Below are 72,089 nucleotides of genomic sequence, written 5' to 3' on the forward strand. Positions count from 1 at the left end.
TTTGAACACAAGTACAGAAACAAACATTCCACATGCGAGTTAGAACAAAAAGCCTCAATTCAATTATCATTAGTTACACTTGTAGGGTGTAAATGTGAACTTATGTTGTGTGGATCCATACGGGCTTGTCGTGCTCTCATTCGGACGGTTCGCTACCGTTAGTGAATGAAATATATTTTCAGGTATAGTGTAGGTTCTAACACTATGATAACGGGGTTCGTAAAACAGTTAAGTCTTGATAATTGGGTGCTCGCGAACGTACAACAACTTTGGAATGCAAACGATTTGGATAATCAACTTTATATTAAATCTTGTGGTTCAATACAATATACTTACTAAACCTATGATTTCACCAACGTTTTTCGTTGACAGTTTCTATATGTTTTCTCAGTTCCTTGAACGCTAAGTGATTCATGCTTACGCACACTATTTTGATACTTGCTTGGATGTCGAGTATACATGCATACATGGAGCGTCTTTTGACTTTACTTTAAATTGTGTCGCATAGGTTTCATTTGTACTTTAAACGTTGTAATGTAACTAGTTATTAAACTACTTTGTTAACTTTAAAACATCTTTACATTTGAAATGAATGCGGCATATTTTGGTCAAACTTGGTTTTAAAGACTTATGACCACGTTACGGGACCTAAGTTGACGGCACCATCAATGACGATTTTATCGGGTCGTCACAGTTCAGCTGTCTAATAACTGAACCTTCTCTTTCTCCTTTTCTCCTGAAAAAGACATATACACAAGTTAGTTATAATATCATATGCATCAGTATACAAACGGATAGCATAACGGCTAGAAAACAGCTAAATTTCACTATAATGCATCACTGATCTACATCTGTACGGTTGCACATGCATCCGTACAGTTGCAAGTCCATTCGTACGATTGCATCGTGCACCCATACGGTTGCACACCTACTGCCCGGTTGCACCAACACCACTGCATCCGTATGGTTGCACATTCACCCGTACGATTGTACAGTGTACCCGTGCGGTTGCAAGCTACAACCGTACGGTTGTGTTCTTCGTGCAGCAGCAGCAGAAACTGACGGGTTTCAAGCACAAATCACCAATTCTTGCTCTAGAGCTCGATTTTGACCCCAAAACTAACCAAATCAAGTACACTAAACATGTAGGAGCATAAACCCACAAGATTTTGACAAAAACAACACCAAATCAACCATTTTTGACTCAATTTACACACTTTGTAAAAATTAACACTATAACCCAATTTTCTAAAAGATTAAAGTATGAAATGTTGTGATTCTTACCTAGATAGAATCAGTAATTTACAGAGAACACAAAGATACAAGCAATTTGAGCTCTAAAACAAGAATTAAAGATTAGGGTTTTGATTAGGTGAAGGAGAAAGGAACGAAATGTTAGAGAGAGGGTTCTGAAAAATGCAAGAATGAGATAGACACTAGTCTTTTATTTGGGATTAAATCCCATACTGTGTAACACACGGGTATCTACCAGTTATCTGATATCTTTCATACATCATTTGCAACCCAAACGAAGTCCAAATTAAATAAACAAACATGTTCTGTGACCCTTGTCACAAACTAGTCCTAACCACATTATTAAATAATAATAAATATTAATTAAAAATAAAAGCATATACTAACACAACGCCAACTTAAGGGCAATTTAGTAATCTTACAACTAGGCCCAGGTGAGGATGCTACAAATCTACCCCCTTAAGAAGATTTCGTCCTCGGAATCTGGTCAAGGTCAAACAAATGGGGATAGCGCGCCCTCATTAACTCCTCGGTTTCCCATGTCAAGTTGGAACCTAAATTGTGGCATCATTCCACTAACACCATTGGAATCTATTTCTTTCTTAGCTTTGTGACCTTCTTGTCCACTATTCTAATCGGCTCTTCTACTAACTTCTTATTCAAGTCCACTTTCAAATCTTTCAGTGGAAGAATCAGACTGTCATCGTCTACTTTACATTTTCTCAGATAGCACACATTAAATGTGTTGTGAATTCCTGCTAACTCTGATGGAAGATCTGAAACAACAGTTTGATCATTCAGAATTTCTTTGATCGTAAATGGCCCAATAAACCTCGGTGCTAGTTTACCACATTTACCAAAACTGATCACCCCTTTCCACGACGACACTTTTAGGTATACACGATCACCTACATTAAATATCACCAGACGTCTGCGTGGATCAGCATACATCTTTTGTCGGTCTCTAGCTGGTTTTAATTTCTCATGTGCAATTTCAACCTTTTCTGCAGTTATTTGAACAATTTCGGGACCTGCAAATTGTTTCTCGCTTGCTTCTAACCAACATGTAGGAGTTCTCCACTTGCGACCATAAAACATTTCATAAGGCGGCATTTCGATACTCGAATGATACGAATTGTTGTAAGAAAACTCTATTAATGAAAGAGGCGAATCCCAAGAACCACCATATTCTAAGACACATGCTCTCAACATGTCTTCTAATGTCTGAATTGTTCGTTCGCTCTGACTATCTGTCTGTGGATGATAAGTTGTACTTAGATTTACACGGGTACCCAGATTCTGTTGTGAACTGTTCCAAAAGTTTGATACAAACCTAGTATCTATGTCTGAAACTATCGATAACGGTACACCATGACGACTAACGATCTCTTTCAAATACAATTCTGCCAAATCACTCAACGAAGCTATTTCACGAGTAACTAAGAAATGAGCACTCTTTGTTAAACGATCCACTATCACCCAGATCATGTCATATCCTTTCTGGGTTCGGGGTAATTTGGTTACAAAGTCCATCGTTATATGATCCCATTTCCACTGAGGGATTTCTAACTATCGTAGAGACCCATACAGCTTCTGATGTTCTGCTTTAGCTTGCGCACATATATGACACTTCTCAACGAAACCTGCAACATCTGTCTTCATTATCAGCCACCAATACAATGTTTTCAAATCTCTATACATCTTAGTACTACCCGGATGCACCGTCAATCAAGATTTTTGCGCTTCTGTAAGGATTAAATCCCTCAAATCTTCAAACGTAGGCACCCAAATTCGGTCTTTATAGGTCTTTAATCCTCTATAATTATTGCATAGGTCAAATTTTCTTTTGGTCATTTGCTCAGTCTTTAGATTTTCATCATTTAATGATGCTAACTGGACTATTTTCAATCGATCGATCAAGTATGAAACTATCTCAATTCTCATAAATCTGACATTTTTGATTGTTTTCTTGCGACTCAGAGCATCTGCGACCACATTTGCTTTGCCCTGATGGTATTTAATCTCACAATCATAGTCTTTAATCAGTTCTTTCCATCGTCGTTGACGCATATTTAATTCTTTCTGCGAAAAGATATATTGAAGACTCTTATGATCTATGTAAATTTCACAATGTGTACCATACAAATAATGTCTCCAAAGCTTCAAGGCAAAAATAACTGCTGCTAATTCTAAATCATGAGTAGGGTAGTTTCATTCATGATCTTTCAGCTGTCGTGAAGCATATGCTATAACTTTATTTCTCTTCATTAAAACACAACCCAGACCAGCGCGTGACACATCACAATAAACCACAAAGTCTTCTGATCCCTCTGGCAAAGCTAAAAACGGCGCTTGACATAACAACTGCTTAAGAGCCTGAAAAGCCTTTTCTTATTCATCAGTCCATCGAAAGGCTACATCTTTTCTAGTTAACTTATTCAACATACCTGCTATTTTAGAAAAGTCTTTGATAAATCGGCGGTAATAACCTGCTAAACCTAGAAAATTCTTGACTTCTGTCGGTGTTTTCTGTGAGTTCCAATTCATTACAGCCTCTATCTTAGACTGATCCACTTTAATACCCTGTTCACAAATTACATGACCCATAAACTATACTTCTCGTAATCAACATTCACACTTAGAGAACTTAGCATACAACTGTTCCTATTTTAAAAGTTCTACCACCAATCTCAGATGTGTATTATGATCCTTCTCGGTTTTCAAATATATCAAAATATCATCTATGAAAACAATCACAAACATGTCGAGATACTGATGATTTGATCCATAAACACTGCTGGTGCGTTTGTTAACCCGAATGGCATAACTAGAAATTCATAATGACCATATCTTATTCTAAATGTTTTTTTCGGTATATCGGTCTCGGAAAAACGTACCTGATGATACCCTGAACATAAATCAATCTTTGAAAAGTAAGAAGCACCCTGTAACTGATCGAATAAATCATCTATTCTCGGTAATGGATACTTATTCTTTATTGTTCTCTTATTCAAATCACGGTAATCTATACATATTCGAAGCGATCCATCATTCTTTTTCACAAATAAAACAGGAGCACCCCATGGTGAAGAACTTGGTCGAATAAATCCCTTATCTAACAGTTCCTGAATCTGAGACATCATTTCTCGGATTTCTGATGGTGCTAATCTATAAGGAGCCTTTGCAACTGGTGTAGCACCTGGAACCAAATCAATTTTGTACTCTACTTCACGTACTGGAGGTAACCCTAGTAGATCATCTGGAAACACTTCGGGAAATTCTGACATAATGGGCATATCGGTCACCTGCTTCTTTTCTTTCTTAACATCAATCACGTAGGCTAAGAACAAATTACACCCTTTCGATATCGCCTTCTGAGCTTTCATTAGGGAAACCATAGGAAATTTAAATACACTACGCTCCCCCTAGCTATTACTCTGGACCCATCGGCTAAACAAAAAGAAATCAACTTCTTATCACACTTAATATTAGCCCTATTAGCTCTTAATCAATTCATGCCTATGACTACATCAAAGCTAGGTATATGCATCAACAAACAGGTTAAAGGGAAGGAATGGTCATCAATTTCGATGGTAACTCCAGACAGAGATGATGTGCATGGAACTATTTTACCATCAGCTACTTCTATTCCCAAAGGCGCATCTAACATTCTAATAGGCAACTTCAACTTATTACAGAAGCCTAAGGACATAAAAGATCGATTCGCTCCCGAATTAAATAACACATGAGCTGGCAAGGAATTTACCAAGAACGTACCGTAATGATGTCATTGGTAGCGGTTGCAGCGTCTACCGTCATCTGAAATGCTCTTGCCTCTGCTGTTGGAGGATTCTTTCTCTTCTGCCCTGTAGTAGAAGCAGAAGATCCCCCAGAAGTTACTGACCTCGCCCCTGACCCTGCCCCAGAACCGGCTCTTGACGTAGAAGGGCAATTTGCAGATCTATGCCCCTCCTGATGGCAACTCCAACAAACATTGGATTTAAAGGAACAAGTTGTTGCTTCATGACCTAACACTCCACATTTCAAACATCTTTGGGTCATTGGAGAACATGAACCGACATGAGTCGACTTACAAACATTACACCAACCAGACTGACTAGAACCCGATCCACTTATACCAGACTTACTCTTCTGTTTAAACCCACCAGACTTTTAACCATGAAAACCTGATTGCTTACTTGACTGTTGAACAGACTGTCCACCTGTTTGACCTTCTGATTTTCCCCCAAAAGATCCACCTTTTGAACTTTCTCTTTTCGCTGCCATTGCATCACCTTCAGTAACCTTGACCATCTCATGAGCCTGCGCCAAGGTTATCGCAAATCTTGCAACTGTTCTATATTCCAGCTTAATCACCCGCATGAAATGTTGAATCTTATCTTTCTCAGTCGGTACCTACTGTTGGACGAACCTTAGCTTAGATGTGAAGTTTATGAAAACCTCATCAATCGTCATACTTTCTGTCATCTTCATACTCACAAACTCCATTGTCAATCTTTCCATTTCATATTCAGAACAATACTGCTCATGAACTTTAGCAGCAAATTGTTCCCAGGTTATTTGGCTGATCTGTTCCTTGGGCAAACATGTGGTAATAGAATCCCACCACTCCATCGCGTCACCTTTGAGGAGTCTACTAGCAAACAAAACTCTAGATTCAGGTTCACAAAAATATGCTTCTAATGACCGCTCCACTTCCCTCAACCAATTGAGCGTCACTGTAGGGTTAGTGTGATCGCTGTACTCAGGAGGTTTGCAGTCCAAAAACTGTTTATAGGTACACTTCTTTCTTGTATCAGGGACTTGAAATGGGTATATAATCTGATTTGGAAAGACTTGGTTTAACGGGTATGGCATTTGAAGGTGTTGATAGGTATTCTAAGGAAACTGTGACTGGGAACTGCCACCGGTTGAGTATAGAAATTTGGAGGAAAAGTTGTGTTTAATGCAGTGGTACTAGGGTTCCATTGTGCCCGTTCTTATTCCAATTCCTTAATTTTCTCCTGAGCTTCTAGTAATCGACTTTGAAGGTTTATTACTTCTTGAGAGGTTTCTTCCTCTGAAGACACATGCCCATCTTCATCAGGAGCTCTAAAAGTACCAGTTTCAGGGACAATAGGGCCAGTAGCGTTAGCTTCGTTATCTGCCATTACTGCACTACCACAACACTCACACCAAAGCTTAGTATAAACTCTGTTAGTACTAACAACTAACACATATCCTATCCTAACACTCACTTAACCCATTCCCAGCATGTTATGTTTGACGTGACTCTACTAAGTTTGGGAACATGCCATTTAGATCACAATGCACATGCTGCCAAACTAAGCTCTGATACCAACTTGTGACACCGCTAAATTATATTTATATATATATATATATATATATATATGTGTGTGTGTGTGTGTGTGTATGTGTGTGTGTGTGTGACATCCACCATTTATTTAATTAATTTCCACAAGGTCAAATTGTAAACAAGAAGCAAGGAATATATATGTTGATAAGTGCGTATGTGTGTGTTAGTAGATTAGGAAAATGAAAACAAAATAAATGTTAAGGTTGATCACTAGTTGATCCTTATTCCCAAAACGAGAAACGATATCAAGGACCACGTGTTTACACCACAAAAAGTCCACCGTCTCACTTTATATTACAATTAGTTTTGACGTATATTTTATCCGTGATCTGAAATACAACGTACGTCGTTAGGTAGTTCTAACGAAGTCCAAATCACACAAACAGATATTTTCTGTGACCATCTTCACAAGCGCATTCACAATTTCACATAATAAATTATCAACTCAAAATTTATTATTTCACTCCTTATAATTAATTCCTACCAATTACTCATAATTGAAATATCATATTTAAATTATAATAATAAAATGACACAATATTCATATTTCATTTAGACCAATGATCCTCCTACCAATAAAATTGCCATATACTTGAAGGTGATGAAATATGGCAACTTTCACTATCCTCCTACCGAATTATTTTTATATGTTCTTCACCACTCCTGTATCGGCACTGGGCTACTTCACCCTTATAGCGCGTGCCGCATCTCCCTTTTTGAGATATGGTGTAGGGTCAGAACTTTGTCCCTACAGTAAACTTGTTCATGAACGTTTATTCCTACCAGCCACACGATAACGGCTGGTTCTCATTTTAGGAGCGCGTAAAGTTCGTATTTCCAACCAAGCTGGCATGCGCGAAAAGTGGAAAAATTCTTTCTTCTACGTCGACAACACCTTTATCCACAACTCCTGCACAAATGCGCGTGAATGGCACTCCAGTGTTAATAAGGAATTAAATGAGAAGCCCACCATGACACCCGACGAGGAGCGCATATACAATCTTTACAAGGGCAAGCAACTTCCGGTGCGCATATACGCGACTGACTGCATTCTGGTCAAGTTTATACTCACCCTGCCATCGCGCCAGTCTTGGTGTACCATGGGCAGGGTACTCCAGATAGCGCATATTATTCTTGTAACTTGTAATTTAGCTATTTACTTATTGTGTGTACTCACCTTACCTTGAGGATGAGAATCTTGATGAGATTACTGACGCCCATGAAGGCGAGGAGATTGAGGGGTCCCAGACTGAGGGAGATGCCATCTGATGTTATGCGAGGTGTATACGAAATAGTTATATTTTTATTGCAAAATACTATTAAATACGATACAATTTTACACAAGTTATTTATTTATTTATATAGTGGATATACCTAAACCTTGCTACAACACTTATAGGCAGTGTACCTAATTGTACAGTAGTGTAGTTTTTAGTAAGTCCGGTTCGTTCCACAGGGAGCTATCCAAGTTAGCTGTGGTATTGAAATTGTGATTAACTTCATTGTCAACTTCCATTGGACCATGTATGTAATGTTTAACTCTGTGACCATTAACTTTAAATTCAATCCCATTTGAATTTATCAACTCTATTGTTCCTTATGGAAAAACTCTTTTAACTATGAATGGTCCAGACCATCTAGATTTTAATTTTCCAGGAAATAGCTTGAATCGTGAATTGAAAAGAAGGACTCTGTCTCCTTCCTTAAATTCTTTTGAACTTCTGATTCTTTTATCATGCCATTTCTTCATTCTTTCCTTATAGATTAACGAATTTTCATATGCTTCATATCTTAGTTCTTCTAATTCGTTTAGTTGACTTAACAGTAGACGTCCGGCTTCATTCAAATCAAGATTACATGTCTTCAAAGCCCAAAATGCTTTGTGCTCAATTTCTACTGGAAGGTGACATGCTTTTCCATAAACGAGTTTAAAAGGTGTGGTTCCAATTGGAGTTTTGTAGGCTGTTCTAAAAGCCCAGAGTGCATCTTCCAATTTCATGGACCATTCCTTCGGATTTGACCCTACGGTTTTCTCTAGAATACATTTTAATGCTCGGTTGGTATTTTCAACTTGTCCACTTATTTGTGGATGATAAGCGGTTGAGATTTTATGAGTTACTCCATATCTTTTAAGAACTTTCTCAAGTTGATTATTACAAAAATGAGTACCCCGATCACTTATTAAAGCTTTCGGTGTTCCGAACCTAACAAAAAGACGTTTTAAGAAATTAACTACAACTCGTGCATCGTTAGTTGGGAGAGCTTGTGCTTCCGCCCATTTAGATACATAATCAATAGCAACAAGAATGTAGAGATTATTATAAGATTTTGGAAATGGACCCATAAAGTCAATACCCAAAACGTCAAATACTTCACATACTTGAATGACATTTTGTGGCATTTCATCACGTTGACTTATTTTTCCGGCCCTTTGACAAGCATCACAGGATTTACAAAGAAGGTGTGCGTCTTTGAAAATTGTAGGCCAATAGAATCCAACGTCATAGACTTTCCTTGCTGTTAGTTGAGGCCCATAATGCCCTCCTGTTGGTCCTGTGTGACAATGGTTTAAGATTTGACTAGCTTTATCTCCGAATATGCATCGGCGTATTATTCCATCGGGACAACTTTTAAACAAATGTGGATCTTCCCAGAAATAATGTTTTTTATCACTAAAGAATTTTATTTCGTTTTTGGTACGACAACCCTTTTTCAAGGAATTCACATACTAAGTAGTTTGCATAGTCTGCAAACCATGGAATTTTATTATAATTGATTCTCAAAAGATATTCATCGGGAAAGTTGTCTTGTATAGCCGATTCATTTAGAACTTCTAATTCGGGATTTTCAAGACGAGAAAGATGATCAGCGGCGAGATTTTCTGCTCCCTTTTCGTCTCGGATTTCAATATCGAACTCTTGTAAGAGTAAGATCCAATGGATTAATCGTGGTTTGGCATCTTGTTTCGAAAATAGGTATCTAAGAGCAGAATGGTCGGTATAGACCACAGTTTTAGCTAGAACGAGATATGAACGAAATTTGTCAAAAGCAAAGACAATAGCAAGGAGTTCTTTTTCAGTAGTTGTGTAATTCGTTTGTGCTCCTTGTAATGTCTTACTAGCGTAATAAATAGGTTGAAATTATTTTTCAATCCTTTGTCTTAAAACGGCTCCCATTGCAAAATCACTTGCATCGCACATGAGTTCAAATGGTAGATTCCAATTTAGAATTATCATGATCGGTACATTAGTGAGTTTTTCTTTAAGAATATTAAAAGATTTGATGCATTCATCTGAAAAGATGAATGGAGCATCCTTTTCTAGGAGTTTATTCATAGGAGTGGCAATTTTAGAAAAATCTTTTATGAAACGTCGGTAAAAATCGGCATGCCCTAGAAAACTCCTAACTCCTCTAACATTGGTGGGATGTGGAAGTTTAGCAATCACATCTACTTTAGCTCTATCCACTTCAATTCTTTCCTTTGAGATTTTATGACCAAGAACGATGCCTTCTTTAACCATGAAATGGCATTTCTCCTAATTAAGAACTAGATTTGATTGTTCGCATCTAATAAGCATTCGTTCAAGATTAACTAGACATGATTCAAATGTATCACCGAAGACTGAAAAGTCATCCAAGAAAACTTCCATGCATTCTCCTATCATGTCGTGAAAAATCGCCATCATGTACCTTTGAAATGTTGCAGGGGCGTTGCAAAGTCCAAATGGCATGCGTTTGTAAGCAAAAGTACCATAAGGGCATGTGAAGGTGGTTTTCTCTTGGTCCTCGGGTGCGATTGAAATTTGAAAGTATCCGGAGAAGCCGTCAAGAAAACAATAGTAACTGTTTCCGGCTAACCTTTCCAACATTTGATCAATGAAAGGTAAGGGAAAGTAATCTTTTCTGGTGGCGTTATTTAATTTTCTATAATCAATATAAACACGCCATCCTATTACAGTCCTTGTGGGAATAAGCTCATTTTTTCATTTGTGATGACAGTCATGCCACCCTTCTTAGGTACACATTGAACTGGGCTTACTCATGGACTATCAGAGATTGGATAAATTAAACCTGCATCTAACAGTTTAATAATTTCTTTTTTAACAACATCTTACATATTAGGATTTAGTCTTCGTTGGCATTGCACATATGTTTTATGACCTTCTTCCATAAGGATTTTATGTGTGCAATACGAAGGACTTATGCCTTTAATGTCATGAATCTTCCATGAAATAGCTGGTTTATGAGCTTTTAGCACAGAAATGAGTTGAGATTTTTCATTTTCCGTAAGAGAAGACGATATTATTACAGGTAATTCAGATTCACCATGTAAATAAGCGTATTCCAAATGGGTTGGAAGTGGTTTTAACTCTAATGTCGGTGGTTCTTCTATCGATGATTTGTATCGATATCTGTCTTCCTCTTTTAACATTTGAAGTTCTTCTGTTATTGGTTCGTAATCATTAGCCATGAGTGCGGCTAACATTTCAGCTTCATCAATTGGTTCAGTTCCTTCTCCTAAAGAACATTCTCCTGTTCCTTGTAATTCTGGAAATTCTTCTAACAATTTTGCATGTGAATCTATAGTTTGAATGTAATAACATGTATCATCTGCAGATTGCGGTTGTTGCATGGCTCTATACAGAGAAAAGGTAACACTCTCGTCCTCTATACTTAGGGTCAGTTTCTTACCGAACACGTCTATTATTGCTTTAGCCGTGTTTAAGAATGATCTTCCTAATATGAGAGGAACTCGAGAATCTTCTTCCATGTCCAGAATAACAAAGTCTACTGGAAATACTAAAGTACCAACTTTAACTAGCATATTTTCCATTATCCCTCTAGGATATTTTACTGATCGATCGGCTAGTTGTATGCTTATTCGTGTTGGTTTCAATTCTCCAAGGTCTAGTTTAGCGTATAGTGAATATGGAATTAAATTTATACTAGCACCTAAGTATGCCAATGCTTCTATTGAACTAAGACTACCCAGAAAATATGAAATTGTGAAACTTCCTGGATCTGATAATTTTTATGGTATCTTATTCAACAGCACTGCAGAACTATTAGCATTCATTGTAACAGCCGAAAGTTCTTCCATTTTCTTTCTATTTGTGATTAGATCTTTCAATAATTTGGCATACCTAGGCATTCCTGAAATCACATCAATGAAAGGAAGATTTACATTTATTTGTTTAAACATATCTAGGAATTCGGATTGCTCGGCTTCAAGTCTTTCTTTTCTCATTTTACTCGGGTAAGGAAGTGGTGGTTGGTATGGTTTAACATAAGGTTTAGCTTTAACCGTGTTATCTTCATTAACCTTTTCAACTACCGGTTCTGTTTCTTTCTCTTGCTCAGGCTGTGGTGCCTGTGGAGTAGGAATAGAGTCATCAAAAATTACAGGTATTTCAGGTGGTTTAAGTGTAATACCACTTCTTGTGGTAATGGCTTTAGCTGTTTCATTTCGGGGGTTAGCATTTGTATCGCTAGGTAGACTTCCCGGTTTTCTTTCACCTATCAACCTTGCTAGGTTACTCACTTCTTGTTCCAGATTTTGAATAGAAGCTTGTTGATTTCTAAATGCTTGAGCATTTTGTTCATTGGTTTGTTTCTGAGATGTGAAAAACTGCGTTTGAGATTCAACTAGCTTCGACATCATATCTTCTAAATTTGGCTTTTTATCATCGGTTTGTGGTGGTTTAATTGCAAAAATAGGTCTTTGCTGATTGTAAGTATTGTTGGATACTTGTTGATTGCTATGACCTTGTTGGTTGTTGTATGGAACATTTCAGTTATAATTTTGGTTTTGATTGTAGTTTGGTCTTGGCGGTTGATAATTATTTTGATAATTATTTTCAGACCTTTGGTTCATGTATGAAACATTCTCTCTTTGTTCCATTGTTTGTTCAATACTGAGACAATCTTTTGTCAAATGTGGTCCTCCACACTGCTCACAACTAATTCGTATTGAGTGAATATCTTTAGTCATCTTTTTCATTCGTCTCTCGAAAGCATCTATCATTGCGGACATGGAATCAAAGTCATGGCTAGAATCGGCTCTAGCCGCTTTAGATGATCTAACGATGTCTTTTTCTTGGTGCCACTCATGTGAGTGGGAAGCAGTGTTATCAATAATTTTGTAAGCTTCGGTTGCGGTTTTCTTCATAATGGAACCACCAGCTGCTATATCGATGTATTTTTGTGTAGTGATGTTGCATCCTTGGTAGAATATTTGTACTATTTGATAAGTGTCTAAACCATGTTGCGGACATCCTCTTAACAACTTTCCAAATCTTGTACACGCCTCATATAGAGTTTCATTTGGCTTTTGTGTGAACGTAACAATTTCTCCTTGAAGTCTCACGGCTTTAGATGCCGGAAAGAATTGTTTAAGAAATTTTTCAACTAAGACATCCCATGTATCAATTGCCCCTTCAGGTAATGATTCTAACCAATCTTTGGCTTCTCCCTTTAAAGTCTAGGGAAATAACATGAGATATATCTGTTTATCCTCCACTTCTCGGATTTTAAATAGAGTACAAATCCTATTAAAGGTACGAAGATGTTCGTTTGGATCTTCCTTCGGCGCACCACTAAATTGGCATTGATTAGTTACCATATGTAGGATTTGTCCTTTGATTTCATAATCTGGTGCATTAATTTCTGGTTGAGTAATTGCGTGACCTTGGCCAGTGCGTTTAGCTCTTATTCGGTCTTCCATACTTAGAGGTTCCAGATTTTCCATGATTGAATTTGTTGAATCTGAATCACTAGAGGATTCTGACTTAATGGTTTCTTCCTCGACAATTTCTGGATGAGTGATTTGTGGTTCAGGAGGAATGATTAGTGGCTCAGGATCTCTGAATTGTCCCTGAATATCCTCCGGATTCTCAATTGTGAGGTCGGGTTCAAAAAATGGATTATCGGAAATTTGAATTGGAGTACTTGGTCGACTAGATGACGATTCTAAAGAAAAATCAACGGTGACGATATTGGCTAGATGTCTTGATCGAGTTACAGGTGGTGAACGTATAAAAGGTGGTGAACGTTTTGCTCGGTGCATTCACTGAATATCCTATAAGTTATAAAAGATAAAAATTATATAAGCTATCAAATTAATAGACTTTTCTGATTTTGCCCACGTTTCGAATAGCCAATAGATGCAGCAGGTAGCCAGGACCCTTTAAATCGGAAGCCCACAACTCGCCACTAACAAATCCAACTATTAATACGAACCAGAAAATTTTGGATGTCTATCAATTTAACCGCTTAAAATAATTTTTCGTTTTGAAATTTTAGAGAAGAAATAGAAAATTCTATGTCCTAAAAACTAGAGCGTCGAGAAATAAGAAAGAAAAAGAGCGCGTCGAAAAATAAAAGGTCGAAAAATTAAGCGTCGAAAAATAATAAAATGCAGCGTCGAAACTTAAAAGTCTAAAAACTAAAAATTAAAACTTACGTCTAAAGATATTAAAGCTTAAAAGGAATTCTATATCCAAAATGACAATAACTTAAAAAGTACTAAAATCTTAAAACGGCGTTGCAAAATTCTAAAGCACCTAAATCTTAGTCTAAAGAAAAAGCACTTAAGGGATTTTACGGCAAAGCCTAAAAATCTAGAAATAAAAATAACTACGGCAAAATACTAGTCTTAAAACTAATTACGAACGATAACTATACAATTACGAATAAAAAGATACAAAATATAAAAATAAAACTTAAAGTTATAAAAATACAATTTTTATAAAAATATTATTTTTATATTACTTAATTTATAAAAGTATCAATTTTATATTTAATAAAACTAATTAGACTTAATAATACTAATTAAAACTAAAAATAAAACTAAATTAAACTAATTAATATTTTAATTAAACCCTAAATGATTTAATTAATAATAATAAAAATTAAATTAAACCCTAAATTGTATTAAATGCTGTACCAGGTTTCAGTTGTCAGACATCTCCGCGAGTGCGGATTTCTTCAGCCAAATAACTCCGCGAGTGCGGAGGATCCAGATTCAGATGATGTGCATGTTCAAATTACGCAGGTTCAGTAATTTTTTTTATTTTATTTTTAAATTTTAATTTTCTGTTTTGTAGTAAAAAAATTAAATAAAACTTATATATTAAAAATTACTTATTAATTTTTATAATTCTAAAAAAATGAACTTTTTAATTAAAACACCTAAATAGATATATATATATATATATATATATATATATATATATATATATATATATATATATATATATATATATATATATATATATATATATATATATGTTTTTATATTTTTGTTTTTAATATTAAAACTTATATTTTTACAAAAATAGATTAAAACTTAAATAAAAATCTCTTTTTTTATAGCGTTTCGCTTTTGGCTTTAAATTTTCTCTGGCAGCGGCGCCAAAAATACTTGATGTTATGCGAGGTGTATACGAAATAATTATATTTTTATTGCAAAATACTATTAAATACGATACAATTTTACACAAGTTATTTATTTATTTATAGAGTGGATATACCTAAACCTTGCTACAACACTTATAGGCAGTGTACCTAATCATACAGTAGTGTAGTTTTTAGTAAGTCCGGTTCGTTTCACAGGGATCTATCCAAGTTTAACGCTATATATATATATATATATATATATATATATATATATATATATATATATATATATATATATATATATATATATATATATATATATATATATAAGTCGTATTATTATTATTATTATAAAAGGGGGTTTTTACCGTTTAATGACCGGTTTGTCGATTTTATGTCTTAAGTCGCAATTAAAACCTAATGTAAAATATTAAATATATAAATGACTTAATTTAAAGCGTAAAGTAAATAACAATAATAAAAGTGCGATAATTTAAAGGGCGATAAATAAAATGATGATAAATAAAATTGCGATAATTAAAAAGTACGATAATTAAAATGACGATAAATAAAATTGCGATAATTAAAAAAGTACGATAATTAAAAATGCAATAAGATATAAAATAAAGGAATTATGCTTATTTAAACTTCCGTAATCATGATGTTCAACATGTTGATTTTAATTTATTACCATGGGTTAATTATCCTTTGTCCTGGATTATTCGATATGTCCATACGGTTTTGTCCATAATAGTCCATCAGTCATAAATATAAAGTGTGAGAGTCCTCGTCAAATTATCCTTTTACCCGAAGTCAAATATTCCAACTAATTGGAGATTCGAACTGTAACAAGGTCTTAATACTTTGTTTAATGAATACACTAGGTTATCGACTGCGTGTAATCCAAGGTTTTACTACTTTGTTAACAATTACACCAATTACCCTTGAATGTAATCCACCCCTGTTTTAATGAATCCATTAACTATTAATCCATCCCCGTGTCCGGTCAAATGAACAATAATTTGTATTTATAAATATCCCGCCCACCGTACCCGATTAAGCGTATGTGGTTATTTATAGATACGTTAAATTGTAACCTTTATATTAAATTAATGAGGTATCGTTTAGTTAATATAAAACCCATTAATAGCCCATAGTCTAATTTTCACAAGTGTCGTTCTTTTGTCCAAACCCCAATTATGGTACAAAGCCCAATAACCCTTCTTTAATATTTAGCCCAACATCACGATTACTTCGGCTTAAATAAGCATAATAATAACTTAGCTACGAGACATTAATTTAAAAAGGTTGAACATAACTTACAATCAGTATTAATAGCGTAGCGTTACACGGACAGAGTTTCGACTTACAAACTTAAAACATTCGCCACTATAACCTTATTATTATTAAACTTAAATTAAAATTAAAATTATAAAATATAAATATAAATATATCGTAGATAGATAGATAGATAGAAAAAGATGTTGAAATCGATCAGAATGCGCGGCCTTTTATAGGCCCACGTTTCACTGTACAGCTCCGCGAGTGCGGATCTTTTGTGCTTCACAGCTTCGCGAGTGCGGAGGTCTGGATTCCAGCTCATTGTTCAAATCCAAAACGTGGGCTGCGTATAATTATAATATATAATAATATATATAATTAATTATATATTATATTATATTCTTGTGCATAGTTGACTTGTAATTTTTGGTCCGTTGTGTCGCGCGCTGAAAGTTGGTTCATGTCTCGGTTCCGGATTTTCGAACGCCTTTTCGTACAATTTAATATCTTGTACTTTGCTTTTTGCGGCTTGTACTCTTGTAATTTTTAGACGTTTCTTATCAATAATTTGAACCACTTGGATTGTACTTTGTACTTTTTAGCTTTTTGGTCGTTTGCGTCTTTAAATCGTCGAATCTGTCTTTTGTCTTCACCTTTTATTATTTAAACGAATATAACTTGTAAATAGAACAATTGCAACTAAAATTTTGTCTTTCTTGAGGGATAATGCTATGAAATATATGTTCGTTTTTAGCATTATCACCATCCCTTCTACTGGCGCGGAGGTACATGTTCCTCCTGCTGGCGCCGAGTCATATGTGCCTGAAGGGGCCTTCATTATGAAGATAAAAGGGTTCCACACACGGATGTGGAGTCCAACTACCACAACACCAGGGTTCCCGCTCCCCCTCTTGTAAGTCAAGGGAACCCGGCTGACCAAGGTGCTTCTTCTCAAAAGAAGAAGAAGCACAAGCATTCTGATAAGGGTGGTGAGAAGTCCCACAAAAAGAAGAAGAAGAAGACTGGTAAGCGCACTTCTTTTCATGATTTTTGATCATTATTTAACTTTATGTATTGCTTCTATCGCAAAGTTATTTGATTTTCACTACGCAGATGGTAGCGAGGGCCCTCCTCTAGACGTACTTTTGGAGTTCAGCAAGCTATCAGAGTTTCTGGAGGTGCCATCTAGGCCTGCCATGACCCAGCTTAAATTTTTGATGGACTACACCCAATGAGCGCGTTGAGGTTCTTTAAAAAGGAGGATCTGGAGGCAGATTTATATATAGACGTGCAGACGTCACTTACCAGTTTTTTGCGCGATGTCTGCAGGATCAAGTACAAGTACATGCTCCTGAAGGGAGAGTCCAGCTCTGGGCAGGAAGCCCTGAGCGTGAAGGAGGCATGCAATAGCCTCAACGCGCTTCACGATGAGGTGAAGGCGCCGCAGGATGCGCGCTCTAGTGTCGAGGCTGCTGCTGTGTAGGCGACGTCTGAGAAGAATGCGCTTGCAAAGGATCTTGAGTTGGTCAAAGGGGAAAGGACCAACTGAAAATCAATGAAAATTCCCTCCTGACCGCCAACGCCGATCTCCGCAAAGCTACAGAGAAAATCTTTGCGCAGCTCAACGAACTGGAGAGTATGCGGAAGTATGCCTGGGACCAGTTCGTAACTCTAAAGCTCGGGCTCCCAGGGTTGATTACGCGCGCTTGCAATTCTCCTGCAATGAACGATTCATACAACAAGGTTGCGCGTGCCATGAAGGCGACCGAGAGGTGCAGGTTCTGGGAGTTTTTAAAGAAACACGTCTAGCTTCCCACGGTCCCTCCGTCTGCTATGTCCAAGAGAATGCCTTTAGGCGCTGTTGAGGAGGAAAGCACCGTTGTAGTCGCACTAAAGCACGTAGATGTGCCCGACTTGGTCGCCATGACGTAGAGTACAGAGGCGACTGCCGAGTAGTTGTTGAACGCTATTTTGTAACTTTTACTATTTTCGCATTGTATGCGCACTGCGCTTTTTGTAACCGATACTTATGAAATGAAAGATCCGTTCCTTTAATTAATGTCTTTTTTTGATCGCGTTATTAATTTTTATGACTTGTGTTAATGGTTGCATATACATAATGCCAGGTATAGACTGGTACTTGTAAATTGTGGTGACACCAATTGAGCGTATATCGACTTTATTGTTTTTTAGCACGTTATGTGCGTGTCTTAAACAAGTTAAATTTGTTAATCGTATGTTATACTCAAGGCATGTTAGCGCGTAATTTATCATATATGTTTTCGTGCACACAACATAGACTTAAACTACGCGCCCTAATATCTGCGCATCGAGAGTCTTCTAAATGCGCCAACACTTAGGATTGAGGTCAAGGGAAACCAACCCTATCTCTTATAGTCATGACTTGTAGATCTCGTATTCTGCGCTGGTTCGGCTAGGACAAACCAATATCCGTCGCCCTCCGGTAATAATATCTAGCTTGTCGCCAAACAAGCTTCTGTCTCGCGGAGGTTGGAGAAAACACCCCTTCAAAGGCAGGAGTGTGCGGGGTATTCGCGAGCGTGCGCACCAGTCCAGTTAAAGAACTACTTTGCATTAATACATGGCACAAAGATTTTCGCATACAGTATCTTGGAAAAAAGAAAACGTAGGCGCATTGCCAAGATTAATTATAGTAGTTTATCTGCTAGCGCAGTTACATAAACAGTACGACGACATTATTCTTAAATCAACACATAAGGACGTAACTAAAAACTACAAGACCCTAAACGCGTCCTTGTATTAGCTTCGCGCAACTTTGCGGTTAAACGTCGCATTTCCCACCATCTTCTGCTCCTGTTGTTATGCTGCTTCCTTCCTCTTCCTTATCAACTACCTCACCATTATCAAAGATAATTAGCATACTTAATCCCCCTAAAAGTTTAATCTGGACGTCCCCAAATCCCTCAGCATTAGTGATATTAACAAAAAAATTTAAGTATATCACTGTTCCTGGCTTCACATGAAATTGCATTCTTTAGCACTTCATTGTTGCAGTCTTTCTCCTCCACAATCACAATTTTCTTTTCTTTCATGTTATCTGCCATTCCAGTCTTCCTTTTCTCGTTAAGCTTGAATCTCAGATCTTCCTTTTGGTTTGTCACGACATCACTAAACCGCCTACCATCTTGGAAGTAGTTAGTGTATTGTTTACCACTTGTTTGATTCATCCCACGTGTGTATTGATTACCACTTGTTTGGTTCATCCCATGTCTCACATATGGTTTACTGCTTGCATCTTTCCTCTCCTCTTTTGGTTGACTTACAGTTGCTTTAAAGATCCTGATTTGGATTCCATTGAACACTATGCCCTCCATGTTTCGCATCAGTCTCGTTTCGTCTTGAACATCTGTAAATCTGACAAAGACGAACTTCCTACCACTTTGCAATCTTTTACTTGCAACATATAAATCTCTTACAGCCCCGTATGTTTTAAAATTTCTCCAAAGATCTAGAACTCCCCACACGTCAGGAAAGTTAAAGAACATGAACGACGTTAGATGGTTTTTGCTTGACCTGTCGCGTTGGTTGCCATAGTACCCGTTGTAATTCTCTCAGAATCTAGTTGTGCCCGCTCTCTCGGAAAAGTTTCTCTCTCCTCTCTCTCCCATCTCTCTTTGTCCGTTCCTTTTTGTTTGCTGATTACTGTTTTGTAAACAGTTTTATTCTGGTACAAATGCTTTATGTAAGAGTTATTATAATTAACTACGCAAATATTTGGTATCTCATGGATCATAACATTTTGAGTGGGACTAAGATGGCTCCCAACTATTCGTGCCGAGGCTTCTCCCTGACCATGTGCTTGAGGGCACCATTGGCACGGACTAGTCCACATTCCGCCCTCAAGTTCGTGTAGTGTTTTCGTTACCATCACTCCGTATTGATAAAGAAGTGTTGACGTGACGTTAATATGACTGTTTGTCGTGGTGGTGAAGTGTGTGATGGTTGAGAGTATTCTATATAATTGTGCGATGGTTGAAAGTGATCTAAGTAATTTCGTGACAAAATTTAAAATTTGAAAACATGTCCGAATCAATAACTCGAATTCTATATTTGTTGTTAATTTTAAAATATTACTGCAAAATTAATGAGAATGCAATTTGGGTTGAAGTAGCTAAGCCCATTGGCCCTTTTCAAACTAACACAAGCCTACAGGCCCGGCCCAAAGGGGGAGCAAGGTGTTCACTTGCTCAGGGCCCAATATTTTTAGGGGCCCAATTACGAAAACTTATTGCTATTACTAAGCCCAGGCACAAGAAAAACAGGCCAAGCTTTACTTCATTGTTTACAACCCAACGCTTGGTTCACCTTTGCATTTTATAGATAACAAGTTAGAGTTCACCTTTGCATTTTATAGAATATATTTTATTTCTTAAACACCGATGTGGGAGAAAGTGACTATCCAAAGTTGAATCTACTGCATTATCCAAAATTGAATCTGCTGCATTATTTCAACTGAAAATATTGTAGAATCATGAACTATTTGTTATTAGTTAGTATAAGTTATCATATTAGAGTGAATTATAAAGACCGTTCCCAAATGTGTACCACAATAAAAAAAAAATTATTTTGTTTCTTCCATCAATTGACTATATCATCAACCATACTTGATTGATTTCTATCCATAACATTCATACAACTATTCTATATCTTTCCAGTTTGTTCACACATCTGCCATATCCTCAAGGGTAGTTTCATAATGCTATGCAATATTTTTTTTTAATTAACAAACTGATTGATTGAATAAAGTAACAGTAATAATCTTTAACGATTGATGACGTTAGTTGTCATTTTTTTAATTACCTTATATTACTCGTATATATTATTCGTTAGGGTCTAAGGGCCTTTTTTTTTCGTTTCGTTAAGGGCACTCAACTTCTCGGGACCGGCCCTGCAAGCCTATGCCAAACAAAACTGATTTTAACAACATACTCTCGTTGAGAGTCGAACTCAAGACCTCCCGCTTACTAAACGAGTGCTCTAACAAACTAAGCTACGGGAGCTAGCTACTTTCAAATTTCTAAATAAAGTACCTTTTTTTTTTGAAAGGCTCTAAATAAAGTACCTTAAATTTTGAATTTTGGCTATTGATAGGTCCCGACATTCTTTAGGAGATATGGTTATCTAGAAATAAACTGATTTTTTGAGGGTAAATATATGTGATGTTCAACAGTAGTTCGAGGATAGCCCTGCTCTTATTGAATTGGGCTCTTCTTTTGATTAGGATTAGTTTAATGTTTAATATTTTAATTTTTAAAACCATTATGTTCTTTTTTAATGCTTCTGTTTACACCTTCCGTGTTGTTTCAATGTGGCAAGGATTCAATTCTGTGCACCTTTTTGTAACTCTGCATAATCTTTTTGATTGGTGTTTACAGTATAATTTAATTTCTTGTTTCTGTGAAAAAATAGAAAAACTTATAATAGTTTCATATTATGAACATGACGTGTATAAGTATATTTTATTTTTTATTTTTTTTAAAAACCTATATGAATTATTATAATTATGATCAAAGAGTTACATTAGAGTAGGTATGTACATTGCATGTGTCAGCAATGTACAAACCACCAACACGCTACTACGAGTATAGTGACCATACAAGGTCCACCTCATATAATCAAAACACAATTATAAGTCGCACACAAACAATCCAACACAGGCAAACTCACTGGAGAAATATGTTAATATCGAATCAAGCCTATGCCCTTTTTGCAAGGAAGAAAACAAGGACAGAGATCACCTTTTCACAAGCTGCAGATTCATACGTCCAATGTGGCGTGAATTGGAGAGTTGGTGGAATGTAACCGGGTCAATCCCAAATGGAGTAATTAATGCAATAAGTGGAGCAAACTTTCAAGTTGGTTCGGACGATACAAATATTGTGTGTTTGACTTCATGATATGTCCTACTTTGGGCAATATGGAAGTGGCGAAACAAACTTAATTCATAGTTGATAGTCCCAGGGTGATCATCAGGAGCTTTTGGTGGCATATTGCAGTAGTTATTACTTATTAGGGAAGAATATGGTTACCTGTTTGTGTTGGGTTTTGTTATTGGGTTTCCAAATATGAGTAAGTATTAACAAGCCCAAGCCCAACAAAATTAGGCCCATTGCTTGGTTGACTTGGTCAAGCATAGGAGGGCATCTTAAAACATCAAGTTGCAGCTGTTTTCATTATCAAGAGTGAAGAGAGTTCAAGAAAAAGAGAGAAAAAAATCCCAATTTCGTCACTTCTTACAGCAGTCCAGAAAACCTTCGATCCCCGGAGATCCGACCGTTGAATCTTCTTCATTTTTGGGCTGTGTCTTCCTGACATCAGTGCCAAGGTTTTCAACCGTTGAATTCGTCTAAAAAGGCCTGTAGGTCGAGTTATTGCTGCTGGAGCAGAGAGCAGTTTTTTGGGTGATTTATTCCTCTTTTGTCTTTATTTATTTCATATACTTGTTGATTGTTCTTGTTCAAGAGTATGATGATGTTGTATACCTCTAGTTGATCTAGAGAAGGATTATTGTATTGCTCTCCTTGTTGATGATAGTGGAATTTAAGTGGCTTACGAGTCCCGTGGTTTTTTACTCTCGATTTTGAGGGGTTTTCCACGTAAAAAGTCTCGCGTGTATTGTGTGTGCTTGATTATTCGTTATTAGTTGATTTGCTACTGATTTGGGGACTGATTTGGGTTGGTTTTGATATAGCTTGTTTGTTAGTTTCCTCACGGGTTCATACGGGTCGGGAAATGCTTGTCAAACGGGTTTGTTTCCGCTTTGTAGATTGCCCGTTGTGATTATTTTCCCATCAAATTGGTATCAAGAGCTAGGTTATTTGATTTGACTTGTGTGAAAGATGGAAGCTAATACAAGTAAAATGATTAGTTTAAATGGTTCAAATTATCATGTTTGGAAAGGTAAAATGGAGGATCTTCTTTATGTGAAAGATTATTATTTGCCTGTTTTTACTGAGGATAAACCTGAGGAAAAATCTGATGCTCAATGGAAAATTTTGCATAGACAAGTATGTGGGTATATTCGGCAGTGGGTTGATGATAATGTTGTGAATCATATTACTGGGGAGACTGATGCTAAAGCCTTATGGAAAAAGCTTGAGCAGTTATATGAACGAAAGACTGGGAATAACAAGTTGTTCTTAATTAAGCAGATGATGGCTTTGAAGTATCATGATGGGACTCCTATTACAGATCACCTAAATGCATATCAGGGTATTATAAATCAGCTTGCAGGTATGGGTATCAAGTTTGAGGATGAGATTCAGGGTCTCTGGTTACTTGGTACATTACCGGACTCTTGGGAGACTTTTAGGACATCTTTGTCCAACTCTGCACCGAATGGTACTATCACCATGGAATTGGCTAAGGGTAGTATTTTGAATGAAGAGATGAGAAGAAAGTCACAAGGTTCCTCTTCACAGTCAGATATCTTGGTCACAGAAACGCGGGGGAGAAGTCATAGTAGAGGTCAGGGTAAAAGAGGCAATCATCGTAGCAGCTCACGCAAAGGTAAATTTGCTAATGTTGAGTGTTATAATTGTCATGAAAAGGGGCACACAAAGTGGTATTGTCCAAAGTTAAAGAACGAGAAGAAAAAAGCATATGACAAGAATAAACAAAAGAAAAGTGATGGTGGTGATGATGATAAGGTTGAAGTTAACGCTATCACAGATGAGTTCTTTGTTTGTATTGATTATGATATGATCAATCTTACTCATGATGACACGAGTTGGATTGTTGATAGTGGTGCTACATGTCATGTTGCAATTTGTAGAGATCACTTCTCATCTTACACTCCAGGTGACTATGGATTTGCTAGGATGGGTAATGCCGGGTTATCAAAGATCGTTGGTATTGGAGATGTTTGTTTGAAATTTGACACGGGAATGGAGTTAGTTTTGCATAATGTAAAACATGTTCCGGATATGAGACTTAATGTTATTTCAACAGGCATTCTTGATGATGATGGTTATTATAACGGTTTTGGTAATGGTATTTGGAAACTAACTCTTGGTTCTATGATAGTGGGAAGAGGCAAGAAAGACTCAAGATTATACATCACGCGTCCGAAGATCATCCAGAACATTGTTAACGCAGTGGACAATGTTGATTCTACTGAGTTGTGGCATAAAAGACTTGGCCACATGAGTGAAAAGGGGATGTCTATCTTGTTCAAGAAGAATGTGTTGTCGGGTGTTAGTGGTATTGATTTGAGTAAGTGTTCTCACTGTTTGGCAGGGAAACAGACCAGAGTTGCGTTTAAGAGTCATTCTCCTTTTCGAATGGAGAACATACTTGATCTAGTTCATTCGGATGTTTGTGGGCCTATGAAGACTATGACACTTGGTGGATGTTCCTACTTTGTTACATTCATCGATGATCATTCCAGGAAGGTGTGGGTTTATACCTTAAAGTCAAAGGATCAAGTATTTGAAAAGTTTAAGGAATTTCATACACTAGTTGAAAGGCAAACGGGGAAGAAACTCAAGTGTATTCGGACTGATAATGGCGGTGAATACATTGGCAGATTTGATGCTTATTGTAAGGAGAATGGTATTCGGCATCAAAAGACTCCACCAAAGACACCTCAGTTGAATGGCTTAGCCGAGAGGATGAACAGAACTTTGGTTGAGAGAGTTAGATGTTTGCTTTCACATGCAGGGTTGTCCGATTCCTTTTGGGGTGAGGCTTTAAATACGGCAGTTCATATTATTAATCTAACCCCTTGTGTTCCTTTGCGTTTTGATGTTCCTAACAGGGTTTGGAGCGGCAAAGATGTTTCTTACCGTCATTTACGAGTTTTTGGATGTAAAGCTTTTGTTCATGTTCCAAAAGATGAGAGGTCAAAGCTTGATATGAAGACTAAGCCATGTGTATTCCTCGGCTATGGTGAAGATGATTTTGGGTACAGGTTATATGATCCAGTTCAGAAGAAACTTGTACGAAGCCGAGATGTTGTTTTTACAGAAGATCAGATGTTAAAAGATGTTGAGAAGACAGATTCAGTTCCTCAAACTAGTGCTGATCTTGTTGATTTGGATCCAGTTACTCCACAACATGTTGGAGATGATGTTCATAATGATGAACATGGTACTGATGATGATTATGCTCCAGAGCAGGTAGAGATTCCAGTACCAGATGTGCCCCCATTTGTCCCACTTAGGCGGTCTACTCGAGACCGTCATCCTTCTGTTAGATATTCTGCTGATGAGTATGTATTAGTTACTGATGGGGGAGAGCCAGAATGTTATTCAGAAGCAATGAAAGATGCGCATAAGAAAGAGTGGGGTGAAGCTATGCAAGATGAGATGAATTCTTTGCATGAGAACAATACTTATGAGCTGGTGAAGTTACCTAAAGGCAAGAGAGCTTTGAGAAACAAATGGGTATTCAAAGTGAAGACAGATGAGCTTACTTCACAACCAAGGTACAAAGCTAGGTTAGTCGTTAAAGGATTCAGCCAGAAAAGGGGTATTGATTTTGATGAGATTTTCTCACCGGTTGTGAAGATGGGATCTATTCGAGTGGTTCTTGGGTTAGCTGCTAGTCTTGATCTTGAGGTTGAACAGATGGATGTCAAGACTGCTTTTCTTCACGGTGATTTGGATAAGGAAATCTACATGATGCAACCTGAAGGTTTTCGGGTTAAGGGTAAAGAAAATTATGTTTGTAGACTTCAGAAAAGTTTATATGGGTTGAAGCAAGCACCGAGACAGTGGTATAAGAAGTTTGAGTCGGTTATAGGAAAGCAAGGCTACCGAAAGACAACTTCAGATCATTGTGTTTTCTTTCAGAGGTTTGGTGATGATGATTTCATCATATTGTTGTTATACGTTGATGATATGTTAATTGTTGGTAAAAATATTAAAAGAATTGCGCAGTTGAAGCGAGAATTGAGTAAGTCTTTTGCTATGAAAGACTTGGGGCCAGCAAAACAGATTCTTGGCATTCGGATTTCTAGAGATAGAGGTGCTAAGACGTTACATATATCACAAGAGCAATACATTGAAAAGGTGTTAAGTAGATTCAACATGAAGAATGCTAAAGTGGTTAGTTCCCCTCTTACAAACAACTTTAAGCTAACAGAAAGAGATTGTCCTACTTCAAAGGAGGATGTTGAGGAGATGGATATAGTTCCATATGCGTCAGCAGTTGGTAGCTTGATGTATGCTATGGTGTGTACTAGGCCAGATATAGCTCAGGCGGTAAGTGTTGTTAGTCGGTTTATGTCAAATCCGGGTAAGAAGCATTGGGAAGCGGTTAAATGGATTATGAGATACTTACGAGGTACTTCAAAGTTAGGTATCACATTCGGAAATGGAGAGCCGGTGCTTGTTGGTTATACAGACTCAGATATGGCAGGAAACAAAGATAACATGAAATCCACTTCTGGATATTTGATGACTTTCGCAGGGGGAGCAGTTTCATGGCAATCAAGGTTACAAAAGTGTGTTGCATTGTCTACAACCGAGGCTGAGTATATGGCAGCAACAGAAGCGTGCAAAGAACTATTGTGGATGAAAAGGTTTCTACAAGACCTTGGGTTTAAGCAATCACGATATGTGGTTCTTTGTGATAATGAGAGTGCGATTCATTTGGCTAGAAATTCTATGTATCATAAGCGGACAAAACATATAGATGTGCGGTATCATTGGATTAGAGAACGTCTTGAAGATGGTTCGTTTGAACTTGATAAAGTTCACACCGATGATAATGGTTCCGACATGTTCACAAAGGCTTTAGCAAGTGAGAAGCTCAAGGTATGTTGCTCGATCGCTGGGATGGCGATTCCTTCCTCATAATTGGAAAGGGGGAGATTTGTTGGGTTTTGTTATTGGGTTTCCAAATATGAGTAAGTATTAACAAGCCCAAGCCCAACAAAATTAGGCCCATTGCTTGGTTGACTTGGTCAAGCATAGGAGGGCATCTTAAAACATCAAGTTGCAGCTGTTTTCATTATCAAGAGTGAAGAGAGTTCAAGAAAAAGAGAGAAAAAAATCCCAATTTCGTCACTTCTTACAGCAGTCCAGAAAACCTTCGATCCCCGGAGATCCGACCGTTGAATCTTCTTCATTTTTGGGCTGTGTCTTCCTGACATCAGTGCCAAGGTTTTCAACCGTTGAATTCGTCTAAAAAGGCCTGTAGGTCGAGTTATTGCTGCTGGAGCAGAGAGCAGTTTTTTGGGTGATTTATTCCTCTTTTGTCTTTATTTATTTCATATACTTGTTGATTGTTCTTGTTCAAGAGTATGATGATGTTGTATACCTCTAGTTGATCTAGAGAAGGATTATTGTATTGCTCTCCTTGTTGATGATAGTGGAATTTAAGTGGCTTACGAGTCCCGTGGTTTTTTACTCTCGATTTTGAGGGGTTTTCCACGTAAAAAGTCTCGCGTGTATTGTGTGTGCTTGATTATTCGTTATTAGTTGATTTGCTACTGATTTGGGGACTGATTTGGGTTGGTTTTGATATAGCTTGTTTGTTAGTTTCCTCACGGGTTCATACGGGTCGGGAAATGCTTGTCAAACGGGTTTGTTTCCGCTTTGTAGATTGCCCGTTGTGATTATTTTCCCATCAGTTTGTTCCAATATATTGTAGATAACGAGCTGCTCAATTAGTATGTTTCTGACATACTGTACATGATGTAATGTTAAATAGTGGTGATCAATAAAATTTTCTCAGCTTTGGAAAAAAAAAACCTACTTAAGAAGTACCAGACGACCTCAAAAAGATAATGTGCGTGCTTTTCATTCGGAGAGCTTATTTTTGAATAATAAATTATTCCGTATAAGTACTTATGCTCATTCTTAAAAAGATTAAATTGTTTGTTTACAATCTCATCCTTGTTCACTAACTTAAAATATTTATGTGCAGATTTATAAAAATGTTTAAAGTTTTGTGACTGATATTTTAGAGAGTATAGCTTTATCAAGTTGAGGGTGCTGATTGTCATTTCTTGAAGATAAAGGGCTGCTAGAGGACCAAGTCACATTTTTAACTTATATATCCCGTTTATGATTTCCAGTTTTTAATTCAATTTTCGATCATCATCATCTTTTTCATCTGTTTTTTCTGCTCTCATTCGATTTCAAGTTGTTGCTATAGATTGTATCATCATGATCCAATTTGTGTTTAGATTTTCTAGCAATTGTTCTAGTGTTTCTGTTTCAAGGATTGTATTTTTGTTGGTGTTAATCTGTAGAAGTTTATTGTGATTCAAAATTTGATTTTCTGTGATTGAAGAATTATATATGTGTTGCTGATTTGTACTTCATGCTTATATTATACTCCGTAAAAATTATAAATTACTCCGCATTTACTAAAATTAAAATGGTGTTTGTGAGAATTAAAAGATCATCTAAGAGCATTAGTTTTATAGTAACAGATAACAAAACAGCAAGTATAGTTAACAATATCTTTAAATGAAAAAACCATATTGAAATAAATTTGCATTAGGTTGGCAATTGCTCCATAATATATGTCTAAACCTTATGTTACAATTTTAGATCTTCATTTTTTGAACACTAAAACTTGTTACTATTGTAAAACGTTTTTGATTTTCTCTTTATCAGTTCACCGTTAGTACAAGTTTTCTCAACAAGGTTTAACAAGTTATAAAGATAACAGACATTGTCATCATTTTCTATATTCTTGAGTGTCGATACTAGACACAGTAAAAGTTTTTCAAAGCTTACAAGTGATTGAATGTGTAAATAATTTACATTGCTGCGTAAATGCTCTTAATAACTGTAAGCTAGTAATAAACTTCTTAAAAACTATAAACTCGTAATAAACTTGAATCAAACTTTTTTTTGAAAGGCAAACTCACACACCCACTTAAATCTAACTCGAATATATACACCACGAATTGTCCTAAGCAGGACTCGAACCCTCAACCTCAAGGTTGTAAGGGTGACCTCGATACCGCCAAGCCATTGGCTCTTTGGTAAACTTGAATCAAACTGAGTCTTCCCTTGATTACGATTGTCAAATTTGAATGACACATGATGTTGAACGACAAAAAAAAATGTATAGTGAATCATTCATAATTGAAATACTTAGCCTATAATACCCATTTTAAATTATGCTCATAACATTTACTAACAAGTATATTCTTTTCATTTATTCATTAATGTAAACCGTTAATATAATAATCATACATTATTTAAAATGTTCATTAAACATGTAATTATTATTCTAAACTAAATTTAGTATGAACCGTATGAATCATTCAAGTTAAAATATTAATAAAGATATATTAATCATGTAATTATCATTTACATTAACATACATACTAATTAGTGTAGAATCCAGGCAACGTCATTGGCTCATTTTACCCTTCAACAGTGCCGGACCCAACTTCGTAATTAGTATCCAAACTTTTTTAAACCCTTCATTTTAAATACATTTTTTCTCCAAATCCTTTTAGGTACTCATTACTAATTAGTGTAGAATCCAGGCAACGTCATTGGCTCATTTTACCCTTCAACAGTGCCGGACCCAACTTCGTAATTAGTATCCAAACTTTTTTAAACCCTTCATTTTAAATACATTTTTTCTCCAAATCCTTTTAGGTACTCATTACATTCTAATTATAACGTACAAATCAATCACTTTGGTTAATATGGTGTTAACATACATACTAATTAGTGTAAAATCCAGGCAACGTCATTGGTTCATTTTGCCCTTCAATAGTGACGGATCCAACTTCGTAATTAGTATCCAAACTTTTTTTAACCCTTCATTTTAAATACATTTTTTCTCCAAATCCTTTTAGGTACTCATTACATTCTAATTATAACGTACAAATCAATCACTTTGGTTAATATGGTGTTAACATACATACTAATTAGTGTAAAATCATTGCAACGTCATTGGTTCATTTTGCCCTTCAGTAGTGATGGATCCAACTTCGTAATTAGGATCCAAACTTTTTTTAACACTTCATTTTAAATACATTTTTTCTCCGAATCCTTTTACATACTCATTACATTCTAATTATAACGTACAAATCAATCACTTTGGTTAATATGGTGGGCAACCTTTTATTTTTTTTTTTTATTTGACATAAATATTTACTTTCTTTTATTAATTTTTTTATATATTTTAAAGAACATTTTATATACACATTAAACAATTTAGAATAATGATTATGTAATTTCAAATAAAGTTTATGCAACTTTGATAATGGCTATGTAATTTCGAATAACGATTAAAATTTGCGTTTTGCGGCGAAACGCGGACCTAACAACTCGTTCTGAGCTAATTTTTGTATGAACTCATTCAAATTTAAAATCGATTTAGGGGGTGTTTGGGGTTGCGATTAGAAGTTGATTATTTGATTATTACGTTTTTAAATCGTAAATAATCAAATAATAGTGTTTGGAAAGTTACCTGTAAAAATCAATTAATTGCGTTTTCAGGAGCTTAAAACGTGAATTTGGAGAAGTAAGGAGGTACTTACTGTTTGGAAAACGGGATTTTGGTTCTCCCATTTTTTCCTTTAATACCCTTTTCCATTAATAAAATCATCATTTCTTTACAATACAACTTAATTTAAATTAATATCAATCCTTTCTACATCAAACTCTTATGAGTGAATAGGAATATCACGTGGCAATCTAATCCTTTCATAAGTAAATGGTAATATCACTTGGCAAAACTAAAATGTTTACAGTGTTAACTTGTTCGTTTGTAATATATCTATCAATTTATTATTTGATTATTAGGTAAAAGTACTATAAATATTTTTTACTTACGATATGGTTACATCTGTGTTACTAACAGTTTTACAATTGTATAATATATCTATCAATGTATTATTGCATAAAAGGGGTCTTTCAAAAAAATAAAAAAAAAATTTATTGCATAAAAGGTTTTATTTATTTTATTATTTTAAAACAATGCCCTTTTTGGTAATTTTACAAGCAACTTATTAAATAATCATTTTTTTCCAAACACTCAATCTGATTATTACGTTATCAAAAAACATAATCAAATCCAAACACCATTAATCAAAATCACGTTTTAATACAGCTGATTATTTGATTCTAATTATTCAAAACGTATAATCAGTTTTCTAATCGTAACCCCAGACACCCCCTTAATATACTTCTATCTACAAAGTCAATATATATATAAATAAATAAACTGCTAAAAAGATCATATCACTTTCCCCACTCAGCTTCCCCTAAAATCAATCACAAGAGCCTTTTAACCCCAAACCCCTAAAGTTGCCCCTTCTACTGGAAATAAGGCTTTATCTTTAAATCCCCAAAATCATTTTATTGATTCTTACTTACAAGATCTCTTCTCAAACCCACTAAAGGTATATACCCAATCTTGAAATTTATATATGTATCTACACTTCATTTATATACTCAATCTTTAAGATCCATCTTAATCCATGATTCCCAGATTATAAATTTTGTTTTTTATGTATTCACTTTTGAATTTAGGGTTTTTCTTTTTCTAGGTATTGCAAATCTTGCTGGAATCTTTTGAGTCAATATGCGTATTGCGTTACCCTAAAGGTATGATCTTTATGTCCATATACTTCATTTGTATACTAAATCTGTAATCTTTTGATGTAATTTACAATTCCCAGTTTCCTTTTTTGGACGTCCGTGGTTAGAACTTGAGATTAGGGTTTTTCTTTTTCTGGGTATTACAGATTGCAGATCTTGTTGGATGTATTGAGTTGATATGTGTATTGTTTTGTTCTAAAGGTATGATCTTTAGGGAATTTTGTATGTTGAATATGCATCTACTTTTCATTTATGTTCTTAGTTTTCATTTTAGGAATTTTATATTATTGGGTATTGCAGATCTTGTTGGAGATTAGAGTGATTATGTCTGATTCAATTCCTGAAATTGACTCTGTTGAAATTAGAGAGGTATGGAATGATAATCTTGAAGAAGAGTTTGATTTGATTCAACAAATTGTTGATGATTACCCTTACATTGCTATGGATACCGAGTTTCCCGGTGTTGTGATTAGACCGTTAGCACAGTATAAGAACATTAATGATTATAATTATCATACGTTGAAGGAGAATGTCGATATGCTGAAGTTGATTCAATTAGGTTTAACGTTTTCTGACGAAAATGGGAATCTTCCCACTTGTGGAAGTGATAAGCAATGCATTTGGCAGTTCAATTTTAGGGAGTTTAATGTAGAAGAAGATATATTTGCAAATGATTCTATCGATATGTTGAAACAATGTGGGATTGATTTTCAAAAGAATACAGAAATGGGTATCGATGCGAATCGATTTGCAGAGCTTTTGATGTCATCAGGGATCGTTTTGAATCCTAATATTTGTTGGGTAACTTTTCATAGTGGGTATGATTTTGGTTATTTGCTGAAGCTATTGACTAAAAAAAGTTTGCCTGAATCTCAAACTGGATTCTTTAATTTGATCGATATTTACTTTCCAATGGTGTATGATATCAAACATTTGATGAGGTTTTGCAATAATCTTCATGGTGGTTTGAATAAATTGGCTGAAATTTTGGAAGTTAAAAGATTCGGTGTTTGTCATCAAGCGGGATCTGATAGTTTGTTAACGTCTCACGCGTTCAAGAAATTGAAAGAAAATTACTTTGGTGGGTCCACAGAGAAGTATGCAGGGGTGTTATATGGTTTAGGTGTTGAAACTGAGGTGCAAAATAAGTAGGAAACAAAATTATTAAACTTTCAGTTTGTTTAATTGTTGTTGCATTATTATAAGCTGTGTTTGATTGTCTTTTCGTTATTTTTATCGTTTTAAAGGGTAATGGACCTGTGTAATGGCCCTTGTGCTCTTGTAGTTTGAGTACTGTAAATTAGTGTTCAATAACAAATTTTTTTTTTGTCAATTAATGAATGATGCTGGTTTTGCTTTTGTGGCTTGGGTTTATATTGTTTGTGTATGAACAGTTTTGAGGATTAATGAAAGCTTTAGCTAATGATTTCTCATTTTTGGTGCATTATTATGCATAATCTTTGTACAACCACCATTACAGATTTACAGGTACAAGATTCTTATGATCCACAAGTGATCACAAAATAAAATGTCAATAATGGCACTATTCATTAAATTAAGACTGGAATATATACTAATAAAAGAAATCAAGTCACCCCAAGTAATACACAGAAATGGTTATTATTATATATAAAAAATCAGTCTGTCAATAGGTATGTTACCTGTACAACTCAAGTAACTTGACCTGCAACATGAAAAATGTATACTAAATTGCAAAGTCATAAACCAAAGTAAAAAAAAGCCAAAATTTTGTAGTATTGAATGTTAACAGGAGGTTAAAAACAACTCATAATTTGTTAATAAAGATGCTAACTAGAGTATAACTATACCTAGTATTGAAAAGCATACAAGATACCGCATCATTTTATCTTACCCAAATTAGGTTGTCAGTGTCAATTTGGTTCGTTACGAGCTGATTCAAGAAGCTTTCCAATACTTCAAAAAAAAAATGCCATTTCTTACAACAACAAAAAAAAAATCTATCTAGACAAAGGTTCTAGCTGAATTTCCGATGTTTCCGAAGAAAGTGCGAGTTTTTCGACATTTACTCCATGTATCCTGCTCGGGCTCAAAAGTTCGCTTTCCTCATCTTCATCATCACCCAAAACCCAATGACCCAACCCGAAAAACCTCTCTTTTATATACCTTTTTTGCGCGTATTCCAAATATAATACAATAATAATTCCTACAAGAATCCAAACTACCAATGCCCACAACAATCCTCTAACGTTTTCGCCATCATATCTAACTCCTAAATGCTTCAACCCGGTAAACATAGCTAAAACGCCAGAAAATATCGCACATCTTCCACAGTAAAAATGCATAAATTCCCAAACTTTTCGTTTCGGCAACGGTTCTTCACCATCATCACCCTTTTTAGGTCTTAAGTACGCGTTAATGGGTTGTAAGCAACCCAAGATTATTGTCAAGATTCCAAACTTAACATGTAACGACCCAATATATAAACCCCGAAGCTCAGCTACAGCAAAAAGAATACCAAGAAAAGTAATAGTTAAACCTGACCACTGTGAATAAACATGAACCTTGAACCATATATCACCACTTAAACGTTTCATGTATCGAGCAGCCACAACCCCAAATGGGAAAAACATACCCCATGCAAGAAACATCATAAACCCATGCACAGCTAAAACGGGTCGTAATTGCTCCTCTGTTTCAGCTGACCCACGAATAAGTGAAACCCTGACTGGTTTACTACTTGTTAATGTATGCATGTTGCTTTTACTCAAATGGTGTGCAGACCATTCAGCACCCATGGCCCATATGACTTTAAGAGGAGACTTGGGCTCCACCATGTTGTTACATTCGACCCGTTTACGTCCATCACATTTTGGATCCAATGGTCGGGTGAATTCTAGAGTGATTACTCCTTGTTCGGATTTGCATCTTGCATATGTCAAGTTTTCATTAGTTGGATGCAAATTTTGTGGGTCCTTACCATCTATATAATATGATTTTACATGACCCGTACCATTAGCATCAACCCAACCTACATATGCAAAACAATTCACCATTCCTGACCCAAACCCAATTGCAAGATAACCGCTTTTCTTTTGACCTCGAGCTGCAATAGATATTGACGTTTTTGAAAGTGTCCAAAAAAATTCAACTTGTTGATCATCTAAAAGAACACTGCTATTATACATATCAGCAAGACCTCCATCAACTACTTGAATCTTCCAGCCCATTTTTTGGGCATAAAAAGACTGATAATAGACTCTATTAGGAATGTTTCGGTTAGGAGTCCATTCTATCACTTTGGGCCTCGACTGTACCCCGTGGGCCTCGGGCCCACCTGCATAAATATTCTCCAACAAGTTTCTTGATGTTGCATTCCCACCAAGTGGATCAGATGTGACATAAAAAGCAACATTATGACCCGCTTGTATTGAAAACTTAACTGGGACCCCTCTTTCGACCCTCAAAAAAGGAGCTTCCTTTTTGTTGATATACAAAACTTTTGAAGGGTTCGGTGGGTTCGGGTAATGCAAGGCTGGCCCTGTAGTAACAACGAGTTGTTCTTTCTCGTCTGCAATAACAAGATCTTGATCTTGTGTGTTTTTAGCAACGAGTGGGCCCACACATTCGTTAACACTCTCCGAAACATTAATATGAACATGCCCATAAGTCTTACCATGCTTTTGAGGAAGGTATAAAGGTATGACCGAATCAGGCGATTTGATTAATCCTAAAGCCCATATACAAGTCATATTCTTTTTTACATCAATATTCCAATCATACTTTTTGTCAATCGATTTCAACGGTCTCTGATACCTCACAAACGAGACGCCATCTTTCCTATGTCCGTAAACTAACATAGTATTGTTAACCTTATCACGATCATGATCAACATACATTGTATCCGGACACACACCTTCAACATCACCATTTTTGTTAATCGAACACTCACTATATTTAGTAATATGATAATCATCCACAAACGGTATTCCCTTATCGGTAAAACTCGTCACTGCCACATCAGCACCAAGCATATGAGCGTGTTCTTTATAAGGATCCGCCCACCCAAAAGCCATATAACTTTGGATATCAATAGCCCCTTCCAACCCAATATCAATGACATTGTCTTCTACTCTTAACGTCCATCTTAATCTATAATTATCCGCTAACTTCTTACAATTATCAAACATAGTAGGCTCTCCATCGATCTTAACAACCTCACTCCCTTTAAAGTTAAAAGTTGGTGGGGCCGGGGACGGGCCAGGGGTCGGGCTGGGAGATTCATTCATTTCTTTCAATACCACATGCCCGTAATCGGCAGCCATAGTTTTTTCCCAAATCGAAACAACCTTAATGTCATCCCAAGTAACATTACTCATTAAATTAACAGTAAAGGTTTCATTTTTATAAGTGGTTGTGTTGAATTTGTCGTGAGATATAACAAACCCAGATGTTAGATTATCATAAGAATCACTAACAGCACCCCACCAATGAATATCGGAACCACCTTTAATCATATCGAATTCTTGAACCTTAAAAGAACAGTCATTGATTATAGTAAATGTTCCTCTTACCTGATGTTGACACATAACAAATTGGGTTTTGAAATTGAGTAATGAAACGTTGGTTTTTGAGCAATTGTGATTAGAATTGGAATCAGATAAGGTAAGTTGGGGCAATATGAGAAACCCTAATGAAATTATTATAAATGATTGTAAATTAGGCATTTTATTATATTGATTATAAGTTCAAGATCTATAATAGGTAATTTAAAATTGTTTGAAAAGGCTATAATAATTGTAATGATAAATATATGAGGCGATTACAAAATGGTGGTGCAGGTTACCGGTGATGATCGCCGGAAAACTTGAAGCCCGCTGGCGGACGATAGATTTTGAATCAAGATTTTGCCGTTATGTTTGTTGATTTTATCTGTTCGTCTCTGGACATTGTTCAAATTTAATCCCTCAATAATGAGTTTTAGACAACAATTGTCCTTAAATTAAAATACGATACCCTTTTTTTTTCTTTTTCTTTTTAAAGACAAGCCCCTCAAAGTGTAGCAAGTGGGTATTGAACATGAGTCCCTTTGGAACTTTTCAAACATCTTGATGTTGCTCAATTCATGCATATACTTAGTCGCAATATCAGTCCAAAAAGTTATGATTTTATGTATATTCGAGTAGTTTTCGGTTTGTAATCGGTTAAAATGTCCAAAGCGTCGAATGAAATGTTATTATGGATTTTCAATGATATAAGATTAAAAGTAAAAATTTCAAGCTCAAAATGATGATAAAATGAAGATTTCCAGCGAGCAACTAAAGACTACCACATCACGAATCGAGGCAACGATGATTTGTTCCAGACATCAGATATATATATATATATATATATATATATATATATATATATATATATATATATATATATATATATATATATATATATATATATATATATATATAATTCATTAGACAACTTGATCTTGCTTTTTAACATGATGGGAGTCATGGGACGGTGGTTCTTTTTAGCTTTACACCAACACAAGTATAATTTAATATGTCAAAAGAGATCAAGAGGATTAAAAGACTACTACTACTGATGCTATACGGATATATATTAAAGGCAAAAAGGGATACGCAAAACGCTTATGAGGCTACGCAAATCGCGTAGGAATATGATCAGATCCAGATTTCAAACTAGCATGGGACGACAGCTGCTTTTTTATATATTAATAATTCTTTACAACACACAACATGATCATGCATATTTTAACCGTGGGGTTTAATATGCCTGCTCGATACATAAAGAGGGGTTTAAGGATCTTAGAACGTGGCTCTCCGGTCCGGCTACCGTGAATAACCCTGGCCGACATGATGATGTCGGCGGGGTGGCCAAGTGATTAAGTCCACCTCCGATAACGGTCGTCGATCAAGAGGCCCCAAATAAGGTCGTAGGTACTAGCTTACAAAAGACTAACCTGTTAACCTTGAAAAGATGCTGAATGATGTTGTTTTACGTAATGTGTATCGTATGTGATGGTTACGTAATGTGTCGTCTGGTGAATGATGATTAGGGTTTGTATTTATAGGCAAACCCTAATTCTAGAACCGTCCCAGATCACGTTAATCTCATCCATAACTGACTCCCCCAAATCACGGATATAATTATGAAAAAGATATTTACTTGACAGCTAAGCAACCGCCGTACCGGGAACAAAGGCATTCGCACGCCGCATACCGCACACAAGAACACGCATACGCACAATAGTGATTGTCCGCATACATTTGCGGTACGCCTGCGGGTTGCGGTATCATTATGTTCCCCCAGTTTGATGTTATATGGCGCGAGGCGTATGATATCAAACTATTAAGCGAAAAAGAAAAAACAAGAAAACGGCTAGCATTTAATATTCCGCGTGCGCCTCGATGCCATTAAATGCCTGTCGCAATCGCAGAAGCCCATTCGGCGGACATGACATAAAGTGGCAGTGTGTCAGGCGCGTGCCAACCACGCGCGTACATGTAATCATACCCAACTGGCATCCACGCGCATAAATAAAGTGCTGGCCGTCGATTGCGTAACACGTGTACAGCCACGATCACACCACTCCATCCAATCTTCCCTATAAATACCCCATTTTGGAGCTCATTTCCACTTTCCTGCTTCAAGCTTCCTCGTTACGCTGCCAATTTGAATTCCGATCAAAAATCAAACATTCCGGCCACCATTTAAAGGTTAGTATTCATCCGATTACTCCTAGAAAATGACTAAAGCTAACGAGACGTATGTAGATAGCGTAGAGTCTGTTATAGAGCAGAAGCACATAGATTACAGTATCCTCCCTTAGCCAAGTACAATCCGGTGCCACCCCTACCCCATCAGCGTGCTCACGAGCCACCGGAGAAGAAAGTGGTCATCTATGAACATGCGTTCAAGCATGGTAACTTTAGGGTTCCTCCCTCTGACTTCTTCTTAGGCGTATTAGATCACTTCAGAGTGGGATTAGGGCAACTACACCCGTATGTCATAGGCAAAATAGTTCTGTTTGAAATGTGGTGCGCCGCAATCGACAGGGTACCGTTGGTTAAAGTTTTCTGTCATCTATACCGCCTAGCCAATAACCACAAATCCTGGTTCACCTTCTTCGCCCGACAAAATTTCACCAAAACCCCAAAGTCGAATGCGGGTAACTGGAAAGAAACTTTCTTTTTCATTAACCAAACTGTAGTTGGTACCGCTTTTCCGCAAACGCTTATATGGTACGAGAAGGTGGAAAAGGATGTGAATAAAACCCCGGTCCTTGATGATGAGGAAAAAAAGCTGTTGGCGGAGTGCGCTAACGCACAGCTGGTGCACCGGTCATACGAGAACGTGATGTTGCGGATAGGGAAGATATCCGCACACTGGCCATGGGAGGATATGCGTCCAGCCATAGTCGGACCGGATGGAAAGGGTAGGAATAGTATAATCACGTACTAACAACAGTTTGATATTTATGCGTTCTAACACATGCATGCATGTGTACAGAGATGAAGATGAAGAGAGTACTGACTGCAGAGGAGATTGCGGGCATCGCTTTCTACAAGCAGAATGTAAACCAGCAGTTAGAGCAAGAGAAGACTGGCGAGAATGCACCTGCCACTTCCGGAAATAAGCGCAAGGCCGCCGAAGCCTCCCAATCTCAACAGAAGAAGAAGAAACTCACTCCCAAACAGAGGGAGGACAAGCGGAACGATAACTTCGTTCCCATCGAACCCCGTTCTGCGGATCTACCTCCCCCATCCTCTGGTAAGAGTTTAGCTTTCGCGCATACCGCACATTTAAGTTTGCATTTATTTAACCACTTATTAGCACGCAGGGCATGCGGAAGAAACTCATCACACCCCACCGCGGGTCAATCCGGACCTCGAAGCTACTGCCGAGTCAAAGGATAAGACGATACACCTGGACTCCGAGTCCACACCAACCCCGCCACACGGTAGCTTCCGATTGGCAAACCTGGCGCAGCTCACCCAGTCATCGGCGGAAAATGCTGCAGAGCAGTCCGCCTTCCTCCAACAAATCTTCCCGACTGAGTTCCGCAACCAACTAGCCGCACTGCCTTTTAATCAGGCGCTCAACGCCTTCGTCCAAAACGGCTTTGTCTTTTTTGGCATGGTTGCAGATCAAGCCCGCCGTTCGACTAACTTGTATCAAGTGGCCTTGCGGAAAGAAACAGAGCTAGGGATGCTGCAAGCGGGGGTTGATCAGGTGAAGAAAGATAGGGACGCCGCAGAAGAAGCGCGCAAGGCGGTGGAGTTAACCGCGGTGGAAACCAAAACTGCACTGATTGAAGAGAGAAAGAAAAACCACGAGCTGGTTGGTGTGGTTGACCAGTCCAAGGGGGAGGCGGAGCGTCTGCGGGTGGAGCTGGAAAGGGTGACGAGGGAAAAGGATGACGCGGTTACAGGTCGCGAGCTAGCGGAGGCGGACTTGACAAAACTCCGCACCGCTCTTCCTACCATTGCGCAGAAAGTAATGGATTCCGAGCCTGTGTCCGACAAGTTCAACGCCTATGTTGACGCGGTTAAAGACCACGAAATCAACAAGGCAGTGCTAGAGGTGATCCAAGCCTGCGGGCTCACACCGCCGTACCCTGACGTCGTGCATAAAAAATTGAAGGAGGGTACGGCTGCGGTGCTCATGGAAGCGGAAGAAGCCATCACTGCCATCCCCATCCCCCTAATTAATGCGTTTGCCACGGACCCTAATATGTCGATTGATGGGTTCCTCAAAGAGGAGTTTTAGTTTGTTGTAATAGTTTGCGCCGTAAGTCCTATGCTTAGGCAGGCAATTGTAAATACGATTTTTGAGCCATAGGTCCCGTGATGGGCAGGCGTTTAAAACAATTACCATGTGTGTAACAAAATTTGATGTATATATATTTCTGTTATGCATGCGTAGTATGTTTATTTGTTTATATATCGCGAATCAAAACAAAAGATGAACCGCATGCCCATGCGCATAGTTAACCAAAACTCATGCGTATGCGGGTATTACTGCGTAAAATAAACCAATACTTTAACAATTTTACCCTTTAATAATTTAGACTCGAAAGCTACTGCGTTATCGCTTTGTCATGTACTAGAGGTGCACTATAGCTGTATGGTAAGCAACGCAACTAAAAACAAGCCAATGTTTTTATGCTCTGAGTTCCTCAAGAAAACCAATGCGAGAGTAATCACTCACAAGCAAACCAATGCTTGTAATTTTTTAAGTCGACTTTGCAGCCATCTAGTCTGCGTGGCGATTGGCTAGGGGAAAACCAATTCCCTTTGCCTGCCGTTAGCGTCTAGCCTTGTAACCAAACAGGCTTCTGCCGCACGGGGGCTAGAGGACACCCCTTAAGTAGACAGGAACCGCATACAAAAAAGATATTCAAACAATAGTATGCGCGAGTAAATATATAATTGGCATTAATCACAATGTAAACCGCGATGAAAGGACCCGTCCTAATCCATCCGGACGAAGTCCATATTGATTACAAACGATTCATAATAGTTGATTACATCGCGAGGTACAGAATGAGATGTTGAGGCATGGATTGTTGATGGTAATGGTGCTGTTACTGATGGTACTGTTAGCACCGGTGATGTTGTTGAAGCTGGTACATTTTGTACCATATTTTCCAAATTGATTACTCGAGTGCGAAGTTCGTTGACTTCTTGTATTACTCCGGGATGATTGTCGGTCAGAACAAGTGGATGAATAAGGTTTAGAATTGTGGATAGAATATAATCGTGTCGACTACTCTGAAAATGAGGCTGAAAATGGTGTTTCGGATAGATTCGCCGGTAAACGTTTCAGTTTCATTGTCAAGAGGTGAATTCGGTTGGTGGAAGGGATCACCTTTTTCGCGTCTCCATTGATTAGGTCGACTACGAACTCATCAGATGAATTGGGGATGGATGATTGATTGATTCATTCTGGTGACACTGCTTTCGGAGCTTAGGTGAACATCCATGTCGGAATAGCTGTCGGAATAACTATCGGAATAGCTATCGAAATTTGAGGGACTCGAACTTGTTGAGGGATTCATCTCGTACGATCAGATGAAGGATTTTTGATAAGAATTAGATTATAGGATGTAGATTAGTACCCTGCAATACATAATTTACATATGCATATATAATACTAAAATCCTATAAGTTACGGAGGAATCTACGGAAGCTGTCAGACAAAGATAACAATAACAGGTACGCTAAGATATGAAGTAGCAGATACGTTAAGATACGAATTTTGTCTATACACTATTCATGCAATCATTGCAGTAAGATGTGTCTAGACTAAGAATGATAAGCAGTTAATTTCCTAAGGATGATAAGCAGATGATGTCCGACTAGAAATGATAAGCAAAACTTTTGACATGCAGACACGGTCGAAGTCCAGACTCACTAATGCAAGACCTGGTTCGCTAAGACCACCGCTCTGATACCAACTGAAAGGACCCGTCCTAATCCATCCGGACGAAGTCCATATTGATTACAAACGATTCATAATAGTTGATTTCATCGCGAGGTACTTGACCTCTATATGATACATTTTACAAACATTGCATTCGTTTTTTAAAAGACAAACTTTCATTACATCAAAAGTTGCGGCAGGCATACCATTTCATAATATATCTAACTATAATTGACTTAATAATAATCTTGATGAACGCAACGATTCGAATGCAACGTCTTTTGAAATATGTCATAAATGACTCCAAGTAATATCTCTAAGATGAACAAATGCACAGCGGAAGATTTCTTTAATACCCGAGAATAAACATGCTTTAAAGTGTCAACCAAAAGGTGTGAGTTCATTAGTTTAACATAAATAATCATTTCATAATTTTAATAGACCACAAGATTTCATATTTCCATTTCTCATAAACATACGTCCCGTGCATAGAGACAAAAATATCATTCATATGGATTGAACACCTGGTAACCGACATTCACAATATGCATATAAGAATATCCCCATCATTCCGGGATCCTCCTTCAAACATGATATAAATTTCGAAGTACTAAAGCATCCGGTACTTTGGATGGGGCTTGTTGGGCCCGATAGATCTATCTTTAGAGTTCGCGTCAATTAGGGTGTCTGTTCCCTAATTCTTAGATTACCAGACTTAATAAAAAGGGCATATTCGATTAGATAATCTAACCATAGAATGTAGTTTCGATTACTTGTGTCTATTTCGTAAAGCATTTATAAAAGCAGCGCATGTATTCTCAGCCCAAAAATATAAAGGGTAAAAAGGCAAATGAAACTCACGCATATAAATATTGTAAAGCAGTTAATAAAGCATTTTGCATGTATTCTCAGCCCAAAAATGTAATGAGTAAAAAGGGACAAATGAAACTCACCTAATGTATTTTGTAGTAAAAATACATATGACTATATTGAACAATGCAGGGTTGGCCTCGGATTCACGAACCTATATCATTTGTGTATTCATTAATACATATACTCGCAATCGAATTTATATATCATTAGTGTATTATTAATATATATATATATATATATATATATATATATATATATATATATATATATATATATATATATACAATTTTATTAATACTTATCATATATTATAATATTCATTTGATTCATAGATTAATTAATGTTATATCAATTTAGATGATATTATATTAGTTAAAAATGTAATATTATGTAATATTAGTATACTTAAGTAATACATATATTCTTATAAAATTTTCTTTTGTTTGAAAAATACTTATGATAATAGTACTAGAATAAGGATATTAATAGTGATGATATCAATCATAATGATATTAGTAATAATAATAATATCTTTAATAAATATGGCAATTTTTTATAATAATGATAGGATAAAATAATAGTTTTCATAAAAATAATATCCTTAACAATAATAGGACTTTCTAATAAACATGATGCTTTTTAATAGAAATTTTACTAATCATATTACTAATATTACTAATATTAATATTAAATGATAATTCTAATATTAACTATTACTAATAATGATGCTTAGTATTAAGACTAATTTTAATGATAACCAGTGGATAATTTTTAGTAAAAATGACAATAGTAGTAATAATTTTCAATATTAGCAATACTGATAACGATCATAATCCTATCAATGATAATATTACTAGCAAATAATACTATAATAATAATAATAATACTAATAATGACGATAATATTTGTAGAAATGATATTACTAATAATTTTTCAAGTTATACTAGTATTGATAATAATAATATCTTAAATCATCTCATTAATAATAATGACTAACATAATAATAATAATAATAATAATCCTAATAATAATTAGTAATTAGTAATATTAACAATAATAATAATGATAATGATAATAATAATATAAATGATAATAATAAACTACCTCTTATCAAGCTTTAAGAAAAGAAAAAAAAATGCCACCACTCAGGTTCGAACCCGAGACCATCAGCTCAAAAAACATCACCTCAAACCATTACGCCATTTTAGTTTTTCTATTTATCTCTCTCTCCAGATTTATATAAACCGCATTATATATTCCCATTTTTATCATCTTCTTCCTCATAACCAAATTGATTCCAAATAATTAAATCTTATCTAAAACGATTATAGAATTTTGTATGCAAAACAGAAAAACGATTACTTGTGATTATTTGAATTGAGAAGAAGAAAAGAAAAAAAAAAATTAAAATGGGACAGTTCTTGCTGCTCGACGTCTGCATAAACAAAAAAAAAATTTGATTCCTCTTATACGAACGTAATAGACAAAGATTAAAACACAAAGTATATTTCAATTCAATACTAGAAACTTTTGATATCATTAATTTAATTGAAATCTTCAAAACAAAACCGAATTTCACCAATAACAAAAGTGTTGACTTTTTGTGAAATAACTTTGACTCTTCGATTTAACAATCAAATTATGGAATTAGAGGCTGGAAATTTACAGGTAGATCAATTGAGCGACACTTATCACCACTGCATTTATAGATTTTGCTGAGTGATCCTCAGTTGATCTATTGATAAAAAATTTGGCACGTACAGGGGAAGAGAAGAAAGACAGGAAGAAAAAAAAATTAAATCTGTTTTTAATTCTTTCAGCTAATACGATATACCTATAGGGATTTAGATGATGGATACATAAGTCAAAAAATTGATAAACAATGTGTGTATGGTTCAATATGCAGTCACGGGTCAGAAAAAAACAGAAGGAGAAAGCAATTAACAGATATATACGAGTTTTATTTATTTATTTTTACATATAATATATATAATATATAATAATAATAATAATAATAATAATAATAATAACATTAATAATAATAATAATAATAATATAGATTTCCTAATATAACTGTATCTTTTTTTTATATATATATAAATCAGTAAATGAGATTCTATATATTTATAAACAATTATATATACCTGGTTATTTATAGTTTGTATTAATAAATAAATAAGTATATATTAATACTATTAACAATTATATAGGTAATAATAATAAAATTTATAATAATGATAACTATAATAGAAATAATGATTTTTAATGATAATTGTAATAATAATCTCTACAATATTAATAATACAAATAAACATATCAGGTTATATATATATATATATATATATATATATATATATATATATATATATATATATATATATATATATATATATATATATATATATATATATATATTAGAAGTAATATCATTACGAATATTAATAAGAATATCAATAACAATAATGATAAAGGATGTAATGAAAATAATATTACTATATCAATTATATACAAACTTGTAATTTAATATAATACCATTTATAAATTATGTAATATTATATTGTGTGATGCCATCTACAGAATAGTTAATATATATATATATATATATATATATATATATATATATATATATATATATATATATATATATATATATATATATATATATATATATATATATATATATATATATATATATATATATATATATATATATATATTATGTATTTTATTTAATAGAAATCCTATATAGATTCATAATAACATATATATATTTATGTATATCTATATATATATTTCTTTTAACAGTAACTTAAATATCCTAATTATTACATTCCAATTAATTAAAGTATTCTTTGTTAAATCATAATATTATATATTCTTATATTTATATTTATATAATGTATATATACATATTTATTTACAAATAATTGTTCGTGAATCGTCGGAGATGGTCAAAGTCAAATGCATTCATGGAAATAGTTCAAACATTATGAAACTCAATTTAATAGACTTTGCTTATCGTGTCGAAATCATATAAGATTAAGTTTAGATTTGGTTGGAATTTCCCGGGTCATCACACGCGACACATCCAAACGGACAAAAATTACATAGAAAAAATAATGTGCTACAATAAACTGGAGTGATCAGGTCCACCTAGCTACATATAAAATTTTTTCAATAACGTCGCATGCCAGGTGCGTTTCACAGGTTTTCCATCTAATGTCTCGAGATGGTACGCCCCGGTGTTGTTTGCCTTCGCTACCCTGTATGGACCTTCCCAACGGGGGCCCAGTTTCCCAGTATCCTCCGCATGACTTGCGTCGTTCTGACGCCAAACTAAGTCACCGCACTTATAAGAGTGCTAACGCACACGCTGATTGTAGTACTTTGCAATTTTTTGCTTGTTATTTGCTTCGTTAACAGCCGCAGAGAGTCTGCGTTCTTCCAGCAATTAAGATTTTACCGCAAAGCTTCAGAGTTATTTTGCTCATCAAAATTCTGTATGCGGAACGTTGGTACCCCAATTTCTGCGGGTACAACAGCTTCTGATCCATAAACCAAACTGAACGGAGTCTCACCAGTGCTTGATTTGGGTGTTGTTCTATGCGCCCATAAAACCTTCGGTAGTTCATCCACCCAACCAACGCGACCATGACCCAACCTAGCTTTGATTCCAGCTACTATATCCCGGTTGGTGACTTCTGTAGTGACCTGAACTTTTCCATGTTTATATATATTAATTGAGATTGATATTTACATGATTAAATGTTTCCAACATGTTAAGCAATCAAACTTGTTAAGACTTGATTAATTGAAATATGTTTCATATAGACAATTGACCACCCAAGTTGACCGGTGATTCACGAACGTTAAAACTTGTAAAAACTATACAATGACATATATATGGTTATATATATAGTTAACATGTTTTTATTATAAGTATGTATCTCATTAGGTATTTTAACAATGAGTTATATACATAGAAATGAGACTATTAATTTAAGAAACTCGAAAACGATATATATAACGATTATCGTTATAACAACGTCTTACTAGGTACATATGAATCATATTAAGATATTGATACACTTGGTTAATTATGTTAAATGATAAGTAAATATATTATTAAGTGTATTAACAATGAAATACATATGTAAAAATAAGACTACTAACTTAATGATTTCGAAACGAGACATATATGTAACGATTATCGTTGTAACGACATTTAACTGTATATACATCATACTAAGATATATTATATATCATAATATCATGATAATATAATAATTTAACATCTCATTTGTTATAATAAACAATGGGTTAACAACATTCAACAAGATCGTTAACCTAAAGGTTTCAAAACAACATTTACATGTAACGACTAACGATGACTTAACGACTCAGTTAAAATGTATATACATGTAGTGTTTTAATATGTATTCATACACTTTTGAAAGACTTCAAGACACTTATCAAAATACGTCTACTTAACAAAAATGCTTACAATTACATCCTCGTTCAGTTTCATCAACAATTTTACTCGTATGCACCCGTATTCGTACTCGTACAATACACAGCTTTTAGATGTATGTACTATTGGTATATACACTCCAATGATCAGCTCTTAGCAGCCCATGTGAGTCACCTAACACATGTGGGAACCATCATTTGGCAACTAGCATGAAATATCTCATAAAATTACAAAAATATGAGTAATCATTCATGACTTATTTACATGAAAACAAAATTACATATCCTTTATATCTAATCTATACACCAACGACCAAAAACACCTACAAACACTTTCATTCTTCAATTTTCTTCATCTAATTGATCTCTCTCAAGTTCTATCTTCAAGTTCTAAGTGTTCTTCATATATTTTACAAGTTCTAGTTACATAAAATCAAGAATACTTTCAAGTTTGCTAGCTCACTTCCAATCTTGTAAGGTGATCATCTAACCTCAAGAAATCTTTGTTTCTTACAGTAGGTTATCATTCTAATACAAGGTAATAATCATATTCAAACTTTGGTTCAATTTCTATAACTATAACAATCTTATTTCAAGTGATGATCTTACTTGAACTTGTTTTCGTGTCATGATTCTGCTTCAAGAACTTCGAGCCATCCAAGGATCCGTTGAAGCTAGATCCATTTTTCTCTTTTCCAGTATCTTTATCCAAGGAACTTAAGGTAGTAATGATGTTCATAACATCATTCGATTCATACATATAAAGCCATCTTATTAGAAGGTTTAAACTTGTAATCACTAGAACATAGTTTAGTTAATTCTAAACTTGTTCGCAAACAAAAGTTAATACTTCTAACTTGACTTTTAAAATCAACTAAACACATGTTCTATATCTATATGATATGCTAACTTAATGATTTAAAACCTGGAAACACGAAAAACACCGTAAAATCGGATTTACGCCGTCGTAGTAACACCGCGGGCTGTTTTGGGTTAGTTAATTAAAAACTATGATAAACTTTGATTTAAAAGTTATTATTCTGAGAAGATGATTTTTATTATGAACATGAAACTATATCCAAAAATTATGGTTAAACTCAAAGTGGAAGTATGTTTTCTAAAATGGTCATCTAGACGTCGTTCTTTCGGCTGAAATGACTACCTTTACAAAAACGACTTGTAACTTATTTTTCCGAATATAAACCTATACTTTTTCTGTTTAGATTCATAAAATAGAGTTCAATATGAAACCATAGCAATTGGATTCACTCAAAACGGATTTAAAATGAAGAAGTTATGGGTAAAACAAGATTGGATAATTTTTCTCATTTTAGCTACGTGAAAATTGGTAACAAATCTATTCCAACCATAACTTAATCAACTTGTATTGTATATTATGTAATCTTGAGATACCATAGACACGTATACAATGTTTCGACCTATCATGTCGACACATCTATATATATTTCGGAACAACCATAGACACTCTATATGTGAATGTTGGAGTTAGCTATACAGGGTTGAGGTTGATTCCAAAATATATATAGTTTGAGTTGTGATCAATACTGAGATACGTATACACTGGGTAGTGGATTGATTCAAGATAATATTTATCGATTTATTTCTGTACATCTAATTGTGGACAACTAGTTGTAGGTTACTAACGAGGACAGCTGACTTAATAAACTTAAAACATCAAAATATATTAAAAGTGTTGTAAATATATTTTGAACATACTTTGATATATATGTATATATTGTTATAGGTTCGTGAATCAACCAGTGGCCAAGTCTTACTTCCAGACGAAGTAAAAATCTGTGAAAGTGAGTTATAGTCCCACTTTTAAAATCTAATATTTTTGGGATGAGAATACATGCAGGTTTTATAAATGATTTACAAAATAGACACAAGTACGTGAAACTACATTCTATGGTTGAATTATCGAAATCGAATATGCCCCTTTATATTAAGTCTGGTAATCTAAGAATTAGGGAACAGACACCCTAATTGACGCGAATCCTAAAGATAGATCTATCGGGCCCAACAAGCCCCATCCAAAGTACCGGATGCTTTAGTACTTCGAAATTTATATCATATCCGAAGGGTGTCCCGGAATGATGGGGATATTCTTATATATGCATCTTGTTAATGTCGGTTACCAGGTGTTCACCATATGAATGATTTTTATCTCTATGTATGGGATGTGTATTGAAATATGAAATCTTGTGGTCTATTGTTACGATTTGATATATATAGGTTAAACCTATAACTCACCAACATTTTTGTTGACGTTTAAAGCATGTTTATTCTCAGGTGAATATTAAGAGCTTCCGCTGTTGCATACTAAAATAAGGACAAGATTTGGAGTCCATGTTTGTATGATATTGTGTAAAAACTGCATTCAAGAAACTGATTTCGATGTAACATATTTGTATTGTAAACCATTATGTAATGGTCGTGTGTAAACAGGATATTTTAGATTATCATTATTTGATAATCTACGTAAAGATTTTTAAACCTTTATTTATGAAATAAAGGTTATGGGTTGTTTTAAAAATGAATGCAGTCTTTGAAAAACGTCTCATATAGAGGTCAAAACCTCGCAACGAAATCAATTAATATGGAACGTTTTTAATCAATAAGAACGGGACATTTCAGTTGGTATCCGAGCGTTGGTCTTAGAGAACCAGAAAATTTGCATTAGTGTGTCTTATCGAGTTTGTTAGGATGCATTAGTGAGTCTGGACTTCGACCGTGTTTTCTTTAAAAAATGATTGCTTAACATTTTTGTTGGAAACTATATATTTTTAACATATGAATATTATGTGATATATTAATCTCTTAACGTGTTTGACATTATGTGATAGATGTCTACCTCTAGAACAAGTCCCATTGACTCACCTAATAATAATGAAGAGTCAAATGTAAATTGGAATGATTCGTGGACTGATTCACAAGTTCCCGAAGAGGAACCGGAAGAAGAGTCGGAACCGGAAGAAGAATCGGAACCGGAAGAAGAATTGGAACCGGATGAAGAAATAGAACCGGTGGGAGAAATAATAAAACGGTTAAGTAAAAGAAAATCCTCAACCAACCGTCCAAGGTTAATTATGGTCAATGGTGTTTCCGCCAAGGAAGCAAAATATTGGGAGGATTACCAATTCTCCGATGAATTGGATTCCGACGAGAATTCCGATGATGTTATAGAAATTACCCCAACTGAATTTAAAAAGGCAAAAGAAAATAATAAGGGAAAGGGCATAAAAATAGAGAAATCTAATTCCAACCCCGATGAACTTTATATGTATCGTCAACCCCCGAAGTCCTTAAGTTGTAACAATGACCCGGGAACCTCTAAACCACCAGGTTTTTCTAAACCAATGTGGACAACGACAGTTAGTATTAGGGGAACATCATATATCCCTAGAAACTTGGCAAAACGAACCAAAACCGAAGAAGAAGAAACGAGCGAGTCGGAATAAGATAGTTGTATTCGTGTGGTGTAATATATGTAATATAGTGTGCTTATGCTTTATGATATATGTAAAAATTGCTTGTATTAATAAGTATTTTTTTATGAATCTAACTCTTGTCTATTTTACAGTTTAAAAACACAAAATGGATAGACAACCCAATATTTTAAGAGACCTACCCGGAGACATGATTGATGAAATCTTGTCTAGAGTCGGTCAGAATTCCTCGGCACAACTATTTAAGGCGAGATCAGTTTGTAAGACATTCGAAGAACGTTCCAAGAATGTCTTGGTTTATAAGAGACTTTCGTTTGAAAGATGGGGGATATCACATTGGGAAACCCATAAGTTACGATGTGTTTACTTTGACGCATATATTGCGGGGAACCCAAATGCTATTTTACGCAACGGGTTAAGAAATTATTTTGACTCAATATATCCGAATATTGGACTTCGTGATTTAGAAAAAGCGGCTAACATGCAACATAAAGAAGCATGTTATGCTTACGGATTAGTAATGTTCGCTTCTCACCAAAGTGAGAACAAGAAAATCTGGCTACAACTATTAAACAAAACGTTTCCACAAGTGACGGAGTCGGTAATTGGGGTAAGAAATGAGGTTTTTAGATTGTTACGGGACTGTTGGACATTACGTAACCCTCGTCCTTTTGACGACGTTACAACACGCTATCTTATCAATGGCCATAACGGTTATGTTCCACAAGACCAAGGATGGGAAGTAATCCTAGTAAAACCAGAATGCATGACTTGTTTCTGGACGTATGAATTACGTGTCTTTATTGCCTTTGCTGAACGACTTGTGTACTAGCTAGAATTATCTTCACAACTATCTTGTATCAAAGTTATTGCGTGCTATATTTCATGCTTTATGTAAAATAAGCGGTATTGTAAGTTTGTAAAATATTGTATAAAAGTTTGAACGCGAAATATTATTATAATCAGTTTTTCATATAGAATTGTAGTAGTTGAATTGTATATTAGCTACTAAGTATGAACTTAACGGGTAGGTACTACCCGAATTTAAACTTATAAAACGCTAATATGAAGAAAAAGCTTTTATAAATGAGTTCATATTATGCTACGAAATACTATTAACTACTCTTAATATTCTGTATGATTAACTTGTTCCATTTGAATATTTTGAAGGAAATGGCACCGACTACTCGACACACCGTGAATATGAATGAAGAGGAATTCCGTACTTTTCTAGCTTCAAACATAGCCGCAGTACAGGCTGCGCTACATACCAACAATAACCTTAGATCTAGCAGTACAGGAAATCGTGTAGGATGCACCTATAAAGAATTCACTGCCTGCAAACCTTTGGAATTTGATGGAACCGAAGGACCGATCGGATTGAAACGGTGGACCGAGAAGGTCGAATCGGTGTTTGCCATAAGTAAGTGTACTGAAGAGGACAAAGTGAAGTAAGCTACGCATACCTTCACAGGTTCTGCGTTAACATGGTGGAATACCTATCTAGAGCAAGTGGGACAAGACGATGCGTACGCACTACCGTGGTCAGCATTCAAGCACTTGATGAACGAGAAGTACCGTCCCAGAACCGAGGTCAATAAGCTCAAGACAGAACTTAGAGGGTTACGAACCCAAGGATTTGATATTACCACGTACGAAAGACGATTCACAGAATTGTGCCTATTGTGTCCGGGAGCATTCGAAGATGAGGAAGAGAAGATCGACGCGTTTGTGAAAGGATTACCGGAAAGAATCCAAGAAGATATAAGTTCACACGAGCCCGCCTCTATACAACAGGCATGTAGAATGGCTCACAAACTAGTGAACCAGATTGAAGAAAGAATTAAAGAACAAACTGCTGAAGAGGCCAATGTGAAGCAAGTCAAAAGAAAGTGGGAGGAAAACGGTGATAAGAATCACCAATACAACAACAACAGCAATTACAACAATAATCGCAACAATTATCCCAACAATCGCAACATCAATCGCAACTACAACAAACGGCCCAACAACAACAACAACAACAACAGCAACTACAACAATCATCCCAACAACAATAATAACCGCAACAACAACAACAATTAGAAGCAGCTATGCCAAAGGTGTGAAAAGTATCACTCGGGGTTCTGCACCAAATTTTGCAGCAAGTGTAAAAGAAATGGTCATAGCGCGGCGAAGTGTGAGGTCTACGGACCAGGGGTTAATAGAACGAAAGGAACAAATGGTGTCGGAACGAGTAATGGCGGAGCAAGTAGTGTCGGAGCAAGTTATGCCAATGTTGTTTGTTATAAATGTGGAAAACCGGGCCATATTATTAGAAATTGCCCGAACCAGGAGAACACGAATGGACAAGGCCGCGGAAGAGTTTTCAATATTAATGCGGCAGAGACACAGGAAGACCCGGAGCTTGTTACGGGTACGTTTCTTATTGACAATAAATCTGCTTACGTTTTATTTGATTCGGGTGCGGATAGAAGCTATATGAGTAGAGATTTTTGTGCTAAATTAAGTTGTCCATTGACGCCTTTGGATAGTAAATTTTTACTCGAATTAGCAAATGGTAAATTAATTTCAGCAGATAATATATGTCGGAATCGAGAAATTAAACTGGTTAGCGAAACATTTAAGATTGATTTGATACCAGTAGAGTTAGGGAGTTTTGATGTGATAATCGGTATGGACTGGTTGAAAGAAGTGAAAGCAGAGATCGTCTGTTACAAAAATGCAATTCGCATTATACGAGAAAAAGGAAAACCCTTAATGGTGTACGGAGAAAAGGGCAACACGAAGCTACATTTTATTAGTAATTTGAAGGCACAAAAACTAATAAGAAAAGGTTGCTATGCTGTTCTAGCACACGTCGAGAAAGTACAAACTAAAGAAAAGAGCATCAATGATGTTCCCATTGCAAAAGAATTTCCCGATGTATTTCCGAAAGAATTACCGGAATTACCCCCACATCGATCTGTTGAATTTCAAATAGATCTTGTACCAGGAGCTGCACCAATAGCTCGTGCTCCTTACAGACTCGCACCCAGCGAGATGAAAGAACTGCAAAGCCAATTACAAGAACTTTTAGAGTGTGGTTTCATTCGACCAAGCACATCACCGTGGGGAGCTCCTGTTTTGTTTGTCAAGAAGAAAGATGGTACATTAAGGTTGTGTATCGACTACCGAGAGTTGAACAAACTTACCATCAAGAACCGCTACCCACTACCGAGAATCGACGACTTATTTGATCAACTACAAGGCTCGTCTGTTTATTCAAAGATTTACTTACGTTCCGGGTATCATCAAATGCGGGTGAAAGAAGATGATATTCCAAAGACTGCTTTCAGAACACGTTACGGTCATTACGAGTTTATGGTCATGCCGTTTGGTTTAACTAATGCACCAACTGTGTTCATGGACCTTATGAACCGAGTGTGTGGACCATACCTTGACAAGTTTGTCATTGTTTTCATTGATGACATACTTATTTACTCAAAGAATGACCAAGAACACGGTGAACATTTGAGAAAGGTGTTAGAAGTATTGAGGAAGGAAGAATTGTACGCTAAGTTTTCAAAGTGTGCATTTTGGTTGGAAGAAGTTCAATTCCTCGGTCACATAGTGAACAAAGAAGGTATTAAGGTGGATCCGGCAAAGATAGAAACTGTTGAAAAGTGGGAAACCCCGAAAACTCCGAAACACATACGCCAGTTTTTAGGACTAGCTGGTTACTACAGAAGGTTCATCCAAGATTTTTCCAGAATAGCAAAACCCTTGACTGCATTAACGCATAAAGGGAAGAAATTTGAATGGAATGACGAACAAGAGAAAGCGTTTCAGTTATTGAAGAAAAAGCTAACTACGGCACCTATATTGTCATTGCCTGAAGGGAATGATGATTTTGTGATTTATTGTGACGCATCAAAGCAAGGTCTCGGTTGTGTATTAATGCAACGAACGAAGGTGATTGCTTATGCGTCTAGACAATTGAAGATTCACGAACAAAATTATACGACGCATGATTTGGAATTAGGAGCGGTTGTTTTTGCATTAAAGACTTGGAGGCACTACTTATATGGGGTCAAAAGTATTATATATACCGACCACAAAAGTCTTCAACACATATTTAATCAGAAACAACTGAATATGAGGCAGCGTAGGTGGATTGAATTGTTGAATGATTACGACTTTGAGATTCGTTACCACCTGGGGAAGGCAAATGTGGTAGCCGATGCCTTGAGCAGGAAGGACAGAGAACCCATTCGAGTAAAATCTATGAATATAATGATTCATAATAACCTTACTACTCAAATAAAGGAGGCGCAACAAGGAGTTTTAAAAGAGGGAAATTTAAAGGATGAAATACCCAAAGGATCGGAGAAGCATCTTAATATTCAGGAAGACGGAACCCGGTATAGGGCTGAAAGGATTTGGGTACCAAAATTTGGAGATATGAGAGAAATGGTACTTAGAGAAGCTCATAAAACCAGATACTCAATACATCCTGGAACGGGGAAGATGTACAAGGATCTCAAGAAACATTTTTTGTGGCCGGGTATGAAAGCTGATGTTGCTAAATACGCAGGAGAATGTTTGACGTGTTCTAAGGTCAAAGCTGAGCATCAGAAACCATCAGGTCTACTTCAACAACCCGAAATCCCGGAATGGAAATGGGAAAACATTACCATGGATTTCATCACTAAATTGCCAAGGACTGCAAGTGGTTTTGATACTATTTGGGTAATAGTTGATCGTCTCACCAAATCAGCACACTTCCTGCCAATAAGAGAAGATGACAAGATGGAGAAGTTAGCACGACTGTATTTGAAGGAAGTCGTCTCCAGACATGGAATACCAATCTCTATTATCTCTGATAGGGATGGCAGATTTATTTCAAGATTCTGGCAGACATTACAGCAAGCATTAGGAACTCGTCTAGACATGAGTACTGCCTATCATCCAAAAACTGATGGGCAGAGCGAAAGGACGATACAAACGCTTGAAGACATGCTACGAGCATGTGTTATTGATTTCGGAAACAGTTGGGATCGACATCTACCGTTAGCAGAATTTTCCTACAACAACAGCTACCATTCAAGCATTGAGATGGCGCCGTTTGAAGCACTTTATGGTAGAAAGTACAGGTCTCCGATTTGTTGGAGTGAAGTGGGGGATAGACAGATTACGGGTCCGGAGATTATACAAGAAACTACCGAGAAGATCATCCAAATTCAACAACGGTTGAAAACCGCCCAAAGTCGACAAAAGAGCTACGCTGACATTAAAAGAAAAGATATAGAATTTGAAATTGGAGAGATGGTCATGCTTAAAGTTGCACCTTGGAAAGGCATTGTTCGATTTGGTAAACGAGGGAAATTAAATCCAAGGTATATTGGACCATTCAAGATTATTGATCGTGTCGGACCAGTAGCTTACCGACTTGAGTTACCTCAACAACTCGCGGCTGTACATAACACTTTCCACGTCTTGAATTTGAAGAAATGTTTTGCTAAAGAAGATCTCACTATTCCGTTAGATGAAATCCAAATCAACGAAAAACTTCAATTCATCGAAGAACCCGTCGAAATAATGGATCGTGAGGTTAAAAGACATAAGCAAAACAAGATACCAATTGTTAAGGTTCGATGGAATGCTCGTAGAGGACCCGAGTTCACCTGGGAGCATGAAGATCAGATGAAGAAGAAATACCCGCATCTATTTCCAGAATATTCGTCAACACCTTCAACAGCTTAAAATTTCGGGACGAAATTTATTTAACGGGTAGGTACTGTAGTGACCCGAACTTTTCCATGTTTATATATATTAATTGAGATTGATATTTACATGATTAAATGTTTTCAACATGTTAAGAAATCAAACTTTTTAAGACTTGATTAATTGAAATATGTTTCATATAGACAATTGACCACCCAAGTTGACCGGTGATTCATGAACGTTAAAACTTGTAAAAACTATACAATGACATATATATGGTTATATATATAGTTAACATGTTTTTATTATAAGTATGTATCTCATTAGGTATTTTAACAATGAGTTATATACATAAAAATGAGACTATTAATTTAAGAAACTCGAAAACGATATATATATAACGATTATCGTTATAACAACGTCTTACTAGGTACATATGAATCATATTAAGATATTGATACACTTGGTTAATTATGTTAAATGATAAGTAAATATATTATTAAGTGTATTAACAATGAAATACATATGTAAAAATAAGACTACTAACTTAATGATTTCGAAACGAGACATATATGTAACGATTATCGTTGTAACGACATTTAACTGTATATACATCATACTAAGATATATTATATATCATAATATCATGATAATATAATAATTTAACATCTCATTTGTTATAATAAACAATGGGTTAACAACATTCAACAAGATCGTTAACCTAAAGGTTTCAAAACAACATTTACATGTAACGACTAACGATGACTTAACGACTCAGTTAAAATGTATATACATGTAGTGTTTTAATATGTATTCATACACTTTTGAAAGACTTCAAGACACTTATCAAAATACTTCTACTTAACAAAAATGCTTACAATTACATCCTCGTTCAGTTTCATCAACAATTTTACTCGTATGCACCCGTATTCATACTCGTACAATACACAGCTTTTAGATGTATGTACTATTGGTATATAAACTCCAATGATCAGCTCTTAGCAGCCCATGTGAGTCACCTAACACATGTGGGAACCATCATTTGGCAACTAGCATGAAATATCTCATAAAATTACAAAAATATGAGTAATCATTCATGACTTATTTACATGAAAACAAAATTACATATCCTTTATATCTAATCTATACACCAACGACCAAAAACACCTACAAACACTTTCATTCTTCAATTTTCTTCATCTAATTGATCTCTCTCAAGTTCTATCTTCAAGTTCTAAGTGTTCTTCATATATTTTACAAGTTCTAGTTACATAAAATCAAGAATACTTTCAAGTTTGCTAGCTCACTTCCAATCTTGTAAGGTGATCATCTAACCTCAAGAAATCTTTGTTTCTTACAGTAGGTTATCATTCTAATACAAGGTAATAATCATATTCAAACTTTGGTTCAATTTCTATAACTATAACAATCTTATTTCAAGTGATGATCTTACTTGAACTTGTTTTCGTGTCATGATTCTGCTTCAAGAACTTCGAGCCATCCAAGGATCCGTTGAAGCTAGATCCATTTTTCTCTTTTCTATTAGGTTTATCCAAGGAACTTAAGGTAGTAATGATGTTCATAACATCATTCGATTCATACATATAAAGCCATCTTATTCGAAGGTTTAAACTTGTAATCACTAGAACATAGTTTAGTTAATTCTAAACTTGTTCGCAAACAAAAGTTAATCCTTCTAACTTGACTTTTAAAATCAACTAAACACATGTTCTATATCTATATGATATGCTAACTTAATGATTTAAAACCTGGAAACACGAAAAACACCGTAAAACCGGATTTACGCCGTCGTAGTAACACCGCGGGCTGTTTTGGGTTAGTTAATTAAAAACTATGATAAACTTTGATTTAAAAGTTATTATTCTGAGAAGATGATTTTTATTATGAACATGAAACTATATCCAAAAATTATGGTTAAACTCAAAGTGGAAGTATGTTTTCTAAAATGGTCATCTAGACGTCGTTCTTTCGGCTGAAATGACTACCTTTACAAAAACGACTTGTAACTTATTTTTCCGACTATAAACCTATACTTTTTCTGTTTAGATTCATAAAATAGAGTTCAATATGAAACCATAGCAATTGGATTCACTCAAAACGGATTTAAAATGAAGAAGTTATGGGTAAAACAAGATTGGATAATTTTTCTCATTTTAGCTACGTGAAAATTGGTAACAAATCTATTCCAACCATAACTTAATCAACTTGTATTATATATTATGTAATCTTGAGATACCATAGACACGTATACAATGTTTCGACCTATCATGTCGACACATCTATATATATTTCGGAACAACCAAAGACACTTTATATGTGAATGTTGGAGTTAGCTATACAGGGTTGAGGTTGATTCCAAAATATATATAGTTTGAGTTGTGATCAATACTGAGATACGTATACACTGGGTCATGGATTGATTCAAGATAATATTTATCGATTTATTTCTGTACATCTAATTGTGGACAACTAGTTGTAGGTTACTAACGAGGACAGCTGACTTAATAAACTTAAAACATCAAAATATATTAAAAGTGTTGTAAATATATTTTGAACATACTTTGATATATATGTATATATTGTTATAGGATCGTGAATCAACCAGTGGCCAAGTCTTACTTCCCGACGAAGTAAAAATCTGTGAAAGTGAGTTATAGTCCCACTTTTAAAATCTAATATTTTTGGGATGAGAATACATGCAGGTTTTATAAATGATTTACAAAATAGACACAAGTACGTGAAACTACATTCTATGGTTGAATTATCGAAATCGAATATGCCCCTTTATATTAAGTCTGGTAATCTAAGAATTAGGGAACATACACCCTAATTGACGCGAATCCTAAAGATAGATCTATCGGGCCCAACAAGCCCCATCCAAAGTACCGGATGCTTTAGTACTTCGAAATTTATATCATATCCGAAGGGTGTCCCGGAATGATGGGGATATTCTTATATATGCATCTTGTTAATGTCGGTTACCAGGTGTTCACCATATGAATGATTTTTATCTCTATGTATGGGATGTGTATTGAAATATGAAATCTTGTGGTCTATTGTTACGATTTGATATATATAGGTTAAACCTATAACTCACCAACATTTTTGTTGACGTTTAAAGCATGTTTATTCTCAGGTGAATATTAAGAGCTTCCGCTGTTGCATACTAAAATAAGGACAAGATTTGGAGTCCATGTTTGTATGATATTGTGTAAAAACTGCATTCAAGAAACTGATTTCGATGTAACATATTTGTATTGTAAACCATTATGTAATGGTTGTGTGTAAACAGGATATTTTAGATTATCATTATTTGATAATCTACGTAAAGCTTTTTAAACCTTTATTTATGAAATAAAGGTTATGGGTTGTTTTAAAAATGAATGCAGTCTTTGAAAAACGTCCCATATAGAGGTCAAAACCTCGCAACGAAATCAATTAATATGGAACGTTTTTAATCAATAAGAACGGGACATTTCAACTTCGCACTGGCCATTCGCCTGCGGATGCGCAACAGATGTAAAAGTTTGCTTAATATTAAGCTCCGCGCACCAGCTGCGAAAAGGGTCACCCGCGAACTGCGTACCGTTATCGCTAAAAATTTCGTTTGGTATACCAAATCGACAGACGATGTCTTCCCATACAAAATTTCGCACCCTTTTTCCTGAGATTGCTGCCAGCGGTCTCGCTTCGACCCACTTTGTGAAATAGTCGATTGCAACAATCAAGAATTTGATGTTTCCTGCGTGTGCAGAATGTGCGTACGGTACTGATGTAACATGTTTAGAAAATAAATGATAAAATTACCTCGGCCTTTTGGGAATGGTCTGACTATGTCGATTGCCCATTTGCAGAATGTCCACGGTGAGGAGACTGGTATCATTGGATGCGCAGGTGCTCTGCTAATAGGTGCATGTATTTGGCATGATTCACATTGCTTAACTATGCGCACAGTATCCGCGTACATGGTGGGCCAATAATATCCTAGCCGCATTATTTTTGACACAATGGACCTGTGCCCCGAATGGAGTGCGCATGCACCTTCATGCACCTCGCGTACAACTTCCTCTGCCTCTTTCGGGCCAATGCACCTTAAGTGCGGTCCCAAATAATTCTTTCGATATAGGACGTCACCCTCAAGGGCATACAGCGGTGCCTTAACGCGGACTTTCTTTGCATCAGCGGAATCCGCAGGAGATGTGTCATCCCGTAGAAAAGCCACAATGGACGTCATCCATGTTGAGCTTGATTCCTCAACTGGTGCCACTAAAGGCATCATAACAATGGATTTCGCATTGAGTTCTTCTATTAAAACTTTCTTTCCCATATGATCAAAAGCCAAGGCAGCCAGTTTGCTTAGCGCATCCGCCTTCTTATTTTGCCCACGCATTACGTGGGAGATTTGAAAAGCTTCAAATTGGTCAGCGAGGTTGTGAACAAGCGATAGATATTGCTGCATGGCTATGTCATGCGCTTCGAAATCTCCGCTGACCTGACTGCATACTAGCTTTGAATCCACATATGCGTGCAAAATTTTAACATTTAACTTATACGCAATGCGCATACCTGCTAACAGAGCCTCATACTCTGCTTCGTTGTTCGTAACAGCAAAATTAAACCGCAGTGCGTATGTATGCTCTTCGCCATCTGGGCCTGTTAAAATTACACCCGCACCTGCACCAGATGCGCTGCACGCACCATTGGTGTACAATTCCCATGGTGACAAAGTTGGTACAGGTGGATCCTGACGTTCTGCTGATGCCTCGACATCCGCAGGTAATTCTGCTAGGTAATCAGCAAGTATTTGACCCTTAACCGCACTGCGCAAAGAAAAATTTATTTCATGTTCACCTAATTCAACTGCCCACTTAGCCATTCGGCCAGAAATCTCATGCTTGTATAACACCTGAAAGAAAAATGACTGCGTTAGTCAATGCGGTAACTCCGGTCATTGCCGCAAAGTAGGCGTTTACCAACCTGTTTGATTGGTTGATCAGTTAGGACCACGATTGGATGTGCTTGAAAATATCGGCGCAAACGCCGCGCCGTATGGACCAGCGCATATACAAGCTTTTCTATCGGTGAGTAGTTTACTTCACTTGATTTCAGCGTCTTGCTTACGAAGTAGACCGGCATTTGCGTCTGAGAAAAACCTCAGTCATTAAGTTTCTGCGATATAAATAAAGCATGTAAATTAATGGATTACCTTTCCGCGATCCGCGATGAGAACTGAACTGACAACTTCCTTCGATGCCGCGAGGTACAGCGTTAGCGTTTCTCCTGATACTGGCGCAGTAAGTGTTGGTAATTCTGCAAGCACCTTTTTCATCTCCTGAAAGGCTGATTCTGCTTCCTGAGTCCATACGAAGTCTTTTTTCTTCAAACAATTTTTCAAAGTATTGAAGAATGGTAACTGTCGTTCTGCGGCTTTCGATAGAAACCGTGTGATAGCTGCAAGCTTCCCCGTTAGACTCTGCACATCTTTTTTTGTCTTCGGAGATTGCAAATTATCAATGGCTTCAATCTTTTTGGGATTGGCCTTGATACCCCGCGCTGTCACCACATGACCTAAAAACTTGCCTTCCTCTTCCCCAAAACTACATTTAAGCGGGTTAAGCTTCATGTTGATCCTGCGCAGAGATGCAAACGTTTCCAGGATGTCCGCGAGCATGTCTTCTTCGGTGTTACTTTTAATTACCAAGTCGTCGACGTACGCTTCAAGATTTCTACCAATTTGGTGCTTGAATGATGCGTCAATTACACGCTGATAGGTCGCGCCAGCATTCTTTAAACCGAAAGGCATCTTCGTGTAACAATAAATACCCTGCGGCGTATGAAAAGCAGTCTTGTCCTCATCTTCCGCAGCCATTAAGATTTGGTGATAACCCTTGTATGCATCCAGAAAACACCTGTACCTAAATCCCGATAGTGATTCTACCTTACAGTCTATCTCCAGGAGAGGGTAATTGTCCTTGGGACATGCCTTATTAATATCTTTGAAATCAACGCACATCCTCCAGTTACCGTCAGCCTTTTTTACCAATACAGGATTTGCAACCCATGTCTGATAACGCACTTCCCGCAGAATGCTTGCTTTGACAAGGTTGTCCACCTCTGCGCACAACCAATCACTGCGATCTAGAGCCATATGCCGCTTCTTTTGCCTAACGGGTGTCAATGATGGATTAACATTTAACTTATGTTGAGAAATATCACGCGGAACCCCAGTCATGTCTAACTCACGCCACGCGAAAACATCTGCGTTTGCGGACAAAATTCCATGCAATTTGGCCTTTGTTTCGGCTGACAAGCCTGCGCTGATTTTAATTCGCTTATCCGGATGCAAGCGATTTGCTATGACTGCACAATTTGCCAGTTGCTCTCCCAAGCTAGGAGTGCTTATTGGCGCAACTGAGCCACACAACTCGGTTGTTTGATGTGACTCAACCGTGGCAATGCCTCCTACTGTGGGAAACTTGATCAAACCATGCACTACCGATGGTATAATGTTGAAACGCCGTATGAAGTTTCTTCCTAGCAGTGCGTTATAACGCAAAGTTGAACGAACCACATAAAAATCGACCAATTCATGCCTGACAATCTGCGGGTTCCTATCATCCGCAAGCTCTATCATTAATTCTATCCGACCTAGCAGCCACGAGCTTTCTCCGGAGAACCCTGATAGCGTAACATCGGGCTGGCGTAACTGCGCTTTGACTTCTGCCGGAAGGAAACAATAACAATGCTCATACATAATATCAACACCGCTGCCAGTGTCAACATGCATGTGCTTAACCTGGATTCCGCAATCGGGGATGCGACACTTGATGATAATGGGGTCATTAATAGAATCAATTGACATTACAGGAGGGAAAGTGATTGGGAGAAGTTCCCAATCCTGGTGATCGTTGTACTTTCTCCGCTGGCTGATTTTCTCTGCGTCAACCATGTTAATGGTTAAGTCGGCATTTTTCGCTTTGTCAACTTTCTGCCACGCGAAAGTCTTAGACTTTGAAGCCTCTTCTGTGGCCTTTCCCTTGTCCTTTTTAGGTGGTTTTAGATGATCCAATTTGCCCGTGCGAAGCGCCTCCAGAACCCGTGAAATGTCCCGTTCTTATTGGTTAAAAACGTTCCATATTAATTGATTTCGTTGCGAGGTTTTGACCTCTATATGAGACGTTTTTCAAAGACTGCATTCATTTTTAAACAAACCATAACCTTTATTTCATCAATAAAGGTTTAAAAAGCTTTACGTAGATTATCAAATAATGATAATCTAAAATATCCTGTTTACACACGACCATTACATAATGGTTTACAATACAAATATGTTACAACAAAATAAGTTTCTTGAATGCAGTTTTTACACAATATCATACAAGCATGGACTCCAAATCTTGTCCTTATTTAAGTATGCGACAGCGGAAGCTCTTAATAATCACCTGAGAATAAACATGCTTAAAACGTCAACAAAAATGTTGGTGAGTTATAGGTTTAACCTATATATATCAAATCGTAACAATAGACCACAAGATTTCATATTTCAATACACATCCCATACATAGAGATAAAAATCATTCATATGGTGAACACCTGGTAACCGACAATAACAAGATGCATATATAAGAATATCCCCATCATTCCGGGACACCCTTCGGATATGATATAAATTTCGAAGTACTAAAGCATCCGGTACTTTGGATGGGGTTTGTTAGGCCCAATAGATCTATCTTTAGGATTCGCGTCAATTAGGGTGTCTGTTCCCTAATTCTTAGATTACCAGACTTAATAAAAAGGGGCATATTCGATTTCAATAATTCAACCATAGAATGTAGTTTCACGTACTTGTGTCTATTTTGTAAATCATTTATAAAACCTGCATGTATTCTCATCCCAAAAATATTAGATTTTAAAAGTGGGACTATAACTCACTTTCACAGATTTTTACTTCGTCGGGAAGTAAGACTTGGCCACTGGTTGATTCACGAACCTATAACAATATATACATATATATCAAAGTATGTTCAAAATATGTTTACAACACTTTTAATATATTTTGATGTTTTAAGTTTATTAAGTCAGCTGTCCTCGTTAGTAACCTACAACTAGTTGTCCACAGTTAGATGTACAGAAATAAATCGATAAATATTATCTTGAATCAATCCACGACCCAGTGTATACGTATCTCAGTATTGATCACAACTCAAACTATATATATTTTGGAATCAACCTCAACCCTGTATAGCTAACTCCAACATTCACATATAGAGTGTCTATGGTTGTTCCGAAATATATATAGATGTGTCGACATGATAGGTCGAAACATTGTATACGTGTCTATGGTATCTCAAGATTACATAATATATAATACAAGTTGATTAAGTTATGGTTGGAATATATTTGTTACCAATTTTCACGTAGCTAAAATGAGAAAAATTATCCAATCTTGTTTTACCCATAACTTCTTCATTTTAAATCCGTTTTGAGTGAATCAAATTGCTATGGTTTCATATTGAACTCTATTTTATGAATCTAAACAAAAAAAGTATAGGTTTCTAGTCGGAAAAATAAGTTACAAGTCGTTTTTGTAAAGGTAGTCATTTCAGTCGAAAGAACGACGTCTAGATGACCATTTTAGAAAACATACTTCCACTTTGAGTTTAACCATAATTTTTGGATATAGTTTCATGTTCATAATAAAAATCATTTTCTCATAATAACAACTTTTAAATCAAAGTTTATCATAGTTTTTAATTAACTAACCCAAAACAGCCCGCGGTGTTACTACGACGGCGTAAATCCGGTTTTACGGTGTTTTTCGTGTTTCCAGGTTTTAAATCATTAAGTTAGCATATCATATAGATATAGAACATGTGTTTAGTTGATTTTAAAAGTCAAGTTAGAAGGATTAACTTTTGTTTGCGAACAAGTTTAGAATTAACTAAACTATGTTCTAGTGATTACAAGTTTAAACCTTCGAATAAGATAGCTTCATATGTATGAATCGAATGATGTTATGAACATCATTACTACCTTAAGTTCCTTGGATGAACCTACTGGAAAAGAGAAAAATGGATCTAGCTTCAATGGATCCTTGGATGGCTCAAAGTTCTTGAAGCAAAATCATGACACGAAAACAAGTTCAAGTAAGATCATCACTTGAAATAAGATTGTTATAGTTATAGAAATTGAACCAAAGTTTGAATATGATTATTACCTTGTATTAGAATGATAACCTACTGTAAGAAACAAAGATTTCTTGAGGTTGGATGATCACCTTACAAGATTGGAAGTGAGCTAGCAAACTTGAAAGTATTCTTGATTTTATGAAACTAGAACTTTTGGAATTTATGAAGAACACTTAGAACTTGAAGATAGAACTTGAGAGAGTTCAATTAGATGAAGAAAATTGAAGAATGAAAGTGTTTGTAGGTGTTTTTGGTCGTTGGTGTATGGATTAGATATAAAGGATATGTAATTTTGTTTTCATGTAAATAAGTCATGAATGATTACTCATATTTTTGTAATCTTATGAGATATTTCATGCTAGTTGCCAAATGATGGTTCCCACATGTGTTAGGTGACTCACATGGGCTGCTAAGAGCTGATCATTGGAGTGTATATACCAATAGTACATACATCTAAAAGCTGTGTATTGTACGAGTACGAATACGGGTGCATACGAGTAGAATTGTTGATGAAACTGAACGAGAATGTAATTGTAAGCATTTTTGTTAAGTAGAAGTATTTTGATAAGTGTATTGAAGTCTTTCAAAAGTGTATAAATACATATTAAAACACTACATGTATATACATTTTAACTGAGTCGTTAAGTCATCGTTAGTCGTTACATGTAAGTGTTGTTTTGAAACCTTTAGGTTAACGATCTTGTTAAATGTTGTTAACCCAATGTTTATAATATCAAAAGAGATTTTAAATTATTATATTATCATGATATTATGATGTACGAATATCTCTTAATATGATATATATACATTAAATGTCGTTACAACGATAAACGTTACATATATGTCTCGTTTCAAAATCATTAAGTTAGTAGTCTTGTTTTTACATATGTAGTTCATTGTTAATATAATTAATGATATGTTTACTTATCATAATATCATGTTAACTATATATATAACCATATATATGTCATCATATAGTTTTTTTTACAAGTTTTAACGTTCGTGAATCACCGGTCAACTTGGGTGGTCAATTGTCTATATGAAACCTATTTCAATTAATCAAGTCTTAACAAGTTTGATTGCTTAACATGTTGGAAACATTTAATCATGTAAACATCAATCTCAATTAATATATATAAACATGGAAAAGTTCGGGTCACTACAGTACCTACCCGTTAAATAAATTTCGTCCCGAAATTTTAAGCTGTTGAAGGTGTTGACGAATCTTCTGGAAATAGATGCGGGTATTTCTTCTTCATCTGATCTTCACGCTCCCAGGTGAACTCGGGTCCTCTACGAGCATTCCATCGAACCTTAACAATTGATATCTTGTTTTGCTTAAGTCTTTTAACCTCACGATCCATTATTTCGACGGGTTCTTCGATGAATTGGAGTTTTTCGTTGATTTGGATTTCATCTAACGGAATAGTGAGATCTTCTTTAGCAAAACATTTCTTCAAATTCGAGACGTGGAAAGTGTTATGTACAGCCGCGAGTTGTTGAGGTAACTCAAGTCGGTAAGCTACTGGTCCGACACGATCAATAATCTTGAATGGTCCAATATACCTTGGATTTAATTTCCCTCGTTTACCAAATCGAACAACGCCTTTCCAAGGTGAAACTTTAAGCATGACCATCTCTCCAATTTCAAATTCTATATCTTTTCTTTTAATGTCAGCGTAGCTCTTTTGTCGACTTTGGGCGGTTTTCAACCGTTGTTGAATTTGGATGATCTTCTCGGTAGTTTCTTGTATAATCTCCGGACCCGTAATCTGTCTATCCCCCACCTCACTCCAATAAATCGGAGACCTGCACTTTCTACCATAAAGTGCTTCAAACGGCGCCATCTCAATGCTTGAATGGTAGCTGTTGTTGTAGGAAAATTCTGCTAACGGTAGATGTCGATCCCAACTGTTTCCGAAATCAATAACACATGCTCGTAGCATGTCTTCAAGCGTTTGTATCGTCCTTTCGCTCTGCCCATCAGTTTGTGGATGATAGGCAGTACTCATGTCTAGACGAGTTCCTAATGCTTGCTGTAATGTCTGCCAGAATCTTGAAATAAATCTGCCATCCCTATCAGAGATAATAGAGATTGGTATTCCATGTCTGGAGACGACTTCCTTCAAATACAGTCGTGCTAACTTCTCCATCTTGTCATCTTCTCTTATTGGTAGGAAGTGTGCTGATTTGGTGAGACGATCAACTATTACCCAAATAGTATCAAAACCACTTGCAGTCCTTGGCAATTTAGTGATGAAATCCATGGTAATGTTTTCCCATTTCCATTCCGGGATTTCGGGTTGTTGAAGTAGACCTGATGGTTTCTGATGCTCAGCTTTGACCTTAGAACACGTCAAACATTCTCCTACGTATTTAGCAACATCGGCTTTCATACCCGGCCACCAAAAATGTTTCTTGAGATCCTTGTACATCTTCCCCGTTCCAGGATGTATTGAGTATCTGGTTTTATGAGCTTCTCTAAGTACCATTTCTCTCATATCTCCAAATTTTGGTACCCAAATCCTTTCAGCCCTATACCGGGTTCCGTCTTCCCGAATATTAAGATGCTTCTCCGATCCTTTGGGTATTTCATCCTTTAAATTTCCCTCTTTTAAAACTCCTTGTTGCGCCTCCTTTATTTGAGTAGTAATGTTATTATGAATCATTATATTCATAGATTTTACTCGAATGGGTTCTCTATCCTTCCTGCTCAAGGCATCGGCTACCACATTTGCCTTCCCCGGGTGGTAACGAATCTCAAAATCGTAATCATTCAATAATTCAATCCACCTACGCTGCCTCATATTCAGTTGTTTCTGATTAAATATGTGTTGAAGACTTTTGTGGTCGGTATATATAATACTTTTGACCCCATATAAGTAGTGCCTCCAAGTCTTTAATGCAAAAACAACCGCGCCTAATTCCAAATCATGCGTCGTATAATTTTGTTCGTGAATCTTCAATTGTCTAGACGCATAAGCAATCACCTTCGTTCGTTGCATTAATACACAACCGAGACCTTGCTTTGATGCGTCACAATAAATCACAAAATCATCATTCCCTTCAGGCAATGACAATATAGGTGCCGTAGTTAGCTTTTTCTTCAATAACTGAAACGCTTTCTCTTGTTCATCATTCCATTCAAATTTCTTCCCTTTATGCGTTAATGCAGTCAAGGGTTTTGCTATTCTGGAAAAGTCTTGGATGAACCTTCTGTAGTAACCAGCTAGTCCTAAAAACTGGCGTATGTGTTTCGGAGTTTTCGGGGTTTCCCACTTTTCAACAGTTTCTATCTTTGCCGGATCCACCTTAATACCTTCTTTGTTCACTATGTGACCGAGGAATTGAACTTCTTCCAACCAAAATGCACACTTTGAAAACTTAGCGTACAATTCTTCCTTCCTCAATACTTCTAACACCTTTCTCAAATGTTCACCGTGTTCTTGGTCATTCTTTGAGTAAATAAGTATGTCATCAATGAAAACAATGACAAACTTGTCAAGGTATGGTCCACACACTCGGTTCATAAGGTCCATGAACACAGCTGGTGCATTAGTTAAACCAAACGGCATGACCATAAACTCGTAATGACCGTAACGTGTTCTGAAAGCAGTCTTTGGAATATCATCTTCTTTCACCCGCATTTGATGATACCCGGAACGTAAGTCAATCTTTGAATAAACAGACGAGCCTTGTAGTTGATCAAATAAGTCATCGATTCTCGGTAATGGGTAGCGGTTCTTGATGGTAAGTTTGTTCAACTCTCGGTAGTCGATACACAACCTGAATGTACCATCTTTCTTCTTGACAAACAAAACAGGAGCTCCCCACGGTGATGTGCTTGGTCGAATGAAACCACGCTCTAAAAGTTCTTGTAATTGGCTTTGCAGTTCTTTCATCTCGCTGGGTGCGAGTCTGTAAGGAGCACGAGCTATTGGTGCAGCTCCTGGTACAAGATCTATTTGAAATTCAACGGATCGATGTGGGGGTAATCCCGGTAATTCTTTCGGAAATACATCGGGAAATTCCTTTGCAATGGGAACATCATTGATGCTCTTTTCTTCAGTTTGTACTTTCTCGACGTGTGCTAGAACAGCATAGCAACCTTTTCTTATTAGTTTTTGTGCCTTCAAATTACTAATAAGATGTAGCTTCGTGTTGCCCTTTTCTCCGTACACCATTAAGGGTTTTCCTTTTTCTCGTATAATGCGAATTGCATTTTTGTAACAAACGATCTCCGCTTTCACTTCTTTCAACCAGTCCATACCGATTATCACATCAAAACTCCCTAACTCTACTGGTATCAAATCAATCTTAAATGTTTCGCTAACCAGTTTAATTTCTCGATTCCGACATATATTATCTGCTGAAATTAATTTACCATTTGCTAATTCGAGTAAAATTTTACTATCCAAAGGCGTCAATGGACAACTTAATTTAGCACAAAAATCTCTACTCATATAGCTTCTATCCGCACCCGAATCAAATAAAACGTAAGCAGATTTATTGTCAATAAGAAACGTACCCGTAACAAGCTCCGGGTCTTCCTGTGCCTCTACCGCATTAATATTGAAAACTCTTCCACGGCCTTGTCCATTCGTGTTCTCCTGGTTCGGGCAATTTCTAATAATGTGGCCTGGTTTTCCACATTTATAACAAACTACATTGGCATAACTTGCTCCGACACTACTTGCTCCGCCATTACTCGTTCCGACACCATTTGTTCCTTTCGTTCTATTAACCCCTGGTCCGTAGACCTCACACTTCGCCGCGCTATGACCATTTCTTTTACACTTGTTGCAAAATTTGGTGCAGAACCCCGAGTGATTCTTTTCACACCTTTGGCATAGTTGCTTCTGGTTGTTGTTGTTGTTGTTGCGGTTATTATTGTTGTTGGGATGATTGTTGTAGTTGCTGTTGTTGTTGTTGTTGTTTTTGTTGTTGTTGGGCCGTTTGTTGTAGTTGCGATTGATGTTGCGATTGTTGGGATAATTGTTGCGATTATTGTTGTAATTGCTGCTGTTGTTGTATTGGTGATTCTTATCACCGTTTTCCTCCCACTTTCTTTTGACTTGCTTCACATTGGCCTCTTCAGCCGTCTGTTCTTTAATTCTTTCTTCAATCTGGTTCACCAGTTTGTGAGCCATTCTACATGCCTGTTGTATGGAGGCGGGCTCGTGTGAACTTATATCTTCTTGGATTCTTTCCGGTAATCCTTTCACAAACGCGTCGATCTTCTCTTCCTCATCTTCGAATGCTCCCGGACACAATAGGCACAATTCTGTGAATCGTCTTTCGTACGTGGTAATATCAAATCCTTGGGTTCGTAACCCTCTAAGTTCTGTCTTGAGCTTATTGACCTCGGTTCTGGGACGGTACTTCTCGTTCATCAAGTGCTTGAATGCTGACCACGGTAGTGCGTACGCATCATCTTGTCCCACTTGCTCTAGATAGGTATTCCACCATGTTAACGCAGAACCTGTGAAGGTATGCGTAGCGTACTTCACTTTGTCCTCTTCAGTACACTTACTTATGGCAAACACCGATTCAACCTTCTCGGTCCACCGTTTCAATCCGATCGGTCCTTCGGTTCCATCAAATTCCAAAGGTTTGCAGGCAGTGAATTCTTTGTAGGTGCATCCTACACGATTTCCTGTACTGCTAGATCCAAGGTTATTGTTGGTATGTAGCGCAGCCTGTACTGCGGCTATGTTTGAAGCTAGAAAAGTACGGAATTCCTCTTCATTCATATTCACGGTGTGTCGAGTAGTCGGTGCCATTTCCTTCAAAATAGTTAAATGGAACAAGTTAATCATACATAATATTAAGAGTAGTTAATAGTATTTCGTAGCATAATATGAACTCATTTATAAAAGCTTTTTCTTCATATTAGCGTTTTATAAGTTTAAATTCGGGTAGTACCTACCCGTTAAGTTCATACTTAGTAGCTAATATACAATTCAACTACTACAATTCTATATGAAAAACTGATTATAATAATATTTCGCGTTCAAACTTTTATACAATATTTTACAAACTTACAATACCGCTTATT

The 72,089-nt window shown here is 36.2% G+C and overlaps 2 protein-coding genes across 3 annotated transcripts; one reads left to right on the plus strand and one right to left on the minus strand.

Annotated features, from left to right (window-relative positions):
* The first annotated feature begins 31,524 nt into the window (after nucleotides 1–31,524).
* LOC139844443 (probable CCR4-associated factor 1 homolog 6) lies at nucleotides 31,525–33,237 on the plus strand. Of its 2 annotated transcripts, none has more exons than XM_071834664.1 (4): nucleotides 31,525–31,679; nucleotides 31,810–31,884; nucleotides 32,025–32,079; nucleotides 32,179–33,237. In XM_071834664.1, the coding sequence occupies exon 4, from the start codon at nucleotides 32,203–32,205 to the stop codon at nucleotides 33,028–33,030; it is 828 nt and encodes a 275-aa protein (XP_071690765.1). In that variant the 5' UTR covers nucleotides 31,525–31,679; nucleotides 31,810–31,884; nucleotides 32,025–32,079; nucleotides 32,179–32,202; the 3' UTR covers nucleotides 33,031–33,237. The 2 variants fall into 2 exon arrangements, with proteins under 2 accessions (XP_071690765.1, XP_071690764.1); XM_071834663.1 differs by having other exon boundaries at nucleotides 31,827–31,884.
* Nucleotides 33,238–33,857: 620 nt separating this feature from the next.
* Nucleotides 33,858–36,584, minus strand: LOC139904525 (cytochrome b561, DM13 and DOMON domain-containing protein At5g54830-like). Its single transcript, XM_071886436.1, has one exon. It carries the CDS (start codon nucleotides 36,582–36,584, stop codon nucleotides 33,858–33,860), a length of 2,727 nt encoding a protein of 908 aa, XP_071742537.1.
* Nucleotides 36,585–72,089: the final 35,505 nt, after the last annotated feature.

The sequence above is a fragment of the Rutidosis leptorrhynchoides genome, chromosome 4, assembly GCF_046630445.1.
Source record: "Rutidosis leptorrhynchoides isolate AG116_Rl617_1_P2 chromosome 4, CSIRO_AGI_Rlap_v1, whole genome shotgun sequence".
Classification (NCBI taxonomy): Eukaryota; Viridiplantae; Streptophyta; class Magnoliopsida; order Asterales; family Asteraceae; genus Rutidosis; species Rutidosis leptorrhynchoides.

Coding starts and splice junctions, on each gene's coding strand:
- LOC139844443 (XM_071834664.1), top strand. CDS start 32,203: ATGTCTGATTCAATTCCTGAAATTGACTCTGTTGAAATTAGAGAGGTA.
- LOC139904525 (XM_071886436.1), bottom strand. CDS start 36,584: ATGCCTAATTTACAATCATTTATAATAATTTCATTAGGGTTTCTCATA.